This window comes from Calliphora vicina, chromosome 2, assembly GCF_958450345.1.
Source record: "Calliphora vicina chromosome 2, idCalVici1.1, whole genome shotgun sequence".
Taxonomy (NCBI): Eukaryota; Metazoa; Arthropoda; class Insecta; order Diptera; family Calliphoridae; genus Calliphora; species Calliphora vicina.
In genome coordinates, this window is record NC_088781.1 from 135,567,457 (window position 1) to 135,639,545 (window position 72,089).

At 27.0% G+C, this 72,089-nt stretch overlaps 1 protein-coding gene across 1 annotated transcript; it reads left to right on the forward strand.

Annotated features, from left to right (window-relative positions):
* The first annotated feature begins 25,662 nt into the window (after window positions 1–25,662).
* B4 lies at window positions 25,663–56,909 on the forward strand. The gene is made up of 4 exons (XM_065502032.1): window positions 25,663–26,087; window positions 34,429–35,015; window positions 35,082–35,616; window positions 54,310–56,909. The coding sequence occupies exons 1-4, from the start codon at window positions 25,724–25,726 to the stop codon at window positions 56,790–56,792; spliced, it is 3,969 nt and encodes a 1,322-aa protein (XP_065358104.1). The 5' UTR covers window positions 25,663–25,723; the 3' UTR covers window positions 56,793–56,909.
* The last annotated feature ends 15,180 nt before the right edge of the window (window positions 56,910–72,089 follow it).

The window sequence follows — 72,089 nt, forward strand, 5'->3', positions numbered from 1 at the left end:
ATCAAAATATTTTACTTTTATAAAGGGTGTTCCAAAATTCGCTCAAGATTTGAACTTGATGAGATACTATTCTTTAGAAAAGTGTCTTGATGAGACAGTTTCCTTTAGAAAAGTGTCTCGATGAGACAGTTTCCTTTAGAAAGGTGTCTCGATGAGACAGTTTCCTTTAGAAAAGTGTCTCGATGAGACAGTTTTCTTTAGAAAAGTGTGTCTGGAAAAGTGTATTCTATAGAAAAGTGTCTAGTGGAGTTATTATTCTATAGAAAAGTGTCTAGTGGAGACACTATTATATAGAAAAGTGTCTTGGGGAGACACTATTTTATAGAAAAGTGTCTTGTGGAGACACCATTCTATAGAAAAGTGTCTTGTGGAGACACTATTCTATAGAAAAGTGTCTTATGGATACACTATTCTATAGAAAAGTGTCTTATGGAGACACTATTCTATAGAAAAGTGTCTAGTGGAGACACTATTCTATAGAAAAGTGTCTTGTGGAGACACAATTCTATAGAAAACTGTCTCGATGAGACAGTTTTCTTTAGAAAAGTGTCTCTAGAAAAGTGTATTCTATAGAAAAGTGTCTTGGTAACACTATTCTATAGAAAAGTGTCTAGTGGAGACACTATTCTATAGAAAAGTGTCTAGAGGAGACACTATTCTATAGAAAAGTGTCTAGTGGAGACACTATTCTATATAAAGTGTCTAGTGGAGACACTACACTATAGAAAAGTGCCTTGTGGAGAATCTTTTCTATAGAAAAGTGTCTTGTGGAGACACTAGTCTATAGAAAAGTGTCTTGTTAAGATACTATTCTAAAGAAAAGTGTCTTGTGGAGACACTATTCCATAGAAAAGTGTCTTGTGGAGACACTAGTGTCCAGTGGAGAAACTCTATAGAAAAGTGTCATATGTGGATACACTATACTATAGAAAAGTGCCTAATGGAGAAACCTTTCTATAGAAAAGTGTCTTGAGGAGACACTACTCTATAGAAAAGTGTCTTGTGGAGTCACTAGTCTATAGAAAAGTGTCTTGTGGAGACACTAGTCTATAGAAAAGTGTCTTGTGGAGACACTAGTCTATAGAAAAGTGTCTTGTGGAGACACTAGTCTATAGAAAAGTGTCTTGTGGAGACACTAGTCTATAGAAAAGTGTCTTGTGGAGACACTAGTCTATAGTGTCTTGTTAAGATACTATTCTATAGAAAAGTGTCTTGTGGAGACACTATTCTATAGAAAAGTGTCTTGTTAAGATACTAGTCTATAGAAAAGTATCTTATGGAAACACTATTCCATAGAAAAGTGTCTTGAGGAGACACTATTCTATAGAAAAGTGTCTTGAGGAGACACTATTCTATAGAAAAGTGTCTTGAGGAGACACTATTCTATAGAAAAGTGTCTTGTGGAGACACTATTCTATAGAAAAGTGTCTTGTGGAGACACTATTCTATAGAAAAGTGTCTTGTGGAGACACTATTCTATAGAAAAGTGTCTTGTGGAGACACTATTCTATAGAAAAGTGTCTTGTGGAGACACTATTCTATAGAAAAGTGTCTTGTGGAGACACTATTCTATAGAAAAGTGTCTTGTGGAGACACTATTCTATAGAAAAGTGTCTTGTTAAGATACTAGTCTATAGAAAAGTATCTTGTGGAGACACTATTCCATAGAAAAGTGTCTTGTGGAGACACTAGTGTCCAGTGGAGAAACTCTTCTATAGAAAAGTGTCTTGTGGAGACACTATTCTATAGGAAATTGCCTTGTGTAGACACTATTCTATTTATCAAAGCTTTTACCCCATGTAGGGTATTTTACACATTCCACGTTGTATGCATTTACTTAACTCATATTTATTTATTTTGTTTATAAATTAATTTATGCAGTAGCTGCTTAAATATTTGTTTATTTATTTATTGTTTACTCAGAAGAGAGGGAGTAAAAGAGCGACGATGACAACCATCTCTTGCTATAAGTATCAACAAATATTTAACACATTTTTAACATACCAATACCCATCATCATCATCGTCATCATTAAGAGCAGCAACAGCAACATCAGCTTTAGCGAAAAAAGCTGTAGCAACAACAACATTTGTATAAAAACCAGCAACAAGCGTATTATCACTAAAATCGACACACTGTGTGCGTTCGTTGGTTCATTCATACAGTAACGGTCGGTCGGTGAGTGATTCATTGAGAGAAAACCACCAATAAAGATTTCTTTTTTATTAAATTTAAAGTTTTATATTTTTCGTATTTCTCTGTTAGAAACAGTCGATCGGATGAGAAACGTTCATATTCATAAACGTATGTATGATGTGGATTTTGTTTGTATTTCTACGTAACGAAACAAAAAAATTATGCTTGATTTAAGGCCTGTTTCGCCAGACAAAGTTTTGTTGCCGTGTTGACGTTTATTCGCCCGTTCATTCGTAGTATTCAAAGTGCATTTTAAATTAGTTTTAAGCTGATAAACTTGAAAAAAAAAATATATATAAACGTTTGTTTGACTTTTTTATTAGCTTTTTGTGGTTATTCAGCTAAAGGTATTGTCTTGATAATGGTAATATATTGAATTTCATAGTGACGCATTCATAATTTAGATTCTTTTGTGTGTAGCAGACTTACCTAGTGATAGAGAGCAAGAGTTGGGGGGAATTTTGTATTTCGTAGGAATTCTATAAATGCTTTAATTAGTCAGATTGTTAGTGCTAAAAATGTTAATTAAATAATAGGAATTTTAAGTCAATTTTAATCTCAATGAAGGTGATGTTTTAGTAAAGAATGTAGAGGTTTTTTAATTGTAGAATTATTACAAGGTTTGGAGACAAATTTAAAATAATTATGCAATAATGCAAGTAGACTGAGCAGGAGCTAAGTTTTCTGAAACTAAACTGTACAGATTCCAATTGGAAGACTAAAGATCCTAAATATTTATCGAGCCTTGAGTTTTTTTAAGTTCTTTGTTAAGAAATTCCCATCTATTTCCCACAATTTCTTATCCATTGATATAAAAAAATGTCTATATATCATGCCAGACATATGGGAATGTCTGATCTTTTGTATTGTCGCAGAGCTTCGATTTAATTAATTCAACTTGAGCTTAATTCACTAAAATCCTAATTCCGAATTTAAAAAATATTACACATTCATTCCATAAATCCATTCTTAATATCTAATTCCTTAGCTTCATTCAAATGTTTTTATTTAAATTGAATTCATTCATTATTTAATTAATTCACAATGACAAAGTTTTAAAATTTTTGAAAAGGGGGCATGGTATTTGGAGCTTCTGAAGAGTAAATATATGCTTTTTATATGAGTTTTTGATATTGGTGAAAACCTTAGGACTTGAAGATTGATATTCTAGGAAAATTAAATAATTTTATAAATTTTTCGTTCGTCATTTACCTTAAAAACTAAAAAAATTATAATATGGTGATTTTCCATGAAAAACAATATAAAATTTGAATTATTGTAAAATTTTAACTGGTAAAGATATCATAACCAAATTTGGATCCAATATAGATCCAAATGTCCTTAAATCAATGGCATTATCATTTTAGAGATTTTTTGTTAACAAATACCGAAATTCCTAAAATGGGGAAAATGTGTTCCAAAAACCGAGTTTCTTTAGAAAAGTGCCAACTGTGACGTTTTTTACCGTGTGATAGTAAAATAAACTATTTTCGTATTTAAACAACATATAAGGTTATACAAATATGGAGGTTTTTCGAGGATCAGTGCTTTGAGTTTGTAGAATTTTTTATTCAAACCTAATTTTTTTTTTTAAATTGACCAAGTTTGGATAATTCTATGGGGGGCTAGGCCCGTTTAAGTGAGTAAAATTTTACTTCACACGCTTTGGCAATAAGTTCTCTTTCCAGATCATATAAAAATTATATATTGCTCAGAAGAAAAATTTTTTCTACAAAAGAAAAAATGTAGCCACTTTTTTGGGAAAAAACTTAAAAAATACGGTCCTTTCAACATGTTTCAACTTTGAATGTGTATAACTATTTATAGGGGCGAGATAATTGCCAGCAAGTTGTATTTATTTTATTTAGAATTTTGACACCAATATAACGGATTTTTTTTAAAAAAAATTCGACCTCCGTAGACCCGCCATATCTAAAAAATAAACAAAAATCAAGCAAAATAAAAAAAGGCAAATAAATAAACCTAAATATCTCTTGAACAGAAAGGGATAACTTATATATGTCCACATGCTTTTTGTAGATCTTCTCATTAAATTTCAGGTCATTCGGATTATAAATGGATTTTTGGCGATTTTTCAAAAAAAAAAATATGAAAGGTGGCGTGTCATTTTGCTAATTAAACGTAAAGAGCTTTATTTACAACTTTGATATCTTTGGTGATCTCAACTGAAATTTTCCCGAAAACATTTTCGTAGAAAGTGTTGATCCTTAAATGTCCTTTTTGAAAGGACTTTTTTTATTTTCTCGAAAAAAAGGGTCAAATTGATCCCTAAAGAGGGGAGCTAATTTGTTGGACAGTGTAATAAAGAGCTGATTTAGAAGACAGTTTTTGCCTTCTTAATTTTCTTTAATATTTAAATTATTTTACTAAAATCTCTTTGGTGTGCTTTAGACCTGAACAAATTTCCTAGTTTAAAACTTTTGAAATGTACATTACCCCTTCTTAAGCACTCATTTATTTGTCTTTTATTAATACAGCTATTAATATAAAACACACCCTCAACATCTTTCAAATGACCACATATGTTTGCTTGGAGTGTTTTATTTAAAATTAATTTCAATAAATTATTACTAAACACAAACCGCAAATTTAGTTTGGGGGTCTTATAAGTTTAATGTCTGTCCGGCACAAATACAAACTATGGCAAATAACTGAAATGTATAAAAAGAAAATACACAAACTTTTGCAAACTACAATTGCGTAGAGTGCGCGTATCATTCAAAGTCCATCACCAGGAACCTGCCTGCCTGCCTACCTACCTACCGAGCAGACCGCACTTGCAATTTATGCCACATCATCAAATTTCTACCGTAAATGCCACAAAAACCGCAAAATATCATTTGCACGGACACAACATGTTCACAACAACTACTTGCAACACACTACACTCACACATATCCTCCTCATCTACACCAACATTTATTTATGTCTGGAGTATTGTATTGTGTAAAAACTTCAGAAGGACATTTGCTTTTGTGAGTGTGTGAGAGTATGTGTGTAAAAAGGCCATAAAACCAAAGAAAATCCAAATGCCAATAAAGACAAACGTTCCGCAAGAAAACCAAAAAAGTTTCTATATGTTATTAGTGAATATGAGTGGGTTTTTCTAGGAATATGAGTGTGGTTAGCTTTTGTATGAAAGCTGGTAGGCTCAAAGTCATTGCAGTGCCAAAGGGCAGATTAAAAAGTCAGCAAAATATTTCAATGTTATGAATTACTTGGCTATTCCATAGAAAAAATAGCAATAACTTTGGTATGCTATAGAAAAGTAAACAATAAATTTGCTATTCCATGGAAAAGTTATCGATACATTTTTTATATAGAAAACAACAGTTTCTACAGAAAAGATATCGAAAAGTTTGGTTTTAAATGAAAAAGTTATCGATAACTTAACTTTTCTATAGAAAAGTTATCGATAACTTAACTTTTCTATAGAAAAGTTATCGATAACTTAACTTTTCTATAGAAAAGTTATCGATAACTTAACTTTTCTATAGAAAAGTTATCGATAACTTAACTTTTCTATAGAAAAGTTATCGATAACTTAACTTTTCTATAGAAAAGTTATCGATAACTTAACTTTTCTATAGAAAAGTTATCGATAACTTAACTTTTCTATAGAAAAGTTATCGATAACTTAACTTTTCTATAGAAAAGTTATCGATAACTTAACTTTTCTATAGAAAAGTTATCGATAACTTAACTTTTCTATAGAAAAGTTATCGATAACTTTACTTTTCTATAGAAAAGTTATCGATAACTTTACTTTTCCATAGAAAAGTTATCGATAACTTTACTTTTCCATAGAAAAGTTATCGATAACTTTACTTTTCCATAGAAAAGTTATCGATAACTTTACTTTTCTATAGAAAAGTTATCGATAACTTTACTTTTCTATAGAAAAGTTATCGATAACTTTACTTTTCTATAGAAAAGTTATCGATAACTTTACTTTTCTATAGAAAAGTTATCGATAACTTTACTTTTCTATAGAAAAGTTATCGATAACTTTACTTTTCTATAGAAAAGTTATCGATAACTTTACTTTTCTATAGAAAAGTTATCGATAACTTTACTTTTCTATAGAAAAGTTATCGATAACTTTACTTTTCTATAGAAAAGTTATCGATAACTTTACTTTTCTATAGAAAAGTTATCGATAACTTTACTTTTCTATAGAAAAGTTATCGATAATTTTAGTTTTCTTTAGAAAATTTATCGATAAATTTAGTTTTCCTTCAAAAATGTATTGATATCTTAACTTTTCTCAGAAAATGGATCGATATGGTTTACGTGGTAGTTCACTACGTGCGAACAATCAAGTAGAGTCGAAGGGACAAAATGGATCGATAACTTAAATCTTCTTTAGAAATCTGAAGGATAGCTTATCAATAATGTTAATTTTCTGGATTTTGTTATAGTTATTGAAAGTTTAAATGTTTTATTTTTTAGAAATAAAAGTTTTTTATAAAGGAACTGTTTAATTTACCCTCGCTTTAGTAGTTTTGGTGACAAAAGTGGCAGGTGACCACAATAATAATTTAAACATAAATTGCTTGTTGTTGTAGCTACCACTTGAGTTGTTGTTGTTGTTTTTATTGTTGCCATCCAACAATAACCAGAAATTATTATTAAAGATATAAAACTACGCCCATTTTAAGCAAAAAGAAAATTAAAACTTATAATAAAAAGCCAACATAAAATGAAACCTTTTGAAAATTAATGTCTAGAGTTTTGTACGGCACAAATGAAAAGGACATTCATTTTATAAGAAAACCACAAAATTCTACTTAAGAAACAACACTTACTTACTCTATCATTTTCCCTTCCTTCCTGCCTCTTCAAATAAAAAGAGTTAAAAGTATAAAATTTATATACACTTAAAGTTATAAAATAAATAAAAGACAATTATTTAAAATCGCACACTACTACTACTACACTTGTCTATTTAAGCAGCACACAAAAGTATGCAATCATTTTCACACACAAAAAAAAGCAGTTAATACAATGGGAGAGTATAGGAGTCGGAAAGGTAGAGAGAGAGAGACACAGACAGACTGCTTTTATTGTGTATTAACATTAAAAAGGAAATGATTTTAAATTTATTAGTGTATAAAATCAAGCAATGAAAGGAAGAACTTTTATTGGAAGATTTTATTCTTAACAGCAGCATAATAAAAAGTGTATTTATGTGTAAGATATAAAATTAAGGGTTTAAGTACAAAATAAATTGAAAATTTAAAGGAGTTTAAGGCAGTAAACGTGTACAAATTTCAAAATCATAAGGAAATCTAAAGAATTTTAATCAATAGCTTTCAGTTTACATACAGAATTTATGGTTATGTTAAATATTTAATAGATATTTGTATGTGTTTTAGACTTTTTATTTATTTTCTATTATTATTTCTTGTTATTTTCAATATTTGTTTAAAACCCGTTACTAATTAATATTAATCATACGCTCTGCTTATAGTATTTCTAAAAATATATTTGCTTTACTTTATTTTTTTACACACATTTCTAGACTAACGATATTGCAAAGCAATTTCTAGTTTAATATTTGAAGCACGTAATAGACATTAAATAAATGATGAAATAATATTGAATTTGTTAAAATAACAAATGTTAAAGTGATAAAATTTAACTTATCATTAAATTTTTTTTCAATATTTCAACTTTAACTAGAGGTTTTCTAAAGAAAAATAAATGTTATTAAGAATTTAGCTAACACTTAATAAAAACTTAATTGTTAAGCTTAAATTATCATTAATATTTATAAAAAATATGAACACATATTAAAGCTTGCATACCTTTTATTTAAATAACATTTAATTAATATTAATCATACGCCTAGTGTTTTAAAAAAAATCGTAATTGTTTATTTCTGAGATTTTTGTAAATGTTATTCATTTTTTATAAAATTTTTTGCTGTTGTTCATTTATTGACGTAATCATATGAATTTTTGTTTAAATTTCATTTGAGTTATATTATTTTAATTATACACATTGCAGTTGCTAGGTTGGTCATATTGCAATTTTTTATATTCATTTAATTTTTTCATACATACATTTTTTAAAATTATATACTGAGCATTTTTTCTACCCGTATTTTTTTTTATTTTTTGTTGCTGTTGTGTTGGTATACAAATGAAAATGTAGTACTATTGTATGCGCAAAACGTCACGTTTTAATTTATTGATGGTAGATTTTTGCTCTTCCCCGCTTGCTAACGTTCGCCATTCATTGTATGGGACAAGCATACAATTTTTTTTTTGCAGCGTTTTTATTTTAATATTAATCTCTGTTGAAAGTACAGATAAGAGAGGGTACTTTTTTTTGTATTTTGGGGTGAACAAATATGTGCTAGTCAGGGGAAAAAGCAAAACAGACTGTTGTAATTAAGATTAGATTTTGTGTAAGTGGAAATTGTTGACAAAAGTGATATAATTTCAATTAGTTTAATGGGTATGAGGTGCAATATACAGACAATTGCTAAAATATTTATACTCAAACACATATAAAATGGCAAAATGGAATGTATTCAAGTGTTTAAATATTTTTCACAGGTCAACTGATACAAATTTAAACAAACTGATAACAATCCCAATTAAATCCAGCAGACCCTGTAATATGAATAACAAAACAGTTTATTAATATTTATTATTAAATGCTATATTCAATTATTTTAACTTATTTGAAATAAAATCTTTCAAATTATTTATGTTTATAACATATTTCCTAATTTTAACTCTTTTCTCTATACCCGTCGTATGATTAATATTAATTAGTATTTATTTAATAAAATCCTCAATATTTCCATTGCTACTCAATCAATTTCACTGCAACTAAAAGCAAATAATAGACTACATTACAAATTTTAATTAATTAATAAATACTTATGGAATTCTTGTAACAAAGTCCATTTATTTCCTGTTCGAAAATATAATTTTACAAATATAAACACAAATACTTTGTATTGATTTTGTTTTCTTTCTATTATTTTGTAGTAAAAGCTCTTTACCTTTATGTAATTTGTCATTGATTACATTTTATATTTGCTATTTACATTAAACATTGTCAATTTGATTCATTAGGAAATACATATTTATGTATTAGAAATGTTATTGTTGTTTACTTGTATTTACAATATAATAAATATTTATTGAAAAATAATTATCAAGTCTAATGACACTAGAAATGTAACAAAATGTTTGTGAAAACCTTATACAAGACGATTTGTATACAAATTAATATAAATTGTTAAAGCAGCAGGGATATAATGAACATTTATTGAATAAATAAATAAATGGTCAATTTTTTTAAGTAAAATTAAAACTTTACAATATTAAGTTTTAAATTAAGATTATCGATAACTCTTTTATAGAAAACAAACTTTATAGACAATTTCTATTTCTATTCTATATTTCTAGAGAAAAACCAAAGATAGCACTACTTTTCCCCAAGAAAACAAAAATTATCGATAACTTTTCGACAGAAAACAAAAGTTATCGATAACTTTACTACAGAAAACTAAAGTTACTGATATTTTTCTAGAGAAAACAAGAGCTAACCATAGAAAAGTAAAGTTATCGATAACTTTTCTATAGAAAAGTAAAGTTATCGATAACTTTTCTATAGAAAAGTAAAGTTATCGATAACTTTTCTATAGAAAAGTAAAGTTACCGATAACTTTTCTATAGAAAAGTAAAGTTATCGATAACTTTTCTATAGAAAAGTAAAGTTATCGATAACTTTTCTATAGAAAAGTAAAGTTATCGATAACTTTTCTATAGAAAAGTAAAGTTATCGATAACTTTTCTATAGAAAAGTAAAGTTACCGATAACTTTTCTATAGAAAAGTAAAGTTATCGATAACTTTTCTATAGAAAAGTAAAGTTATCGATAACTTTTCTATAGAAAAGTAAAGTTATCGATAACTTTTCTATAGAAAAGTAAAGTTATCGATAACTTTTCTATAGAAAAGTAAAGTTATCGATAACTTTTCTATAGAAAAGTAAAGTTATCGATAACTTTTCTATAGAAAAGTAAAGTTATCGATAACTTTTCTATAGAAAAGTAAAGTTATCGATAACTTTTCTATAGAAAAGTAAAGTTATCGATAACTTTTCTATAGAAAAGTAAAGTTATCGATAACTTTTCTATAGAAAAGTAAAGTTATCGATAACTTTTCTATAGAAAAGTAAAGTTATCGATAACTTTTCTATAGAAAAGTAAAGTTATCGATAACTTTTCTATAGAAAAGTAAAGTTATCGATAACTTTTCTATAGAAAAGTAAAGTTATCGATAACTTTTCTATAGAAAAGTAAAGTTATCGATAACTTTTCTATAGAAAAGTAAAGTTATCGATAACTTTTCTATAGAAAAGTAAAGTTATCGATAACTTTTCTATAGAAAAGTAAAGTTATCGATAACTTTTCTATAGAAAAGTAAAGTTATCGATAACTTCCCTATAGAAAAGTAAAGTTATCGATAACTTCCCTATAGAAAAGTAAAGTTATCGATAACTTCCCTATAGAAAAGTAAAGTTATCGATAACTTCACTATAGAATAGAAAAGTTATATATAACTTTTTGAATAGAAAAGTCATCCCTTTGAAAAGCATTCATATCTACAATGTAATTTTCATTGAAGTGTTAAATGTCACTCACTTTTAAACCGTTGTTTAAAAATTTCCTTTAATAAAATAAAAAATAGATCTAGCCATTATTCAAAAAAAACACAAATTGTTTATAGATTTATTATTTAAAGAAAATTTTCTTTAGATTTGCAAAAAAAAATAAATAAAAAAGAAAATCTTGTGGTAAATTCACAAAACTGTCATTATCTAAAGCCACACGCAGGCAGACAGACAGACAAAGACTGACTCTATACGCTCGTCAAGCCTTCATCATCAGCAATGCACTTGATTTGTACAATACCACAACTGAAGCGTCGTTTATCATTAAAATGTTTTGTATTTATGTATATAAAGCTTTGGTTTTTGTTTGCTTTTTTCCTACAATCTTTTCAAGATTTATATTGTTCAAATATATCACGATTTTATGTGGTCTGTCAATAAAATTAAACACCAACAGCAGATATTTAAAAGATTCAAACAAAAAAAAAATTCAATACAATAAACGTAATAACAACATCTTTTTATGTTTATTGGTGGTGAGTCATTTAAAACAAAATATAAAATATTTTGTATTTAAACAAAAGCAACCGAAAATATAATAAAATAAGTACAAACAACTGATTCATGTATTGTCACTTATGATAATTATAATTATTATTAAATATTAATATATAAATAAACAACTAATAGAGCTATATTCGGGTGAGCCGAATCTTATATACCCTTTACCAAAATATACTTTAGGATAAATATTGAAAATATTGTTTGGGTTAAAAAATATTTTTCTCGATTTTCACCCATTGTGGGTCCGAATTATCATGGCATTATATACATCGTTGGAAAGGCCTTTGAAATATCTATCATTTGATATCCATATTGTCTATATTAATGACGTAGAAATCCAAATAGAGATAAACAATAGGTAAATCGAGGTAGTCGAGGTGTTTTGCTTATATCTCAGCTGTTTGTGGGCCGATTTTCTAGATTTTAAATGGCAACTGAACTGGGTCTATAGCGGATATATTGATGTATGAATCATGTATGTAAGTTATTTGGATGCTATTAAATTATGATTTCAACATACAAATGGAGAGACGGACATGGCTATATCGACTCAAATAGAAAATGTAGAAACTACAAACGGAATGACAATCTTATATATGAGAAGGGTATAAAAATATTCTCCAAATTTTTACAAATATTGTAAATCAAATTATTTTTATTTTGTATTTATAGTCGAGCAAACAATTCCAATTCAAAATCAAGTTAATAGTCAGTCAAATGGTGTTAAAAACACACCTCGCTTCTTATTACTTGCCAACAAAAACAAAAAAAAACAGCAACAACAACAATATGAGCAAATAAAAATTACACCTAAAAAAAAAATTAAGATTATATTGAAAAAAAAAACCAAAAACACACACAGCAATTGCTGACAAAAAAAAGAGCTAAATGTATAAAAATACAATACAAAAAATTGAATTTCATATATAGTATTGTATTTATACTCATATAGAAGCGAATAAATACAAAAGAACGATATGATCTAAATGACCTTCAATGATAAATTTCTTTAGATACTTACTCGTACAAATACAAAAAGGTTGGGTTTAAGAATACAAATGAGCAACTAAATACACCAGAAGAGAGAGGGTGTTACACCAATAAAGTGTAAATTTTTGAAATTATAGAAAAATTTTGCATTTTTTTGGGAGGTACTTGGGGCTTTAAAATGTAGGTACGGTGCAGAGACAATGGTACTTTCTTGATACTATTTTATATTTAAAGGTACCAGTGTATTTTGACTTATTCCAAAAGACTCCGAATGATTTAGCAAATGATATAAGCATGTCCGTTCATGTCTTGTGTTTCTTCGTTTGCTCTTAATTTCGCTATTTTAAAAGAAAAGGAGTCATGGAAACCTAATACTCAAAGCAGCTGAACAATTTCCATGCAAAATTTGTTCTTTATAGAAAAATAGCTAAGAGAATTTTAATTTTTTTTAGGTAAACAAAATTAAATTTTTTTTCCAGTTGTTTTTTTATTTTTTTGGAAAAAATTTTTTTTCGATTGTTATTTTAAATTTTACATTTTTTTTTTTTAAATTTTAAAATTTGTTTTTTTAAATTTTTTTTTTGTGAAAAAAAATTTCTGGTTAAAAATTTTTTTTCCGAATTTGACCCATTGTAGGTCCAACTTACTATGGTCTTATATACGTCGTAGCAAATGTCTTTGAAATATCTATCATTAGATATCCATATTGTCTATATTAATGTCTTAGTAATCCAGATATAGGTCAAAAATATGTCAAAAATCGAGGTTGTCTTGGTTTTTTCCTCATATCTCAGCCATTTGTGGACAGATTTTGCTGATTTTAAATAGCAAAATTCTCGAAAGCATGTCTGACAGAATTATTGAAGAAAATTGATTTCAACTGACAGACAGACAGATAGACAGACGGACATGGCTTAATCGACTCCGCTATCTATAAGGATCCAGAATATATATACTTTATAGGGTCGGAAATGAAAAATGTAGAAATTACAAACGGAATGACAAACTTATATATACCCTTCTCACGAAGGTGAAGGGTATAAAAATGTAGTAAGTTAATGTCTGACAGAATTCTTATTGTCAGAGTTATATTGTGGAATTTTATGAGGATAATTTTTGTAGAAGATCTCAATCCTCTAGGTTATCTCTTTATAGGTAAATTGTACCCCTTTTTCGAGAAAATCAAAAAAAATCCTTTCAAAAACGACATTTAAGGATTAAAAAATAACTATTGGGGTCATTAAATATTGTAAATAAAGCTCTTTACACTTAATTAACAAAATAAAAAAAAAAATAATAAGTTTATTCTACAACAATGATGGCCTTTCAGAATTATAGGGTTGCTATTCTGTTCCAAAAATGCTGTTGAACAGAGAAATTAGACACTGATGAGATAAATTACACATTTATCAGCTATAACCTTTTCCCAACTTTCTGCCAGCATATGGATTCTGAGCCAAAAGAATTGCCCATCTTTAGAGGCCTAGAACGAATCAAGACAATTTCGGCTACTCAGTTTTGAAATGAAGCGTATCTCAGAGAGCGGAGCCGGAACCGGTAAAAATCGCATGGGTCCATTGATTGTTTCCTTTATGTTACCTGAAAAAGAGAAAATAAAGGAGAGAATTGAAAGAGAAGTAAAAAAAGAGGGAAATCCTCGATGAGCCAAAAGAATTGACCATCTTTAGAGTTCTTGAATGAATCACAACAAATAGTAGTCGGACTGGGGAAGGTTAAGTTAGGTTCATAGGTAGCCGTCCGTCTTGTAAAAATCACATGGGTCCATTGATTGTTTCCTTTGCGTTACCTGAAAAAGAGAAAATAAAGGAGAGAATAGAAAGATAAGTAAAACAAAGAGGGAAACCTATAAGTAAAGAGAGAATAGAGTTACACGGGATAGTTTTGGCTTTGGTGTCGATTCGGCATTCACATAAGATCTCTTGCGCTTCGTGTTATCGTAACGGATCCGGTATCGTAAATGATTCGGTGAAAAAAATTATTTGCTTTTATAACGTTCAAACTGCAAAGTCTTTCAGCTTCAATTCGTATGGTACCCTATTTCCCGGCTTTTGGAAGAATCCTTCTGCTTGCAAACATTTTTAAATTGTTGCTTGAGTAGCTCCAAATGGGTTTTCAAGTTCTTGTTGGGTTTGACAACCATCTTCATGGAGTAATGCTTCCAATTCTTGGTCTTCAAACTTTTTGTAAAGAAAAAAATTCAAAAATTCCGGGTAAAACTCGGAAATTCTTTTTTGAATCCAGTCAACTGTAATAAAAAAGCTCCAAAAAGTATGCAGCACAAATTTAGATATTTTATTTGCAAATAAATAAGAACAGGCTGGTGTGCGTGGGTTGGAGAAACTTGAAGAACGAATATTAGTAAATGCTACCGGGCGATCAACTAGTTTTTAAATATTAATAACCAAGAAACGCCATAGTTGTTAAATTTGATCAACTTTTGTGCCCACTTTGCTTAAACATGTCCTGTCTGCTTCTAATATGTAAAACCCTTAAAACCTTTTCTCAAGATCGCGTTAATATTTCAGAGGTTTTATTATAAAGAGTATTATTATTTACTTTACAGGGTTACAGAAATCATGTATTTTCGAAAGATTCCAGAAGCTTCCAAAACAATTCGAGTCTAAAAAGAACCTCTTATGAATCTTAAATGAATTATTGTTCATATATTGCTTTCCAGAACTTTCAAAACTAACTTCTCTTGCTGAAACACCCTTTTTACGGCATTACATTACACATTTAAGGAAAAACCTACCTCCACACACATAAATACATAAAAATATCTATACGATTACGGGGTAAATATAGAAATATGACAATAGGTAGTCGTATGTAGTATGTACTCGTAATACTTACTTACCAATGTGTATTATGGTAGATATTTTATAATGATTAAATAAATTGAATTTATTTATTTAAAAACCGTTAACAGCGTACGTTTTTTTTTATATTGGCTTAAAAACTATTTACCCATTGAAGTATACGAGTATGATAATAAATAAATAAACACACACAAAAAGTGTAAATAATGAATGAGTATTTTACATACTTTGGTACAAGTTCAGATAGATAGTGTAAGAATGTTCTGATGTGAGGTGTTTCGAATTGAACAAAAAATGTGATATGGGATTTTGAACCGATATACTGCTCGAAAATTTGATTTCTCAAGGGTAATGGTTTAAGGCTTTTAATTTTCTTAATAAAAATTAAATTTTAACTGTTAAATTATTCCTAAATTTTTATATAATTTTAAGGAAATATAAAAAATTTCCTAAAATAAATGGGAAATTTTAAAAATAAATTTAAATGACAAAATAAAAAATTTCCCAAAAAGGAAATATTTTTCAAAATTAATCAATGAATAAATCATTTATTCCAAATAATAACTGACCCTATTAATACATTTTCAATTTAATTTGTCCACAATATCAAACATTTTCCAAAAAGAATATTTTTTTTCAAAATGGGGTAGTTTTAAAAATGGATCAATGAATGAATAAGTGATTCCAAATATTAAATGATCCAATATGTCCATTTCAAATATAATTTTGAATTAATAAAAACTTTGTTAAATATGTAAATTTTTAAAAATGAAGTTCTCTTTGATTTTTCATTAACATTTCTTAAGGAATATTTTTCAAAATTTAAAATTTCCCAAAAAGTTTCAGTTTTCATAATGTTATAATTTTTGAATTTTTTGTTTAAATCAAACACAAGTTTTTAAAATAAAGATTTTTTAGAGAAATTGGGAAAAAATTAAATTTTTTAAAAATTTGCCCACAATATGAAAAATTTCCCAAAAAGGGAATTTTTAAAAAAATATGGCATTTAAGTAATAATGATTCAAAATACCTATTTGTATTTCAAATAATAATTCCTCTTATTTATGAATATAAAATTTTTTTTTAATATTAATAAATTTTGAAACGATTTCCGATAAAATGAAATATTTTCAAAAAAATAATGATTCAAAATACGTAAATTTTGTATTTGAAATAATAACTCCCCTTATTTATGAATCTTCCAAATTCGATTTTTAATTCAATTTCGACAAAATGAAAAATTTCCCAAAAAGGGAAATTTTTAATAAATGAAAAACCTTTCAAAATTGTTCTAAAATGTCTTCAATAACATTCAAAATAAATTAAAATTTGTATTTGTACAATGTTTGACCTTAATTATCCATTGCTTTTGTAATTTTGTGTCAAAATTGAGAATTTCCCAAAAAGAGAATTTTTCTAAAATGGAATAATTTTCAAAATTTTTGGTAAAATTCTACATTAATACTTAACAATTACCATTTTTTGAAAATGAAGAAATTTTAATCTAAGTATGAACATTTTATATTTCAAATAAGTTTCAATAAATATTTTTAAAGAGGTAAATTTTTAAAAATGTCCACATATTTTCCAAAATGATGTAAACAATGTTATTATTTTGGGTTTCGAAATTAATTTCTAAGCATACACACATACATATATATTTGCAGTAAAAGATTGTTTTGGTAAATATTTTCTGATTTTTAAAGAATGTATTGAAGATTTTTCCAAACAGTTTTATGTTGTTCGAGATTTTTCTTAAGATAAACATGCTCAAGAAATGAAATTTCCCTAAAAAGGGAAATTTTTCAAAATGAGGTAATTTTAAAATTTTCTTCACAATGAAGTAAAAACTTAAAACTGCTGTTATTTTGGGTTTCGAAATTAATTTCTACACAGTAAAGTGTGTTTTGGTAAACAATTTCTGATTTTTAAAAAATGTCTTGAAAAGTTTTTCAAACATTTTTAGGTTTTTCGAGAATTTTCTTAAAATAAATATTTTCAAGTAATAACATTTTATATTTATTCTTTTAAACATAAATTTTTACTATATTTTCCGCAAAAATAATAAAATTTCCCTAAAAAGGGAAATTTTTCAAAATGAGGTAATTTTTATATTTTCTTCAGAAAGAACTATAAAAACTTAAAGCTATTAACATTTGCAGTTATCCAAATTAATTTGTAAGCCCAGATTTTCAATAAAATTTTGTTTTTTTTTTTTAAATTTCAGATTTTTTCCCTAAAAGGGAAATTTTTTCAAAGTTGGGGAATTTAAAAATTGTCTCCAGAATGAAGTAAAATAACTTAAAACTGTAAACTTTTGATGCTCGAAATATATTTGTAAGCCCAGATTTTCAGTAAAGTTTGTTATTGTAAATAATTTCTTATTTTTAACGAAAGTCTTGAAGAATTGTTTCAAAAATGTGTAGGTTTTTCGAGGATTTTCTTAAGAAAAATATGCTCAAGCAATGACATTTTATATTTATTCTTTAAAACACAAATTTTTACTATATTTCCCGAAATAATAAAAAATTTCCCTAAAAAGGGAAATTTTTCTAAATGAGGTAATTTTAACATTTTCTCCAGAATAAAGTATGAAAACTTAAAATTATTAACATTTTGAGTTATTAAAATTAATTTATGAGCCCTTTTAGAATTTTTCCCTAAAAGGAAATTTTTTTAAAATTTCACCAGAATGAATCAAAATTGCTTAAAACTTAACTTTTTGTGCGGGAAATATATTAGTAAGCCCAGATTTTCAGTAAAGCAGTGTTATTGTAAATAATTTCTGATTTTAAACGAATGTTTTGAAGAATTTTTTAAAAAATGTGTAGGTTGTTCAAGCAATGACATTTTATATTTATTCTTTAAAACACAAATTTTTACTATATTTCCCGAAAAAATAAAAAATTTCCCTAAAAAGGGAAATTTACCAAAATGAGGTAATTTTAACATTTTCTCCAAAATAAAGTATAAAAACTTAAAATTATTAACATTTTGAGTTATTTAAATTAATTTCCCATACCAGATTTTAAATAAAAAATTGTTTTTAACAATTTTTCCGATTTTTTCCCTAAAAGGGAAATTTTTCGAAATTGGGTAATTTGAAAATTTTCTCCAGAATGAAGTAAAATTACTTAAAACTGTTAAGTTTGGATGCTTGAAATATATTAGTAAACCCAGACTTGCAGCAAAATATTAATTTAGTAAATAATTTCTTATTTTTTATGAATGTCTTAAAAGTTCATCTAAAAGGTTCAGATTATTCGAGGCTATTTTTGAGATAAATATGTTTGAAACAACGAAATATGTTATTTATTGTTTAAACCCTAAATTTTTACTACATATCCGGCAAAAATAAAAAATTTCCCTAAAAAGGGAAATTTTTCAAAATCGGGTAATTTAAAAATTTTCTCCATAATGAAGTATAAAAACTTAAAACTATTAACATTTTGGGGTTAAAAATATATTTTTATGATTTGAGATAAATATGTTTGAAATTGTTTAAACCATAAATTTTTACTACATATCCGGCAAAAATAAAAAATTGCTCTAAAAAGGTAAATTTTTCAAAATTGGGTAATTTTAAAATTTTCTCCAGAATGAAGTATAAAAACTTAAAACTATTAACATTTTGGGGTTAAACATTAATGTTTATGATCATATTTTCTGTAACTATTGTTTTTGCTAATACATATTTTTATTTGATAAAGAATGTCTTGAACGTTTTTCTTAAAATTCCCAGGTTATTCGGGGATATTTTTAAAGCAAACATGACAAAGCATGAAATTTCATGATTATTTTTAAAAAAAAGTATATTTGTTTACAAGTTTTGAAAGTTTTTCCTATTTAGAAAAATATATTTAAGCAATGAAATTTTATGTTTCTTTCTTAAACCCTAAATAATTATTAGATTTCCTGCAAAAATAAAAAATTTCCCTAATAAGGGAAATTTTTCAAATTGAGGTAATTATGAAATTTTCCCCAGAATGAAGTATAAAAACTTAAAACTATTATTATTTTGGGGTTCGCAATAACTCTTAAGAACAGATAGACCCCTTTCACACTAGGCAATTTAGTTGCGCAAGTCTCTTGTGTTTGTAGATGCCAAAGGTAATGTCGTGTTATGGAGAAGAAAATTTTGCATGCTGTTTTGTTGTTGGTTTTTGTATTTTTTTTTTTAATTTTATGAATGTTTACAATTTTTTCCTAAAATTTCCACCATAGAAAAATTTATTTAAGCAATGAAATTTTATGTTTTAAATTTTTATTAAATTTCCTGTAAAAATAAAAAATTTCCCTAAAAAGGGAAATTTTTCAAAATGGGGTAATTTTTATATTTTCTGCAAAATATAATAAAAAACTTAAATATATTAAAATTTTTAGGTTCAAAACTCAGTTCTAAGCCCAGATTTTCAATAAAAGTTTGTTTTTGTAAGTAAATTTATAATTTTTATTGAAGGTCTTGAAAGTATTTCTTAAATTTTCTAGGTTATTCTATGATCTTTTGGAGATAAAAATGTTTAAGCAATGAAATTTGAGTTTTATTTTTATAAACCAAAATTTTTTATTAAAATTCCTTTAAAAATAAAAAATTTCCCAAAAAAGGGAAATTTTTCAAAATGAGGTAATTTTAGAATTTTCTCCAAAATATTAATAAAATGCCTAAATCTATTAAGATTTTGAGATTAAAAATTAATTTCTATCCCCAGATTTTAAATTTTTTCTAAATTATTTCTGATTTCTATGTTTGAATGAATGTATGCTTAACTTATAGAAACTTCTTTAAGGTATAGGGTATATTGTGTTTAAACTTCTAATATGTACAACATGTAGTATGTAGTAGTTGTAAATTTGTTGCTTATTTTATATGTTTAAATGTTTGATGTGATTCATGGGGCTTGTTGTCAACTCCACAAAACTCGTACTAACAGTAAACACAGTAACTTCTGTACAGACTTTTGTAACAACCCTCCCTCGATAGACACACAACAAGACCCAACAACATATACTATACACACCAACACTGAAAACATGAATTTACCCAAAAAAAAAAAAAAAATAATAAAAAAATTATATATCTAAATGGAAAAACCAACAAAACTAAAACTCAACAACTTTACAAAAGCTTGATGATTATGATTATCGCACTATTGCCAACTATAAATACAGACAGACGAACGCCTGGACAGACAGACAAATGTGTGGACAAACGTAACGAGCTTGCTAGTAAAGCAGGGAGGGAGGACTGGAAGGCAGCAAGCAAGCCAACCAACCAACCAGCCAAACAAGCAAAGCTAGTGAATAAGCGTAGAGTCAAAACAGTCAGTTAGACTGACTGACTGAATGTCAAGACAGTCAAAAACATACACATTTATTACACCAACCACCACCATACCAGCTGAACTAAAAACTACTAAATGACGACTAGTCTGACAAGCAAAAGCAGTGAACCTTAACAAAACCATCATCTATCTCTGAAATACACATAAACCCATAAACAAACATACTTGTACAACTAACTATACTTTTAAACTACCCCCCCCCTACCCTTTCACCCCACCATTCAACCAGCCAGCCAGCCAGCCAAACATGTTAACTCAACTCTGCTTTTGCTCCTCCATCTAATATTGTTTAATTCACATGGCTTTACGCGAGCAAAAATAACACACACTCAAAAATTTTGTATATTAAATACAAACATAGATACATAGATACATGCATTCATACCTACATAGATACACTTATTATACTCTCATACATTATGAAACCAGAGAGCTTGTTTGGTGAGTTGGGTGGGTGGTTGGTTCGTTTGTTCGTTCGTTGGACGGTGGTGGTGGCGGTAGTTAGGTGGGTAACATACAAAAGTGCGGCAGGTCAATAACGTTTGTTAATATTTGTTGCTATCTTTAGATACCGAGTAAAGTATTAAACAAAAAGTATGATGTGTTAAAGAATGCCAGATTGTGGAACTAAAAGAAATTCCTAAGTTGGGGACGTTAAATAGCCAAAATGTAATAAGGGAAATTTTAGAAAATGTGATAAAAATAGCAAAGAAATGTTTTAAAAATTATTCCAGCTATGTAAATAAAATTTTTAATAAATTTTTATATAAAATTGAAAATTTCCCAAAAAGGGAAATTTTTTTAAAATTGGGTAATTTTCAAAAATTTTTGCAAAATTAAGAAATAAGCCTTAAACTAAATAAAAATTTATATTTAAAGTTAACTCTCACCCAAATTATCCAATAAAAACTGTATTTTCAATATAGATAATAAAAAAATTCTGAGGAAGGGAAATTTTCAGAAAATTTTTAAACAAATTAAAATAAAAATTTTAACAAAATTTATAATTTCCCAAAAGGGAAGTTTTCAAAATTGTGTAATTTTCAAATTTTTTGTCAAAATTAAGAAATAAGCCTTAAACTGAATAAAAATTTACATCTAATGTTAAAATTCTCTACCAAATTATCCAGTAAATCTGCATTTTCAATATAATAAAAACAAGTAAGGGAGCTATATTCGGCTGTGCCGAATCTTATATACCCTTCACCAAATTATACTTTAAAATACATTTTTTTAAATATTTTTAGGTAAACAAATTTTTTTTTAAATTGTTTTTCAATTTTTTTTTTTAATTGTTTTTTAATTTTTTTTCCAAATTTTTTTAAACAATTTTTTTTAATTTTTTTTTTTTGGAAAAAAATGTATGACAAACAAAATTTTTTGAATAAAAAAAAATTCGGGTTAAAAAATATTTTTTCCGATTTTGACCCATTGTAGGTCCAACTTACTATAGCCTTATCTACATCGTTGCAATGGATTTTGAAATATCTATCATTAGATATCCATATTGTCTATATTAATGACTTAGTAATCCAGATATAGATCAAAAATAGGTCAAAAATCGAGGTTGTCCCGCTTTTTTGCTCATATCTCTGTTATTTATGGACCGATTTTAAATAGCAAACTTCTCGAAAGCATGTCTGACAGAATTATTGAAGATTTGGATCTCGAAGATATCTGGGGTCTTCAGAAAATTGATTTCAACACACAGACGGACGGACAGACAGACAGACGGACATGGCTTAATCGATAAGGATCCAGAATATATATACTTTATAGGGTCGGAAATGAAAAATGTTGAAATTACAAACGGAATGACAAACTTATATGTATGTACCCTTCTCACGAAGGTGAAGGAAATAAAAATTCTGAGGAAGAAAAATTTCAGAAATGAGTTGTAATATAGTAAATTTTTCAACAAATTCAACTAAAAAAAATTAAAGAAAATTTTTTTTCAAAAAATTTTAAATTTCCCAACAAGGGAAATTTTTTCAAAATTGTGGAATTTTCAAAATGTTTTTAGAAATTAAGCAATAAGTCTTAAAATTAATAAAACTTTGCATTTAAAGTTAATACTCACCTAAATTATCCAGTAAAATCTGCATTTGCAATGAAATAAAAATAATTCTCAGGAAGGGACTTTTTTAGAAATTAGGTATAATACAATAAATTTTTAAACAAATTCAAGTAAAATAATTAAAATAAAAAATTTTTACAAAAAATTTATAATTTCCCAAAAAGGGATTTTTTTTTAAATTGGGTAATTTTCAAATTTTTTTGGAAAATTAAGAAATAAGTTGTAAAATTATTTAAATTTAGCATTTGAAGTTGATTAACCATTTTTTTTAATTTAATAAAAACATTTCTAAACAAGGAAATTATCCAATTAATTTTTAAATTTAACTAAATTTCAAAAAAAATTAATACATTTCTCTACATCAACACATTTACATTAAAATAATAAAGTAAAAATTTTCACAAATTCTATACAAAATTTATAATTTCACAAAAAGGGTATTTTATTTTTTTAAAAAAATGGGTAATTTTCAAAATGTCTTGAAAAATTAACAAATAAGTGCTAGAATTACACAGTGCAACACGAAAAAAAATAACCATATACGGACACCACTACGTGATAAAAGACCAATAAGAAAGACCCGTATATCCCAGTTTTGACCAAAGTCTCCCAGTTTTGAAAAAAGTGCATTTTTTATGGGCCCCCAAAGATTTGGGGCCTCTGTGTAATTTTTGCAAAAAAATTATCATTTTCTCTGGCTCATATCTTGCAAACAGTGGCCTGCTCACCTTATAAGGCCAATAACGAATCAAGCCAATTTCGGATTCTCTGTTCCAAAGTGAAGCGTATCCCAGAGAGAACGTTCAGCATCGATCGAAACAAATAATAGTCGGACTGGGCTCGGTCTGGACTATAAAGCGTTTGAGACAAAACTTCCCAACCACTTCTAAATACTCTTTAACAGGTATTAAAACATGTGACCGAGCGGTTTCATGATGGAATATTTCGGTTTTCGACTTTCGGCCAGTACTCTCTTCAAACAAACATGCATTCTGGACGTCCAATTTTGGGACACTTTTTCTAGTATTGCTGGCGAATAACACGAACACGAACAATGACGAATAACACGAACAATGTTGGCCACCCCGCAGGCGTCAATTGTTGCTGGTTTATCAGCATAAACCATTGACTTCATGTAGCCCCTTAGGAAATAATCGAGAGGTGAAAAAAATCGCACGACTTTGGAGATCCATTGATAGTTCCATTTCTCTAAATCAAGTTATCGCATAATTTTGATTTCAATAAACTTGTTTGGCAAGTAGCAGCATTCTGTTGAAACTACAGCTCACACGAATCAATGGCATCCATATTTTCAAACAAAAAATCATTGATCATGGTGCGGTAATGATCTCTATTGACCGTAACGCTAGATCAGGCTTGATTTTTGAATAAATAAGGTGCGATGATGCCACCAGCACCCAACGGTGCATTTTTCTGTATGTAATGAGGTCTGTAGGGTCTATTGTGGATTGGTTTCATTTCATATGCGGCAATTTTGTTTATTTACAAACCCGCTAAGCCAAAGATTAGCCTTATCTCTGAACATAATTATGCAATAAAACAGCCAACTACAAGTTAATAGAATCGATGACAAATAATTTTTAAGAATTTGGTAGCGTTGTTCTAGCATCAATCTATTCATGATGATTAGTTAGAGTATTTTGAACATAAATGTCCAAAAATGAGCGCAGTATGGCAGTTTAACCCATTCGTAAGGTCCATCGAGCTTAAAAATCCCTTAATAATATTTTTTTTTTATTTTTAACAAATTTCCTTACAAAACTCATAATTTCCCAAAAAGGGAAATTTTTCAAAATAGGTAATTTTAAATATTTTAGATAAAATGCAGAAATATATCCAAAAATTAATATAATTTTACAATTCTGACCCTTTTGTATTATATATATTAAATTTCCTGCAAAATTTAAAAAGGGAAATTTTTAAAATATCCAAAAATTAATTAAATTTTACAATTCTGACCCTTTTGAATCATATATATTAAATTTCCTGCAAATTTAAAAAATTTCCCAAAAAGGGGAAATTTTCAAAATTTGGGGTAATTTAAAAAATTTTCTTCAAAATGAAATAAAAAACTTAAAACTATTACAATTTTGAACTGTGAAATAAATTTCTAACCTCAGATTTTTAGTAAAATTTAGTTTTTATATAGAAAGAGGTAGAAAAACCTAAAATTACCCAAAAAAAATTAAATTGACCCCTTCTACTGGCAACTCTTTAAACAAAATGTACATATTTTTAAGCACTTACACATACAATATTCCTATTTACTCTTTAATATTCCACAGAAACACACAACAACAAAAAAACTACTAAACTTTTCTTTACTTTGTTTATTTATTTTTAGCTCTCAAAAACGTGCTTATTTCCTCTCTCTCTATCTCGCACAGCTGAGTGTGGTGGAGCTCTCTCATAAAGGAAACAAACAAAAATAGAGATTCCACATACGCTCTCTATACACCACACAGTATAAACAACTGTTGGCAAAAGTTAATAGAGCTGTACAAGCGAAGTAAACCTGAAATTCAACTCATTACAGTTTAAGAAACGCGCGCGTTCTTTACACAACGACGTTGTAGTTCCGTCATTTTTTTATACATAAAAAAAAATAACGAAAAATACATGAAAAAAAGAAAAGAAATAAAAATACACACAAAAAATTTAAAACAACTGGAAATAAAATATATAAAAAAAAATAATTTTTGAGTAGAGGAAAAAAAAATCATAAAAAATTACGCAAATGTTGTTAAAACGAAAAGGCAATTTTTTCAACAAATGTAAAAATATTATACAAAAGCAGAAAATTACTACTTCTACTAAATTAACTAAGCTTTACTTAAACTCACATACAAGTTGTACGAGTATAATATAGAAGAAAAAAAAAGGAAATTAATGGCAAATAATTTTTGTTTTTTATATTTAATTAATAAAATAAAACTGTGATCTCATTAAAGGAAAAAAGAATATTAAAAATAAATTAAAGAAAATTAAGAAAAAAAATATAAGAAATAATAAGAATTTTTTGGAAAATAAATTATGACGGATTCTTTTAAACTGGCTGAAATGCAACGCACAAATATTGAATTTGAACGTCAACGTCATTTGGCAAATTGGTTAATCAAAAGTAGTCCTCATATGGCAACGCCACCAACACCAGCAACAACACAACATCAGCAGCAACAGCAACATCATCAAGCCTCCAACTCTACTAGTTGTAACAACACAGCGACAACAACAGCTTTATCTACTGCTGCAGCAGCACAAATAACGCCAGCTACGTTGGCAGCAAACTCCAACAATACAACATCAGCAGCAGCAACAAATCCATCATCATCATCATCACAACTACCAACATCATTATCATCATCCAATAATGGAGCAACATTAACTACAAATAGTGGTGAGTTTTTCTAGTTGTCTACTTCCAAGTTCTCTGCTTAACTGAGAGAGACACACACAGAGAGCGAGAGTGTGTGTTCAAAAGAGCAGCCATATTTGCAAAATAACGGTTACTAAGAGCTTTAAGAGCGCAGGAAATTAAAAACCCCTGTAGAAATTGTTTGCAAATAAAATTTCATCATTAAGTGTAATTTGTGCGTGTTAAAGGTAGCTCTGGCTGATGAAATTTAGCAGCATATTTATTAAGTGCATTAAAATAGAAATTATTTGAGTAAGTTTCTTTTTTGTTGTTATGTTGTTGTTTGATTTGAAGTAGAAGTTAATAAAGCCCTTAAAAGTTGTGTAGAAGTTCCACCCCTAAAACAAAATTTTTGTAAAATCACTGCCCACCCTTAAATGCAAAAAAAATCACAAAAAATATCATAAACTGAAATAAAATAAAAGTGCTTCAATCAACGTGTAACAACTGCAGGCGTTAGCAACAGTCTTTGAAATATTTTTAAAAAAAAAATAACTCAAATCTAATGAAATGAAAGCTAAGTGATGAATGTTTAGAAATACAAAAAATATTTGAAATATAAACGTGAAGAAATTCAGCTAAACCAAAAGCCCAAGAAAAATTTATGAAAATTTAAATCATATTTGAATGTGATAAGTTTAATAGATATTCTAAACTCAAATTAACAAGTACGTGAAGTGATAATAGAAAAAAATTTTATCATAAAATAAATCTAACAAAAATAATTGATAAATATTTAAAAAAAAAAAATCATAATTATTTGTTTCCTAATTATGCAGCAAAGATGTTTAATGATAATATTCAATTCTTGAACAATATTTTAAATTAAATTATTCAACAGATAATCAAAGATGTACGTGTATTTTCATAATTTGTGGAAATAATTTGAAAATTTTGAGGCTTCAAAAAAGTCTTGTGTGAAATTCTGGTTTTGAAAACTACACTGTGCAACAAAGTAAAAAAAAAATATTATTTTTTTAATTTTGAAATTGTGTGACTTCAAAAAAGTCTTGTGTTAAATATTGGTATTCAAATTACACTGTGCTACAAAAACAAAATATTTGCCAAGTGAATTAGTGAAGGTGCAATTTTATATTATGAAAATAACCCCAAAATTTACAGTTCCAAACAACAAAAAAATAAAATTTTTAAGGAGTTTTGTGTTAATTGATTAAAATGGATTTTTTTTTAATTTTTCACTTTTGCTGCCAATTAAGTTCATAATTTTATTAGAAATTATCACTATTTTACTAAAAATTCTAAAGACTGTATTAATTCCAAATAAAATAAGCTACCATTCTCTGAAATCCATAGTAAATTAACAAAGTTGTGAACATTTTTCTAAGTGACAAAAAAAATTTCATTCATTCAAAATTTTTTTAATTTTTCTGCCATTTAAGTTCATAATTTTTCTTAAAATTATTAATATTTTATGACAAATTCTAAAAGCTATATTTATTGGGAACAAAATCAGTTATCATTCAATTAAATCGATAGTAAAATGCGAAAGTTGTGAAATTAAGTAGGGAAATTGACACAAAGTTGTTTGTCACTTCACGCATTTGAAGGCAGTCATTTGTTAATCGATTTTAAATTTTTAAATAGTTATTAGACTTAAATCCATAGAGCTTTAAGATATATTAAAGAATGTATCAGATATCTTGATTAATATATGTTTAATTTTAAATGAAATAAACAAATTTTATCATACAATTTTTTTAATTTTTGCTGCCAATTAATTTCATAATTATGTTCGAAATGACCACTATTTGAATACAAATTCTAAAATCTGTATTTATTCTAATTAAAAGCAGGTATTACTTAGGTAAATAGGCTGAAAAATGGTAATGTTAAGGTTTTCCCCTGATTTGGGAAATCCAAAACATGTTTTTTTGTAACTGGTCTCATTTAACTCATCTTAATGCAGTAATTTCTTAATCGATTTCAAATTTTGGAAAAAATTATTAACAGAAAATCCATGGAGCTTTAAAATAATGCAAAATTCTTAAAGCAGTTTTTATTGTTTATAGTTTCTTTTTAACAAGAAACCATAAATTACAAATTTATTTTTTTTTTTTAAATTTTTGTTTCGAAAGATTGAAGAAATAGCTATCTAAACTATGTGGGACACATTTAACAATCACTTATATGTAAAAATAATCCATCGATTTCTATGGACGATATCCCATTTTTTTCCTATCGCATGTGGCTTTGCAATAATGCAATAAATCTGAATAATTTCTGCCGTTTTCGATTTTTCATGATTTAAAACAAAAAAATTTGCCATTTTCACGTAAAAAATATCTTTTTTGCTTCAATTTGTAATTATAACTCCGAAATTACTGAGCCGATTGAAACGCAATATATATGTGAAAATTTGTACATAGCATGAGGAAAATGTGTTTAAAATTCCATCATTCAAAAGCTGAACATTAACTACTCAATTGTATGTATATCAAACAAAAAACAAAAATTTTGTGAATATGATCAAATTCACTTAATTGTGAATAAATTCGAAAAGAATCCATCGATTTTTACGATCGATATTTCATTTCGTTCCTATTACATGTGGCTTTGCGAAAATACAAAAAATCTGAAGAATGTCTTCCGTTTTCTATTTACATGATTTTTTTAAAACAAAAAAAAATTGCTATTTTCACGTAAAACATATATTTTTTGCTTTAATTTGTTATTATAACTCCGTAACTACTGAGCCGATTGAAACGCAATATATATGTTAAAATTTGTAAATAGCATGGGAAAATAGTTCAAAATTAAATCGATCGAAATATGAACATTAACAACTCAATTTTATGTATATCAAACAAAAAACAAAAATTTTGTGAATATGAGCGATTTCACTTAATTGTGAATAAATTCGTAAAGAATAAATCAATTTCTATGGCTGATATTTCAATTTATTGCCATTATATGTGGCTTTAGGATAAAGTAATAAAACTGAACAATTTCTGCCGTTTTCGATTTTTCATGAATTTTTTAAAACAAAAAAATTTGCTATTTTGACGTAAAAAATAAATTGTTTGCTCTAATTTGTTATTATAACTCCGAAACTACTGAGCCGATTGAAACCCAATATATATGTGAAAATTTGTACATAGCATGGGAAAAATTAATTCAAAATTAAATCTATCGAAAGATGAACATTAACAACTCAAATTTATGTATATCAAACAAAAAACAAAAATTTTGTGAAAATAAGCTAATTCACTTAATTGTAAATAAATTCGAAAAGAATCAATCGATTTTTATGGTTGATATTTCAATTTATTGCTATTATATGTGGCTTTGCGATAAAGTAATAAATCTGAACAATTTCTGCCGTTTTAGATTTTTCATGATTTTTTTAAAACAAAACAAATTGCTATTTTCACATAAAAAATATATTTTTTGCTTTAATTTGTTGTTATAACTCCGAAACTACTGAACCGATTGAAACGCAATATATACGTGAAAATTTGTACTTAGCATGGGGAAAATGTGTTCAAAATTCAGTCATTCAAAAGATGAATATTAACAACTTAATTTTATTTATATCAAACAAAAAACAAAAATTTGTGAAAATGAGCGAATTCACTTAATTGTGAATAAATTCGTAAAGAATAAATCGATTTTTAAGGTCGATATTTCAATTTATTGCTATTATGTGTGGCTTTAGGATAAAGTAATAAAACTGAACAATTTCTGCCGTTTTCGATTTTTCATGAATTTTTTAAAACAAAAAATTTTGCTATTTTCACATAAAAAATATTTTTTTTGCTTCAATTTGTTATTATAACTCCGAAACTAGTGAGCCTATTGAAACGCAATATTTATGTGAAAATTTGTACATAGAATGGGGAAAATGTTTTCAAAATTAAATCTATCGAAGGATGAACATTAACAACTCAATTTTATGTATATCAAACAAAAAACTAAAATTTTGTGTATATGAGCGATTTCACTTAATTGTGAATAAATTCGAAAAGAATCAATCGATTTTTATATCGAAACCTCATTTTGTACCTATTACATGTGACTGCGATAAAATAATAAATCTGAACAATTTCTGCCGTTTTCGATTTTTCATGATTTTTTTAAAACAAAAAAATTTGCCATTTTCACATAAAAAATATGTTTTTTGCTTCAATTTGTTATTATAACTCCGAAACTACTGAGCCGATTGAAAGGCAATATATATGTGAAAATTTGTACACAGCATGGGGAAAAAGTGTTAAAAATTCAATCATTCAAAAGAACAACATTACTACTCAATTGTATGTATATCAAACAATAAACAAAAATTTTTTGAAAATAAGCGAATTCACTTAATTGTGAATAAATTCGTAAAGAATAAATCGATTTTTATGGTTGATATTTCAATTTAATGCTATTATATGTGGCTTTTCGATAATGCAAAAAATCTGAACAATTTCTGCCGTTTTCGATTTTTCATGAATTTTTTAAAACAAAAAAAATTGTTATTTTCACGTAAAAAATATATTTTTTGCTTTAATTTGTTATTATAACTCCGAAACTACTAAGGCGATTGAAACGCAATATATATGTGAAAACTTTTACAAAGCATGGGGAAAATGTCTTCAAAATTAAATCTATCGAAAGAAGAACATTAACAACTCAATTTTATGTATATCAAACAAAAAAACTAAAATTTTGTGAAAATGAGCGAATTCACTTATTTCTGAATAAATTCGAAAAGAATACATCTATTTTTATGATCGATATTTCATTTTGTTCCTATTACATGTGGCTTTCCGATAAAGTAATAAACCTAAACAATTTCTGCCTTTTTCAGCAGTTTTCGATTTTTCATGAATTTTTTAAAACAAAAAATTTTGCTATTTTCACATAAAAAATATTTTTTTTGCTTCAATTTGTTATTATAACTCCGAAACTACTGAGCCGATTAAAACGCAATATATATGTGAAAATTTGTACATAGCATGGGAAAATGTGTTCAAAATTCAATCATTCAAAAGAAGAACACTAAGTACTTTATTTTATGAATATCAAACGAAAAAACTAATTTTTTGTGATTATAAGCAAATTCACTTAATTGTGAATAAATTCGAAAATAATACATCGATTTTTATGATCGATAATTCATTTCGTTCCTATTACATGTTACTTTCCGATAATGCAATAAATCTAAACAATTTCTGCTGTTTTCGATTTTTCATGATTTTTTTAAAACAAAAAAAATTTGCTATTTTCACGTAAAAAATATATTTTTTGCTTTAATTTCTTATTATAACTCAGAAACTACTGAGCCGATTAAAACGCAATATATAAACAAATTAAAGCTTATGTAAATCTCATCTTTTCTAAGTTTACTTTAATAATATCGGACTAACCGTTTTGGAGTTATAATTAATTATGTGGAGAAAGGTCTATCATAATTTATAACTTAAAAATAAGAAAATGTTTAAAAAAAATCTATCCATAGAATTGAAAAATTTTTCCATTTTTGTACCCATGATGCATGAAATCTAGTCTAGTGGTTAGGCCTTTTTTACTTTTGACCTGTGTAATAATACACATATGTTTTTTTTTTGAATTTTGTAGCACATTGTATTTAGTTACAGAGATAAAAGATAACTTTAAAATGTACGTGTATTTTCAAAAATTATTGAAATCATTTGAAATGTGTGTTGCTTCTTGAGAGATTATCTTGTTGATAAAAAAATTTTAAAAAAATAATAAAAGCAATTTTGGAAAAATTAATATACGTGAACAAATTCAAATAAAAAAAAATGTGCAAAAAATATACAAAAGATTTTAATTTAAGATTTTTTTAAAGATTTTAAGATAATAATCTCGAATTAAATTTCTAAATAATATGATATTTATTATAAACGTAATCTGCTGATGAAAAAATAATTTAAGTTTGTTAGTATTTTGAAATTATCTAATCAAAGTGTTCTTTAAAAAAGTGCGAAAGAAATTTAAATTTTTTTTTTAAATTCTTTTGCAAAATAACACCGCCCGACAAATAGAGAAAAAATTCGTTAGACACAAACCGGATGATATACGTCTGAAACTATAAATTTAATGGAGAAAAACTGTGTTTTCAGTTTTTCATTTCGTGATCCTGTGTCCTTTTTTAAGGACTTCAAAGTTTCAAAGAAGTATATTTTTCAAAAAATATTTAAAAATACTCCTGCTATTCCAACAATGACAAATTGTATGTCAAATGAACAAGAAGAGTTGTAAAATATTTTGTATTATCTTTATTTTATCCTGTAAGGATCAGCGATGTCAAAAATGTCCTTTAAAATGTTTATCCTTTAATATCCTTTAAGATTGTCAATAAATTCCTTTTAAAAAAATAGTGCGTTAAAGACCCATATATTCTATACTAAATGTCAAAATTTCATCCTTTATATATATAAAGGTCAAATTAAAATATAAAAAAAAAATTTATTAGTATACAAAAAAGTTTTATTAAAAAAAGTGCATGTTTACAAATACCACCATAGTGGGGGAGGTATAATGGCTTAGGGCTGTTGTTTGCAACATACAAAAATATTATCCCAACACCCACCTTAAAGTATACCAATCTGCTCAGGATCACTTTCTGAGTCGACTAAGCGATGTCCGTCCGTCTGTCAGTCCATCCATGTAAACCTTGTAATCAAACTACAGGTCGCAGGTTTAAAGATAATTCGAAAAAATTTGGCACAAACATTTTTATTGCCCCAGGGACAAATGCTATTGAATTTGATTAGAATCAGCCCATTATTTATCTTAGCACCCATACAATTGGCCTATTTGAAAATAGTTAAGCTCTCATAAATATCTTATGTCAGTATCCAAACAAAATTCAACACAAATATGTTTCATATATTCGCAATTCATCCCACCAAATTTTGTGACAATTGGTCCATAATTAGTCATAGCTCCCATATAAGGCCAACTACCGAAAATGTGTGTATTCAAAAAAAAAAACTATTTATAATCATATACCAGGTGTAGGGTATCATAAGGTCGGGCTTGCCTGACTATATCATTTTACTTGTTTATTAAAAAGTCTTCTTCGTTGCTTTTCACAACGGATTTTGTTATATTTTTTTCAAATGAAATATTAAAATAAAAAATCAAATAATTCAAATTTAAAATATTTTTTAACACCTAAGTAGTTAAGATAGAAGGATGAAATTTTGGCATGTGGTATTAAATATTTGGATCTTTAACTCACTATTTTTTCAAGGATAAAAATTTGAAAGAACATTTTTGGCATCTTTTGATCCTTACAGGATAAAATAAAAATAATAAAAAAAAATATTTTACAACTCTTCTTGATCATTTGACACTAAATTTGACATAGTAGGATGATCAGAAGTATTTTAAAACATTTTTTTAAAAATGTACTCCTCTGAAAATTTGAAGTCCTTTTAAAAGGAAACAGGATCTCGAAAAAAAACTGAAAACGCGGTTTTTCTCCATTTAATTTATTGTTTCAGACGTATATCATCCGGTTCGTGGCGTTGAGCTATTTCTGTATAGTACGAGAATTAGCTCTTTTAAACACGGTTTATGTTTCTAATAACTTATATGTCATTTTGAAGGGTACATATCTGTCATTTATACTCACGTAGTTATTGAACATTTGAGTGTAACAACAAAGATTTGTTTCCTTCGAAAATTGTCGAATTTTGTGCCGACAAAATTAGTCTGAAGACTAAGAATTTGAGGCACTACTCCATTAAGATTGTCTTAAACCTCAACAAGAGCTTGAGAAATCAATGAGACCTATTCAAGCAGCAATTTGAAAACGTTTACAAGCAACAGGATTTATTCAAAAGCTGGGAAATACCCTTCACCAAATTATATTTCAAAATAAAACGGAATGACAAACTTATATATACCCTTCTCACGAAGGTGAAGTGCATAAAAATAACTGCAAATAGAAATTCTAAAAACTAAAATATGCTAGATGATTTTTTTGTTGCTAAATTAGTTTAAAAAGTGCTATATCTAGCACTAAAAATGCTACAGTACAGGTAGACTGCTGATCAAGTTTGTAGCGTATCAGAAAATGCATTTGATTCTGCTAGTGTATTTAATTATAAGTTCAGTGATCTTTAAAATAAAATTTGCAATAAATGAACCAAAATCTAAACAAAATAATTTTATAAACAAATAGCTGGCATCAAAATTTGTATTTGAATTGCGAATAATAATATTGTTTTATGACTAATTGACTTTACTATTTAAACAAATCAAATATGTAATTTAAACAAATTACAAAATTTGTTTAAACCATTATTCTAATATTTCCCCTTTTATTCTCTTACCCTTGCAGCTATTTCACCCAATAATATAAATGGTTCTGCCGCCGGTCACACTCCAGCGAATGGCTCGAATCATAACACACAACAACAACATCATCACTACAATGCCAAACAACATGGCAGCTCTGGTTGTGTAAGTGCTACTAACAATACCTCAAATACAAATCCTGTTTTCTATTTAATGGCTAGTAATGGTAACACTGGTGCTGTAGGCGGTAGTGCCAATGCCATAAGTTCATCGAACGTCACCGCGACCAGTAAACACAACGGACCCTTTCTAGGGCCCCACGCCCACCATCCACACTCTCAACGCGGGCTACATCATTTGGCCGAGGGCCGCAAGGCGAAATTAAGAAGATTTAATTCGCACGATACAAGTTCGAATATGTTTTCGGTGGCTGATTTTGAGAATGCCCGTTTGGCGCGGCGCAATGAAATCGAATTGAAACAGAGACTGCAACGGCGTATGCGTCATGGTTATAGTGGTGGCAGTGGTAGTGGTCTGTTAACAGGGGGACCCTGTGGCCAGGGTTTGCTGACAGGGGGTATGGGTGATTATTCAACGGGTGATAGTAAAACTTCGAAAAATAGTAATGAGGTGAGTTTTATATTGAATATCTTCTAAGGAAAGATGGATAATTAATAATTTATTTTATATTTTCAGTCTCAAAATGAACCGTTGCAGGTGGAAGAATTCCTGGAACGTTATTCCCTGCCCCGTGTGGTGCGCATTTCCTATAAAACTCTCTTCTCCAATGAAACTTTGCAATCTTCATCATCCAACAATTCATCCACCGCTACCTCTAACTCTTCAACGAGTGCTAAAAATGCGGCCGCGCCTGCTGCTGCTACCTCCTCCTCCGATGCAAATATGTTGAGTTCAAATTCGAATAGCAATACGGGTACATCATCCTCTAGCACTTCTTCAGGTTTGGGTGGCGTGGGTGTTAGTGCTAATCCCACTTCCCAGACTTTGGGCAGTAATAGCAGCAATAATAGTGGCGGCAAGTCGCTGGCGAATGAGGGCAATCAAACGGTTAATGATAACGCCAATCACAATGGCCAACACGACGAGGAACAGGGTGAACTGTTTTTACTGTATCGATTGGTGCGTCAACGCCATATTTATCATGGCCATAATGCCAAGACAACAGCGGCTAATAGGAAGAAGGGTGTTATGATACCACAGGAATTTCCAGGTGAGTTTGAATTAAAATTTTCAAATTCCCGAAATAGTTTTAAAGACCCGATTAAAAAACAAATCTTAAACCGCGATTTTTTTCAAATATCAAAAGTTTTGGAAATTTATGGGGATTTTATTGTAATTCCCAATAAATATTTCGAAAATTCCAAAATTTCATAAAAAAAAAAATATTTTTTTATGTAAACACGAGTAAGATCTGTTTTTTTATATTCCTGTGAACTGTTCAAAACTTTTATTCTGGAATTCCCAAACATTTTCCAAAAATTCCTCGCATTTATAAACTGGGGACATGATGAGTTTCATTAAAAATGTTTTAAACTTCTGCCAAATCGATGTTGGTATTTGATTTTATTAATTTCTTTCTAAATTATAGCAATTTCTTGAATTCCCAAACATGTTTTTAAAAATTCCCAAAATTCCCAATTTTGATTTTTTACTGAAATAATCAAAAATAAACTTTGAAAAAATATTGTAATTATGTAAATATCAACAAAATAAAACTTTTTTTGAATTCCCAAAAACTTTGATAAAAATTTCCAAAATTTCCTAACAGTTTTTCTGCCGGAGAGAAGAAAATTTCTTACAAAAAGTTTTTTATATTCCCATGAACTGTTCTAAACTTCTGATTTTAAATTTCAAACATTTCACTAAAATTCCCAAAAAGAGGAAAAACATTTAAAAACTGGGAAAATGATAAATTTAATTAAAAATGTTTTAAACTTCTTCCCAATTGATGTGGGTATTTGTTTTTAATAATTTCTTTCTAAAATATTGCAATTTCCTGAATTCCCAAAAATATTTTTAAAATATACAAAATTCCCAATTTAGTTTTTTTGCTGGAAATGATAAAAAAAAACTTGCAAGAAATATTGTAATTATGTATGTAAATATCAGCAAAACAAAACTTTTTTTGGAATTCCCAAAAACTTTGTTAAAAATTTCCAAAATTTCCTTACAGTTTCAGTGACGGAAAGAAGAAAATTTCCTACAAATTTTTTTTATATATTCCTATGAACTTTTCAAAACTTTTTTTTAAATTCCCAAAATTTGTTTCAAAATTCCCAAAAGGGGAAACACATTTAAAAACTGGGGAAGTGATGTATTTCATTAAAAAAATTTTAAAACTTTCTCCAAATTGTTGTGGGTAATTGTTTTAATTAATTTATTTTTAAATTATTGCAATTTCTTGAATTCCCAAAAATATTTTTAAAAATTCCCAAAATTCCCAATTTAGATTTTTTGCTGCAATGAACAAAAACAAACTTGGAAGAAATATTGTAATTATGTATGTAAATATCAGCAATATAAAACTTTTTGGGAATTCCCAAAAATATTGTTAACAATTTCCAAAATGTCCCACTAGATTTTCTGCCTGAAAATAATGGGAAATATGAATTTACTTTTGAAGTTACAATATCATTGAAGTTAGAAACTAAAACTCTTAATTTTGATAACGATTTTATATAATTCAATTAGTTAAGCATTTAAATTATGTTTTCTTGAATTCCCAAAATTAGGTCCAAAAAGTACCAAATTCCCAATTTCAATTTTTTTCTGCAATAATCTAAAATTGTGAGGAAATATTATAAATTTGTTTATATTAAATATATAACAGCGACTTACTTTTTTAGAATTCCCAAAAACTTTTTCCGAAATTTCCAAAATTTCCCCACATTTTGTTATTGATCCTAATTTTGATTTTTTGCAAAAATAAATAAAAAATAGGAAGGAAATAATGTGATTTTGTAATATTAACAGCAAAATATCTTTTTTTTATAAATTCCCAAAATTTTTTGAAAAATATCCAAAATTTCCCCTAAGTTTTTTTCATATTTAAAAAATCGTTTACTGTTATTTTATACTGCAATATACAGACTACTGTACAACAAATTGAATCCTTTAAAATTGCAGCTTGTTAAAATATATCTTTGATATTTCAATTAACTTTTACACAGCAGGACAAACTGCATACTGCCATATTTTACTCTTACTAACAAATGTCCTTTGGCATTTACTTTATGCATATAGTGACATATGAAATACGGGTTTCTCATTTCCATAAAACAAATGACAATGTCTTCAACTTTAAATGCTAGTAAAAATCCATGAAATATTATACTTTTATTATTATTATGGAAATATTTTATTCCATTATGACTTTAAAACACACAACTCTAAATATATTTACTGGCAATTGTATGAAATTTGCAAAATAAAAAAAAAGGATTTTCTAACTAATCTTTGTGCATGCGAGTAGAGTAAATGCTGACATTTGTTTTATCCTTTTAAGTCATAATTTGAGCAATAACAGAAAAACCCAGTTTATATGTATATTTTTTTTTAATATTTATATGCCACAAAAGAAAAAAGAAACTACAACTTGGCACTTATCAAACTCATAGATTTTCTACACTTTCAGCAAGTATATTCTTACTTTTTTGTCCAATCTAAACTAAACTAATCCTGGCTAAACAACTCTTCTAAAACAAAAATAGTCATTTTACACATATGACTACAACTATTATTACTGGCTATAAAGTAATAGATTTGTTCCTTTATTTTTGGCAAAAAAACACTCAACAACTCAGCACTTTGTGCTGAGAATTGCATGTCCTTCATAATTTAGCCAGGGAAAAAAAACAAAAAGGATCATTATAGCAAACAGCAGCAGCATTAATACGAGCAGTACAAATTGTTTATATTATGAGTTCACAGTTTAAGAGGAAGGCAGTCTGGCAGATCCTGGGTTCTAAAGAATATTTACTGTGAACAAAGTATTTTTAAACTCTTACTGTGTTTTGGCAGGATGGCCAAAATAGAAGAAAAAAATTATAATAATAATAAAAAGAAGCTTATAACATTAATGACAGGCCAATAAATGCTAATGACATTAAGTTGTATATAAATTATTTAACACAAAATAAAAATGCATAAAATGGAAAAAAAAGTATAAAAATCTCTTCAATAGTAAAAGTAGTGAACAAATTTAAGAAATAAATTAAACATATTTTTAACTAATAAAATTTTTTATACAATCTTTGTTTCATAAAGCTAAATTTGGGAATTCAAAAAAAACTTTTTTAATATGTCCCATTTATTAAACATTAAATTTAAAATCTTATTTAAAAATTCCTTATCAACATTAAATTGTTTCTATTTTATTTTTGATTTGTAGCTTTAAGATTTTCTTGGATTTTGGAAGTTTTAAAAAATGTTTGGGAATTATAAAAAAAATGTTAAAACTTCCAAAATCCCTGAAAATCTTAAAGCTCCAAATCAGAAATAAAATAGAAACAATTTAATGTTGATAAGGAATTTTTAAATAAGATTTTTTTTTTTAATTATTGTTATTTTTTTTAACATAGATTTACCAAAACTATTTTTTTTTTCAAATTCCCAAAATTATTTTAGAAAAAATTTCCAAAATGCATTTAGGGCCATTATAACAACTTGCCGTTATAGTAAAGGTAACTTTAACTATAACGGCAAGTTGTAATAATGGCCCTTAAACATCAAAAATCAATATTTAATGATTTCGTTAATAAATTTTATATGGATTAGTTACGTGAGCCAAGATAGCGTCGATTTTGGGTATTAATGGGTATTTTGTTCCAAAAACTCTCTAGTTTCAAAATATATATATATGGCTTGCATGAGGAACCCATCACGATTGTCTCATTTTGTTCCTAAATCTGTTTACTTTCTACGGCTTGTACCGAGCCATTACCCATGTAAGAAATTTGAAAATTTCCAAAATCTCCAAAAACTTAATTTATTTAACCAGGAACATTTTCTGTTGTTTTAATAAGTTATTTAATTTCAACAAAAATTTTGAAAAATATTTTTAATATTCCAAAATTTCATCATTACTAAAAGTTAAAAAAATAGTTTAAAATCTGAAACTTTCCAAAAACAAAAACTTAATTTATTTAACCAGGAACATTTTCTGTTGTTTTAATAATTTATTAATTTTCAACAAAAATTTGGAAAATTCTCAAAAATATTTTCAAAATTCCAAAATTTCATCATTCCTAAAAGTTAATCAAAAATTTACCAAAAATAATGGTTTTCTTAAATTCCTAAATAAAATTTGAAAATTTCCAAAATCCCCAAAAACTTAATTTATTTAACCAGAACAATTTTCTGTTGGTTTTATTATTAATTGGTAATAAATTATTTAAATTCCATACATTTTTTAAAAATTTCCAAATATATTTCGGAAAATTCCCAAAAAATATTTTGAAAAATTCGCAAAAATGTTTTCATAAACCCTTAAATCCAAATTGAAATTCCTTATTATATTTCAATAAATTATTTGAAAGTAATAACATTTTTTTCTAAATTCTCAAACATATTTTAAAAATTCCAAAATCTGGATAAAAATCAAAAATTTCGATACAAATGATAATTTAAAACAAAATTTACCAAAAATAATGAAAATTTCCAAAATCCCAAAAAACATAATTTATTTAACCAGAACAATTTTCTGTTTGGTTTTATTATTAACTCGTATGAGTTATTTAAATTCCATAAACAAATTTAAAAATTTCCAAAAATATTTTGAAAAATTCCCAAAAAATAAATATTTTGAAAATCCCAAAAAAATACAAAATTTACAAAATCCCAAAATAAACTTAATTTATTTAACCAGAACAATTCTATGTTGGTTTTATTATTAACTGGTATTGAATTATTTAAATTCCTTAAAATGTTTTATAAATTTCCAAATTTTGAAAAATGTCAAAAAAATGTTTGGAAAAGTTCCCAAAAATATTTTTCAAAAACCCCAAAAAAACCAATTGAAATTCCTTATTAAATTTCAATAAATAATTTGAAAGTAATAACATTTTTTTAAATTCCCAAAAATATTTTAAAAAAATTCCAAAATCCCATCATTCTTCAAAGTTAAAAAAAAAACATTTTAAAATCTTAATTTTTCACTAATTCTGGTAATATAAATTTCAATAAATTATTTGAAAGTAATAACATTTTTTTAAATTCCCAAAAATATTTAAAAAAAAATCCAAAATCCCATCATTTTTCAAAGTTAAAAAAAATATTTTAAAATCTTAATTTTTCACTAATTCTGGTAATATAAATTTCTATAAATTATTTGAAAGTAATAATATTTTTTTAAATTCCCAAAAATATTTAAAAAAAATTCCAAAATCCCATCATTCTCAAAAGTTAAAATATTTTAAAATCTTAATTTTTCACTAATTGTGGTAATATAAACAAAAATTTACCAAAATAAGGGTTTTTGTAAATTCCCAAATAAAATTTTAAAATTTCCAAAATCCCCAAAAACTTGATTTATTTTATCAGAATGATTTTCTGTTGATTTTATTATTAATTGGTAATAAGTTATTTAAATTCCATAAAATTTTCAAATACATATATATTGAAAAATTCGAAAAAAATATTTGAAAAATACCAAAAATATTTTCAAAAACATTTTTAAGTTTAATAATAATTCATAATAATTTGAAAGTTATATTTTTTTTTAAATTCCCAAAAATATTTAAAAAATTCCAAAATCCCACATTTTAAAAATTTTTTAAAATCTTAAATTGTCACCAATTGGGTCAATTAAAACAAAAATTCACCAAAAATAATAGTTTTTTTAAATTCCCAAAATAAATTTGAAAATATCCAAAATCACCAAAATCTTAAATTATTCAACTAAAACAATTTTCTGTTGATTTTCTTATTAGTTTTTAATAAGTTATTTAAATTCCAAAAATATTTTAAAAAATTCCAAAATCCCAAATTGAAATTCCCAATTTTTTTAATTATCATTGATAATTTATATATAATTTTTCCTTTCAGTGTAAAATTTCATTATTATTTTTTTTTTTGTTAATTTTCTTCTAAGCTGTTTGTCATTAAAAACGAGCAAATTGCATTTTTAACGATATGACGAAATGTTAACGTTTAATGTGCAACAAAATCGGCAAAAAAAATAAAAATAAGAAAACATTGAAAAAAAAAATTTGCCATAAAAAAAATTCTCATATGAGTTTATGTTATGTTGGCAAACAACAAAAATCATAACAACAAATCTGTATGTTTTGCCATACTTGAGTGAGTGTATAGTGGAAAATGTTGCTGTTGATTTTTTATTTCGTTGCTTATGTTGTTCATACCATAAGCGCACTTCCGTTTCCGTTTCTTTTACATTTTTATTTTTTTCACATTTCTCTAGTAGTCCTTTTCTCTTTTATAAGCATAAAGCTGTGTGCATTTATAGCAAATGTTTTACCAAACACTAGTACATTTACTAGGAGCACACAATTTCATACATTTATGGGATTACTTTTAGCATTCATTAGATTGTTTTGTAAAACAACATGGCCAGTTTTTGAGAGTTTGTGTTTGTATGGACGAATATAAGTAGCAAAGTAATTGTATTGTTATTGTTTATACAGATTTATGTATGATTTTTGCCAAATTGTTTGGAGTATTCATGGGAGAATTTAGTTTTTATTCTGGTGTTATTAATATTAACAAGATTTTGTAAAAAATCTATTTGCTTTTCTTGGCCACAGTTGCGAGCAACAGAGTTTGGATTGAAGTTGTATTGTTTTGGAAAAAGAGCTAGGTCAAGCTAGAGATCGCTACAGTCGATCGCTAGTCTCAAAATAGAGATTTGTTTGAAATAAATTGCTAAATTTAAATACCACTTTAACCTTTTTTCATGCAAAATAAACAAATTTTGCTCTTTTTCATTTGGTTTTATTACAAATGATAAAAAACTAAAATAAAAAAAAAATATTTTTTTTTCTCCTTTTTGTAACTTTTAATTTTAACTACCAACTATTAAATAGTGACGTAAAATGGTTTAAAGATATAACAAGCCAAACACTATCACACACAGATAAAAGTCCTCACACACACATGCACTCTCCAAAGAGTGAGTGTGTGTGAAAATTTAAGTACTAAATGATGGTTGGTTTGCATTAAAAGCCATTCTTTTAATGACATGCCATCAACAAAGCAAAAACAGCATTAAATGCGAGCAAAACAAAAAAAGAATTACTCTTCAAAAGATTTCACTTAAAAACATCAGGTACAAATTATGAAGACCGGCAGGGAACACAAAGCTGAAGTAAGCAAAAAAAAAAGAAAAAAAAAGGATAAAAATACAAGTGCGTGCATTTAAGTCATTAAATTAAGAAAACAGCAACAACGACAGCAGCAATAAATGCAAACAGCAAATGTAAGTCTGTAAGAAAAAAGTAAAAAACAAAAATTAAAAAAGGGACTTTAAAATGAGTTGAAAGCCAGCAAATAAAAGACCAAATGAGTAAAAACCATATAAGAGGATTTGCTATAACTAAAGGATAAAAAAAGGATAATGCCAAAAGCTAAAAGAAAAGCTTGAAACCGAAAAAAAAAATATATAAAATAAACTTAACTTAACATGAAATGGAAATTGTTTTTGAAATGGCGGACATAATTTTATGGCATACTTAAAGTTTAATTATAAATTAATTTTAATTTGAAAATAATTAAATGCAGTCCAAAAAACACTTAAATAGTTTTAACAAGCTTGGGGAATTCATTAAGCAATTCAGAATGTAAGTATTTTGCTAGCGAACGCGACATTTGTAAGCCTTTGAAGTGAAAAAATATTAAGAAATTTTGCAAATTTTATTTTTATACCCTACACCACCATAGTGGGGAGGGTATTATGCGTTTGTGCAGATGTTTGTAACGCCCAAAAATATTAGTCTAACACCCACCTTAAAGTATACCGTTCGACTTAGAATCACTTTCTGAGACGATTAAACGATGTCCGTCCGTCCGTCCGTCTGGTTGGCTGGCTGGCCATGTAAACCTTGGGTCGCAATTTCGAAGATATTTCTATCAAATTTGGTACATATTATTTTATAGGCCCAAGGAGCAAGCCTATTGAAACTGGCTGAAATCGGTTCATTATTTCACCTAGCCCCCATACAAATGCCCTTCAGAAATTGAACTTTCTCGGTCGTAAATGTTTAATTTATAAATGTATCTCCACAAATTGCGCTCCAAATAAGTTTTATATATACAAAATTCATGTCACAAAATTTTTTTACGATCGGTCCATAATTAGTCATAGCTCCCATATAGACCCGCTTCCGAAAATCACTTTAACGTGCATAAATCGCTTAAAAATGTTGGTAAACACACAAAATTCAACATAGTTAACTTTAATATAGACATAAATCACACGACCTAATTTCATGGTGATCGGTCCATAATTGGTCATAGCCCCCATATAAGGCCCACTTCCGAAAATCACTCAAAAATATAAATTATTGAAATTTTAAAAGAAAAATTTTGTTTGCTCTTTTACTTAGTGTAGGGTATTATATGGTCGGGCTTGACCGACCATACTTTCTTACTTGTTTTTTCATATTTTTATTCCCTGAAATTCTGATTTTTTAACAATTTTAAAGTGGAGATTCGAAACGGCCGTTAAAAAAAATATTTTTTTTTTGGCCATACCTGCGAATAAGTTAACGGTATCCTACGAAGACAAAAACTCATACACAAGTAAATACGAATATATTTTAAATAAAAATTAGCTTTTATTTTAATTTTTCCCGAAATATGTTAATTTTTTTTCCTAAATTTCTTGTTCAAAGTTTCTTTCTTTGTAATAACTTTAACAGTTAATAGAACAATCGCGGAGTAGTGATAGCAAACGATTAATTAGGTACAGGAACGCGACATTGGAACATGAAGAAAATGAAATGACAAGCATACTGTTAATCGAGCTTTGTTCGGTCTATTTTATTTTTTTTACAGGTTAATTTTTTGAAATTATTCGTTCGCTAAATGTTTTTCTCAGTAAATTTAATGTTCGCGAGCTGCACAGTGGTTTTAGACCTTTTGTTTTTGGAAACAATTCTGTATCTCGGTAACTATTGAAGATATTGTTACGAAATTTCACATAGTTAAGGTTGAGTTAAGTCTCACATTTTTAAAAAAAAAAATCTCCCAAAAACCATTTATGATCCGAATGAGCAGAAATTTAAGATATAAAATTAATTAAATCGGTTCATAACTAGCTGAGATATAAGCAAAAAAAAAAACGCGACTACCTCGATTTTTCACCTATTTTTGTCTATCAACATTTTTGCACAAAAACTTATTTTTTTACGCTCCTGTAAAACACACTTAGGCCCTTTTTGTCGACAAGACGACGACCATATCCTTAAAATTTAAATAGTTTTTTTATTGTGTTGCAATTTCATTTTATCACCACTAATACCACTGCAATCACATACACACATCTGAAAATAATTTTAATTAATTTAATATTTTATGTTCCAACTGACATTTTGACATTTGTCACCAAGTACATACAGAAATACTACATACATATTTACATATGTGTATGCATACAAGTAAATGTGGTAGTAAAATTTTAAAACTGAATATATGCCTTTACAAATACATACAAACAACAAAATGAAATATTTCCTAACTACCCAGCAGTTCTAGAACTAGTGACTTTACCTATCCACTAGTTACAGGATCAGCTTTGTGACTAAATATTTTCAAAAGTGCGTATCATAGAGGATGTCATTTGATCCTGCAATAGATTATTTCTGGTGTCTAAAATAGCTACTTTCTAACAATATAAAAGTCTAAAGTGACTACCACCTCGATTACTTAGAGATAGTAAAGTGGCAATTGACTTCATGCTGCATTACCTGTGATGTATAAAGTAACCAATTGCATCGCTTTGTATTACAGAGAGCCCACACATGTCTAATAAGCCCAAAATATAAAATTAGACATTAGTGAAAATTACTGTCTTAAAGAGAATACATTGACTTCTTTAGAAGTCATTGCAAAACTGCTGGGTAGTCATACATTTAAATAAACACATACAATTGCACTTTCATTCACACGTATTTACAAAGTAATAAATTTATGCATTTACTAAATCTGACACAATAAAAAAAACAGAAGACAAGTTAAATTAAAACAAAAATATATTAAAAAATAAAACAAATAAATACTTATTGTTATGATTTATGATGAAATGTAAAAAAAATATTTTAAACTGGAAAATTGTTGGTAAAAAACAAAAGAAATGATTAAAATTAAAATTTAAAAAACCATACAGCTATTAAATTTATGAAAACTTTAGGGCTTATGTATTAACATCAGTGGTCGGCATAAAGACAATATGGATAATCCAATACAATTTTTGCTCTGTTGTAATCAGCCAGCTACTGTTTATGATTTTTATTTATTTTTTGATAATTTGTATTAATTTGTCAAAAATAAGCAAAGCAAAACTTCCACATTTTCGAAGCAAAAAAAACTTTGTTGCTTACAGTATAATGTTCAATAACTAAGTGGCCCGGCAGCCTTATGAAGCATCATTGAAACATCATTGACACGGCTCTGGAATCATTTCTCTAATCAGTGTTATTAATCAACTTATAATAAAAGAATTACACCCACGGGACTAGAAATGTTGATTCTTCCACTATCATTTTATAATTTCAAAACTTATCGATAACTTTACTTTTCTATAGAAAAGTTATCGATAACTTTACTTTTCTATAGAAAAGTTATCGATAACTTTACTTTTCTATAGAAAAGTTATCGATAACTTTACTTTTCTATAGAAAAGTTATCGATAACTTTACTTTTCTATAGAAAAGTTATCGATAACTTTACTTTTCTATAGAAAAGTTATCGATAACTTTACTTTTCTATAGAAAAGTTATCGATAACTTTACTTTTCTATAGAAAAGTTATCGATAACTTTACTTTTCTATAGAAAAGTTATCGATAACTTTACTTTTCTATAGAAAAGTTATCGATAACTTTACTTTTCTATAGAAAAGTTATCGATAACTTTACTTTTCTATAGAAAAGTTTACTTTTTAGCTAAAAAAGTTGTCGATAATTTTACTTTTAGCTAAAAAAGTATTGTCGATTCTTAGATTCATTTAGCGTTTGTTACAATAGTCTTTAAACATTTCTATTACAAAATACGGAAATACCAACAAACAAAATAGTATTGTATTACCTTAAGCAACAAAACTTTCATTAAATAATATACATACGTATATATAACATTTGTGCTAAAGTTCACAATAATTTCGAAGACGATAAATGACCAATACAATTCCCATACATTTTGATTCTGCCACACTGTGCACCCTGCTGCCCTCTCAAATAATTCTTTTAATTCCCCAGTATAATATTTTTTCCATCTTTTATTTATTTATTTATGTTCCCTGTCTCTAAAACAAATTTTTATTTGTTTTACGATTTCAATTAGAGTTTATTAAAATGTCGCTGTTATTTATTTAAATTTTTTTTGGTACGTTTTTTTTATACTTTTTGCTCCTTTCCTGGAATTTTTGTTTTGTACACAAATTTTATTTATTTAGTTGTGTGTTTTTTCTTTGTTATTTTGTGCCATGTTTTACATTCTACATTATTATTTGTTTATTGTTTGTAAAATGCTCGTATTTTACAATATATTTAATGCATATTTGTTTTAGTAAAAATCTCTCTCTAATAAAAATATAGTTGGGCAAGAAAAAGTGCACCAAAGCTATAAAAAAAAACTGAATCAAAAAGTTGGTAAATAAATATTAAAAAATATTTATATTTCTGCATACCTACATATTTTAAATAGATGACCAAAAAAGTTATTAAAAAAAATAGGAAACGCGATAAAGCGAAACATTTTTTTGGGAAAAAATAAAAATATTGTTTTGGGAAATTAATAAAACAACAATTTTTTTGTAGGTAAATATTTGTTTATTACAAGTTATGATTAAAATTCTGTGAAATGTATAAAAAACCATAAATTCTTAAATTTTATTTAAATAAAATAAACATAAATTTATTACTCAAATTTACTTTAAGTGAATTTCAACTGTAATTGGTGTTAAAAAAAGACAATTTAATTCAAAGATTTAAAAAAAGTTTCAAGTGTTTTAATCTCTGGTTTTTAATACTTTACTTTATTTGCTTACAACTTTAAGTTTTTAATATTTTAAATTGTAGATTTATAACAATCATTAGTATTCTACTTAAAAGTTAATTTTGATATGTTTAAGCTTTAATCCTTGTAACACACAAACATCAGACAGATAAACACACAGACAGACAGACAGACATACACTTCAACTCCAGCAGTCTTGATTTTAGTTTAAATTCTTCTATTCTTTTTTTTCATATGAATTTTGTATATTTTATTTATACATCTTGCTTAAAATAATATTTCCGTTTGCTTTCGTTACCTCCACCCCCTAAAAGTATGCAATCATGTATGCTACGCATTGTGAAGTAAAAACTGTTGTGTAAATGTGAGTGCATTTTTACATCCGCACACTCATGCTTTCTCAGCCATCCATCAGTTGGTTTTGTGTATGTGTGTATTTACATACACACATGTGTATTTATATAAAACCAGCAACAACAACAACAACAACTTATATATATTAAAAAAATAAATAAATGCACACAAAAAAGGAGAGATAAAATTAAATACAAGGATTAAGATAAAAAAGGAACAACACTAGGAAGGGATTACATTAAAAATATTGTCATCTTATGATGATGAGGATGACACAACTGGAGCGTTAAAGTTTTTTTTTTACTAAAAAGAACTAAAACAGAAATTTTTATTAAAAAAAGGTCTTAAAGTTTTTAATTTAAAACAGAAAAACACAAAAAAAAACTCTTCTATTCTGTAGAAATGTTAGAGATAGTTTTGATATTCTATAAAAAATATAGCTATCCATAACTTAATTTTCTCTAGAAAAGTTATCGATATCTTTACTTTTCTCTAGAAAAGTTATCGATAACTTTACTTTTCTATAGAAAAGTTAGCGATACGTTTGATATTCCGTGGGAAAGTGATCGATAACTTTACTTTTCTATAGAAAAGTTATCGATAACTTTACTTTTCCATAGAAAAGTTATCGATAACTTTAGTTTTCCATAGAAAAGTTATCGATAACTTTAGTTTTCCATAGAAAAGTTATCGATAACTTTAGTTTTCCATAGAAAAGTTATCGATAACTTTAGTTTTCCATAGAAAAGTTATCGATAACTTTAGTTTTCCATAGAAAAGTTATCGATAGCTTTAGTTTTCCATAGAAAAGTTATCGATAACTTTAGTTTTCCATAGAAAAGTTATCGATAACTTTGCTTTTCTATAGAAAAGTTATCGATAACTTTATCGATAACTTTGCTTTTCTATAGAAAAGTTATCGATAACATTACTTTTCTATAAAAAAGTTAGCGATGACTTTGCTTTTCTATAGAAAAGTTATCGATAACATTGCTTTTCTATAGAAAAGTTATCGATAACTTTGCTTTTCTATAGAAAAGTTATCGATAACTTTGCTTTTCTATTGAAAAGTTTTCGATAACTTTGCTTTTCTATAGAAAAGTTATCGATAACTTTGCTTTTCTATAGAAAAGTTATCGATAACTTTGCTTTTATATAGAAAAGTTATCGATAACTTTGCTTTTCTATAGAAAAGTTATCGATAACTTTGCTTTTCTATAGAAAAGTTATCGATAACTTTGCTTTTCTATAGAAAAGTTATCGATAACTTTGCTTTTCTATAGAAAAGTTATCGATAACTTTGCTTTTCTATAGAAAAGTTATCGATAACTTTACATTTCCAAAGAAAAGGTTGTATTTTCTCTAAAATAAATTTTAAATGGCAGCAAGTAGTTATTACTAGATTTTATTTATATTTTTTGTATAATAGTTTCCTTTTAAAGTATTTTTACATTTGAATTCTTATTTTGAGTTTTTTTGCTTTGCAACCTCTTTTTATTTGTAAATGATTTGTAATTATCCTTAAATAATACTAATGAATTGCTTTTAGTCTTTGCTAGTCAGTAGAACATTTCACTAACTAATGCGCCAGCACATAGACAGTGACAGAAGGACTAACTAAGACACACTCACATACAAACATTCGTATGTATATAGATATAAATGTGTGTGGGTGTATGATAACCAAGTAAGGACAATATAAAAGATTGCATTACTGTAGAGTCATTTGAGCAGAAGTTGTATGTATGAGTGTGTATGGATGTGAATGTGAACTGGTGTTAGTGGTAGTAAATAGTAGTTGAATGTGTAATAGTAGTAGTTTATCAATAATCCTATTTTATACTAAAAGCTTCATTTTAATTTCGTTTGACACTTTTAAGCTTTTGCTTGAAGCAAAGAAATTAATGTTAAATGAATGGTAATGTCACTCTGCTACATGTCCATAATCACAAGAGCAAGGGAGTGGAAAACTACTAGGAGAAAGAGGGAGCAACAATAAAAAATAAATAAAAAGATTCTAAAGAATTATCTGGGAAAACTCAAACCAAGGGGAAGATTGCGAAGGGATGATAGGTACAGTAAATAAAAGTGAATCAATTAAATCCATATATAGAACATCACAACAAAACCATCCAACCAACCAAACAGCTATCGGAGGTTGCAACAAATTTTCATCGTCGTCGACATATTAAGCATCAAAATGCCAGGACGATAAAAAATGAAGTATTTTTGTTGCTGTTAAAAAAAAGGATTATTTTGTTAAAGGCAGGTGTCTCTCTGGAAAAATGTAAAGAAAAGAAACAACCGGTGATGATGAGGTAGAGTGTTAAAAGGATGTAGAATGTCTACTGGCCTGTTGTAAACTGTTGAGAGCAGCCGAGTGAATGGGGGTGGAGGTGGTGTTACTTTTGTTTAAAATTAAAATGACCACGCTTGTTAGACGAAAACATTTAATGAATGAGTGAATGACAAAGTAGTGTATGTCGTAATGCAGCCAGTCGAGTGCAAATAAATTGTGCAGATATTTAAAAAGTATAAAAAAAGAGACAAGCTAAAATTAATTTGAGAAATACACTACATAAATAAATACTGCACTATTAAAAAATCAACGTTATATCTAGGAATAGATTTTTATTAAAGTAATCACACCTTTTTAGAATTAATCTTTTTTAAGCAATACTTTTTAAAATAGTATTTCTTTTAATAATTCATCTGATAAATTTGTTAATAAGAATTAGTTTTATAGCGTGTCTTTGGTCTGTTATAGACCACTCCTAATTAATATTAAATCTGCTTTATTTTCATTTTCCAATTATTTCTGTTTTTCTTTTTATTTTCTTAAATATTTCATGATAAAGATTTGAAAAAAAACAACATTTCCCTGTAGACAAAATTCACAATGAAAAGTAGTTAAAAATAGCAGCAGAACTTTTAAAACAAGGATTTATGCTTAACTTGGGATTCAATGACAAGAAAAATCATAATTTGTTCATTAAAATTTAAGAAGAAATTAAGAAATTCTAAAAAAATAATTTATAACTTTTCTAGAGAAAAGTAAAGTTATTGATAACTTTTCTAGAGAAAAGTAAAGTTATTGATAACTTTTCTAGAGAAATGTAAAGTTATTGATAACTTTTCTATAGAAAAGTAAAGTTATCGATAACTTTTCTATAGAAAAGTAAAGTTATCGATAACTTTTCTATAGAAAAGTAAAGTTATCGATAACTTTTCTATAGAAAAGTAAAGTTATCGATAACTTTTCTATAGAAAAGTAAAGTTATCGATAACTTTTCTATAGAAAAGTAAAGTTATCGATAACTTTTCTATAGAAAAGTAAAGTTATCGATAACTTTTCTATAGAAAAGTAAAGTTATTGATAACTTTTCTAGAGAAAAGTAAAGTTATTGATAACTTTTCTAGAGAAATGTAAAGTTATTGATAACTTTTCTAGAGAAATGTAAAGTTATTGATAACTTTTCTATAGAAAAGTAAAGTTATCGATAACTTTTCTATAGAAAAGTAAAGTTATCGATAACTTTTCTATAGAAAAGTAAAGTTATCGATAACTTTTCTATAGAAAAGTAAAGTTATCGATAACTTTTCTATAGAAAAGTAAAGTTATCGATAACTTTTCTATAGAAAAGTAAAGTTATCGATAACTTTTCTATAGAAAAGTAAAGTTATCGATAACTTTTCTATAGAAAAGTAAAGTTATCGATAACTTTTCTATAGAAAAGTAAAGTTATCGATAACTTTTCTATAGAAAAGTAAAGTTATCGATAACTTTTCTATAGAAAAGTAAAGTTATCGATAACTTTTCTATAGAAAAGTAAAGTTATCGATAACTTTTCTATAGAAAAGTAAAGTTATCGATAACTTTTCTATAGAAAAGTAAAGTTATCGATAACTTTTCTATAGAAAAGTAAAGTTATCGATAACTTTTCTATAGAAAAGTAAAGTTATCGATAACTTTTCTATAGAAAAGTAAAGTTATCGATAACTTTTCTATAGAAAAGTAAAGTTATCGATAACTTTTCTATAGAAAAGTAAAGTTATCGATAACTTTTCTATAGAAAAGTAAAGTTATCGATAACTTTTCTATAGAAAAGTAAAGTTATCGATAACTTTTCTATAGAAAAGTAAAGTTATCGATAACTTTTCTATAGAAAAGTAAAGTTATCGATAACTTTTCTATAGAAAAGTAAAGTTATCGATAACTTTTCTATAGAAAAGTAAAGTTATCGATAACTTTTCTATAGAAAAGTAAAGTTATCGATAACTTTTCTATAGAAAAGTAAAGTTATCGATAACTTTTCTATAGAAAAGTAAAGTTATCGATAACTTTTCTATAGAAAAGTAAAGTTATCGATAACTTTTCTATAGAAAAGTAAAGTTATCGATAACTTTTCTATAGAAAAGTAAAGTTATCGATAACTTTTCTATAGAAAAGTAAAGTTATCGATAACTTTTCTATAGAAAAGTAAAGTTATCGATAACTTTTCTATAGAAAAGTAAAGTTATCGATAACTTTTCTATAGAAAAGTAAAGTTATCGATAACTTTTCTATAGAAAAGTAAAGTTATCGATAACTTTTCTATAGAAAAGTAAAGTTATCGATAACTTTTCTATAGAAAAGTAAAGTTATCGATAACTTTTCTATAGAAAAGTAAAGTTATCGATAACTTTTCTATAGAAAAGTAAAGTTATCGATAACTTTTCTATAGAAAAGTAAAGTTATCGATAACTTTTCTATAGAAAAGTAAAGTTATCGATAACTTTTCTATAGAAAAGTAAAGTTATCGATAACTTTTCTATAGAAAAGTAAAGTTATCGATAACTTTTCTATAGAAAAGTAAAGTTATCGATAACTTTTCTATAGAAAAGTAAAGTTATCGATAACTTTTCTATAGAAAAGTAAAGTTATCGATAACTTTTCTATAGAAAAGTAAAGTTATCGATAACTTTTCTATAGAAAAGTAAAGTTATCGATAACTTTTCTATAGAAAAGTAAAGTTATCGATAACTTTTCTATAGAAAAGTAAAGTTATCGATAACTTTTCTATAGAAAAGTAAAGTTATCGATAACTTTTCTATAGAAAAGTAAAGTTATCGATAACTTTTCTATAGAAAAGTAAAGTTATCGATAACTTTTCTATAGAAAAGTAAAGTTATCGATAACTTTTCTATAGAAAAGTAAAGTTATCGATAACTTTTCTATAGAAAAGTAAAGTTATCGATAACTTTTCTATAGAAAAGTAAAGTTATCGATAACTTTTCTATAGAAAAGTAAAGTTATCGATAACTTTTCTATAGAAAAGTAAAGTTATCGATAACTTTTCTATAGAAAAGTAAAGTTATCGATAACTTTTCTATAGAAAAGTAAAGTTATCGAAAACTTTTCTTTAAAATAGCAAAGGTATCGGTAACTTTTCTATAGAATATCAGAGTTATTCTATAAAATAGCAAAGTTATCGCTAACTTTTCTATCGAATAGCTAAATTATCGCTAACTTTTCTATAGAATAGTAAATTTCTCGATTCCTTTGACAAAAAAAAAAAAAACTCCATTTGGAGAATTTTTGTATGAAACTTTATATTACTAATCACAAATTTCTTTACTATGCTTCACGTACCTTTAAGTCCTTTTGACATTTGTCTCTTTCGTATGTATATTTGCAATTATTTGCTGCGGAACTTAATTTTTGTTAATTGTATTTGAAGCTTCACTGATTTCTCAGCCAGTATGAAGTCTATACGTCTGGCTGGTTTGAAAATATCTGTAGTGAAATTCTGGTCATAATAATGAAACACATGATGATTATGTTTTCGAGTACAAGTAATTTCCAGATGTTAATATGTACTTATTTATGTAGATTTATATTTGTGTCTCATTAAGCATTTACATTTTACGTGCTAATTGCAAATTACTTAATGTTGTTCAGCGTTGGTTAAAAACAATTGTTGCTGTCTATTATTACCCCCAAAAAAAATAATGGCATAGAAACAAATTTATATGAAAGAAAAAAAAAACAATGACTGTAATATTTTAAGCCAGTTAAATGCAAAATTTTCAAATTGTCATTAATTTTGCCAGAAATTTACATAGTGGAGATAATCTGTAAAAATTTCTACAAAAACATAATAGATTTTTATGGTTGAAAGCGGTTTTTTAAATGCCAGTGTTATGGAAGGTTAAATAAGTTAAAAACTAAAAAAAAGCTTAATTAAAAGCTTTAAGCAATGTTTGGTTTAAAAACAGCAGTATAGATAAAATTCAAGCTTTAAATAATTTTTGTTTAACATAATAATCAAGTTCAAAAGCTTTTTAACTAATGATTCTCCTCTCTTTTCCTTCTTTTAGGCTATTTCTCTTTACTGAACGACAAGGGTATGCCCACAGCCACTCTATACACTTCGCTCGTTCAGCTGGTACGAGAACGAGTTTGCAAATTTGTGTCAGTGGAAAATATGCCAGCTTTTATGGAATCTCAAGCGAATGGCAGCACTGCCAATTCCCCAACAGAAGGATGTCTAAATATCTACTCCTCCAACTCGAATAATGCCAACAGCAGACCTCAGTATGTAAAGACCACAGCCAGGGGTGGCCAAGTATTCAAATTGTTGGCCGTTTATGAAGATGGCAAACAGGAGCACACGGCCATAGGCTCAACTATGAGCTGTGGTGGTCTGGGTAACTCAAAACCCAATTCAAGTCATGGCCGGGAAAAGGAAAGAAGTCGTTATGCCCAGTTGTTAAATGAACAAAGACAAACATTGTATGTTTCCTTGGCTACCAAAGGTAAATTCTATGAAATTGAACCGGGTATACCCCAGATTTTGCAAAAACGTCTGGATATGTCTAGTGAGGCGGGCCAGAAGAAAATCAATCCCGATTGTGTGCACAGAATAACGGCTTTGATTACGCCTGTCAAGGAATTGCCCATGACCTTGAAGTATATCTCGGGACCCACGGGCTGTGCCAATGCAATACCCGAGAATATTTGCATCACCAGAATTACCACGGAAAATGTGATTATAGCTTGTCCCATAGAAGATGTCGATATGCAAAGTCCCTTGCACTTGCGAAAATTACATCTAACCAAAGAAATGCAATTGGTCAAGAATACTTTAGGCTTTGAGAACGAACAGCGCATGCTGGCCAATCCCAATGTACAGAACATTTTGAAATTTTGTCAATTCAACTGTGATCAGTTTTTAAAAATGGTAGAAGTAGAAATTTTACAAAGATCCGAAAGATCCATATCCAAGTCAAGGGTGGAGGGCCTAAAAATACTCAAACCTTTGCATTTGCCCAAATTGTTGAGGCGTGAGAAGACCACCATTTCAGCTAGTGAAAAGGAAGACTCTATTATATTTCTGAGTAAATCAGATTTGCAAAATCTGGAGAACAAGGAGCAGGCCTTTGATCAGCAGGCCAATCGGATATCGGAAAAAATGAAAGTGTTTCAGTCGACCAAAAAGAAATGGTTCAAGAAGCAGGATAAGAATTCGGTGAAATCGCTGACCTCTTTGGATTTAGATGTGCAGGCCAAGAAAATGAGCATGGAAAGATACTCGGACATGTCGAAATTGCTGCAGGAAAGATTTGGTGATAAAACTCATCCTCAGAACGAGCTGCACTCTGAATGTGCTTCGGAGCTAAGTGGCGGTAATTCGGATATTGGCTGTTCCGATACAGAGACCACCACTTTGGCCACCATTAATGAAAAGTTCAACAAGTTTTCGGCCAATAAAATCATGGCCACTGAACCCAATATTTTGCAGAAATCCATGTCTTTGCAGGATATAGATGTTATAGGCCGCCGGCTGCGTAAGCCAGATCTATTGGCTTCGCATCACACCACAGATACCATTTCAGAGGCTGGCACCGATATAGAGGACATGGAGAATCGTGAACCCTTGCAAACCTCCTTCATAACCGAGAAACTGTACAATGAGTTTCATGTGAAAACCAAGCAATATAGTAAATCCTCTTCGAGTTTGCATCAACTGCTCAACTTTTCTTTGCCACAAAAAATGCAAATAGGAGAAAATAAAAGATCTCTGGCCCAGCTGAAGAATCAATCTAATCACAATAACAACAATAGATCTTTTGACAAACGGCTAGAGTTCAATATAGGAGAACCGGTTACGGGAAGGAGAGCTGCCGGAGGTCTGTCTCTTTTGGGCCATCACTCACAATCGCAAAATACTTCTTTGATGTCGCCCCTAACACCCTCCAGTTTTATAGAAGATGATTTACCCTACTCCAGTGTACGCGACTCTTTGATACTATCCAGTGATGAGGGCAGTCCCCCGGATGTGCCCACGGGCAATATACGACAAGCTTTACATTTGCTAGACTATACTAAGGAGAATATTTATGCGGAAATATGTCATGAAGCTAGTGCCATGGGTGGTATACCTTCTTCTCAAACACGTGATACATTTTCGGCAGCTACACATTCCACACAGATCTCAGATGATTACGGGGACTATGCCTCACTCACCTATCCCCCACAGCCGTTGCCGATGGCATCAGCGTCCGCCCACAATCTGGGCAGTGCTATAAGTCGTGTGCAAATTAACTGCTCGGCCAGTCCAGTGTCCTATCACACTGTGTATCTGGGCGAGGAACCTTTAGGAGAAATTTATGCTGCCGACAAGGCCAACAACAGCAAACATAATGCAAACAACAGCAAGCAGCGTCATGCTCGCAACGATCGTTCGCATGTGACCACAGTGGATGTGGGTGCGAATGGTGGCACTGTAGGTGCCCGGGCCTTAACCGGTAGCCAGTCTGATTCAGGTGGTCTTGACAATATTTATAATACGCTCAAATGATGACTAATGTGATTTAGTTGGAAATTGGGGGCATCGGTTTTAAGTGTTATTAGTGGTAAATTATTTTGAATGGAAGGTATGTAGTGGCAGAGTTATTGATATGAGTTTTATGGTTTTTTGTTTGAGTTGGGTTTAGTAGGAAGGAGGTTTTTATCGAATACAAAATGGTTCATGGGAACAGTAAATTTTTGCATAAGAAGAAAATTAAATTTATTTAACATGTCTCAATTAATTGAAACATAAAAGCTTTTCAGATTAAATCTTTTTATTTAACATTTGATTGGTTAAAGTTCTGTTCATACACTTCAAGTTTACTTTAGCAAGTCTTGAGTTTATAGAAGAGAGAGGAGATGAGATTCTCTTTTTCTTCCTCTCCCTTCTATAAACTCAAGACTTGCTCAAAAAAAACTTGAAGTGAGTGTTAACCAGCACTAAGTCTCTGGCTTAAAATTAGTCTAAAATCTTTACTTATTTTCTATTATTTATCACAAAAGCTTATAATTTATGATCTCTAGCGAATATTTTAATAAAAAAATATTCAACTTTCGCTTAATTCCAAAAACTTAACCTAAAACTTAATAAGGTCTCGAATAATCTTATATAAATTATTATTTCTACAAAGTTAACAAAATTGTAGAAGCTTTAAAGCTTAACTTGTTGATTACAATGATTAAACTTTCGTTTAATTAAATGTAAAGCCTTTTTTACATGACATATTTCAAAATATCGAATATAAAACTGTAAATTTGTAAAATTATAATTATTTCTTTAAACTTTTCCTAAATATTTATGACAATATTCATAAGTAGTCTTTAAATTTCACAAAATTTCCAAAAGAAAATTAAAAACAAATCCTTAAATATTGAAAAAAATATTTCTTATTAAAAGCTTTTTTCTTAATTTAAGTTTTTTGTCAGTTTATTAAAATGTGTAATAAATAGGAAGAATGTCAGTGGCTCTAGAAACATTTTAAGTTTTAAAATATTAAGATTTGCCATAAAGCTTTTTTGTTTAGTTTTCATATTTTAAACTCGTTTAAGCTTACAGCTTTCTTATGTATATTAGAACTTCTAATATAGATAAGATTTTGTTTTGATTTTATTAATTCATAAAGCCTAATAGCTTTATTTTATTGCTATAAATTTTCAAAATTTTGTTCAAATTTTGTCTTAATCATTTTTAATTTTTTTCCATATTTCTTACTCTTTTAAGCTTAAAGCTTTAGCAATATTTGCTCATATTATTTAAAGCTTTCTAATTCGATTCAATTAAATTTGTATGAAATTTTAATTTTCTTCGATTTTTACAGTCAAATTTCCTTTGAGCTTAAGAGCTGGAATTTAAGCTTTCTAAGCTTTTTACTTTTATGAAACATTTAAAGATTTTTAATGATATTTAGCCGTAAATCCTGATTTGTTTAAACATTTTTGAATGAAATTTTTTGTTGTTTCTTTTAAGTATTTCACAAAACTCTTTTTATTAAACAGCTTTTCAACTAAATAAAAAATAGTTATAGCTTTTAGGGTATTTTTTTCGATTACTGTTAATTTTTCTTAATTTTAAATAACTTTTTAACTTTAAAGCTTTCTAAGCATTTTTATGAAAACCTAATCATATTTAAGCTTTAAAGCTTTCAAGGTTATTTTTGACTATTAACCATTAAAAGCTATTTTGATAAATTTTTAACAGTAAATCATGAATTAAAAAAATTTAATTAATTTTTCTAATTACGTTTATGTTTTCTTAGATCTTTCTAAGCTTTTACATATGTAAAATCTAAAGCTCTCGCTATTTTTGATATCAAACATTTAAAGGTTAACAATTTTTTAATGAAATTTTTTGTTGTCCTAAAAAAACTATTCAAATTTCTTTTATGTATTTCACAAAACACTTTTTTCAAAAAAGCTTTTAACCAAATAACAAATATTTATAGCTTTTAGAATATTTCTTCGATTTCTGTTAATTTTTCTTAATTTTAAACAAATTTTTAATTTAAAAGCTGGAATTTAAGCTTTCTAGGCTTATTGATGAAAACTTAATTATATTTAAGCTTTCAAGCAATTCAAGCTTTCAGTGTTAATTTTTAATATAAAAAATGAAAAGCTTTTTTAATGATTTGTATCAGTAAATCAAGTATTTAAAAAAAATGTTTGAAAACTATTTTTTGTTGTTCTTAAAAAGCTTTTCAAATGAAATTTATATATTTTACAAAACTCTTTTTATTAAATTGATTTTAAATTTTCTTTGTTTTTTTAAATAAATAACAACTATTTATAGCTTTGAGAGGATTTTTAGCTTATAGTAAACTTTAATAAAAACAATGATTTTAATAGAGCTTTCAAGCTTTCGGGATTTATATTGTTATTCAAGTTTAAACATTAACTAAACGAATGAAAAAAGCTTTCGACATGATATAAAAAGCTTTTCAAAATCTTTTGAGTTTAATCGGTACACTTTTTATTATAAAACTTTCAAGCTTTTTAATATTTCGTTAACTAAATGTTAAATAATTAAAGCTAATCGGGCTAAAAACGAATTAAAGTTAAAGAAAATCACAATTTGCTTTAAAGCTTTTTCAATTCATGTTCAATTTCTAAACAAAAATTACATATTTTGCATTAAATGTTAAAAATCAAAATATTTGAATGCCTTTCACTTTGAACTTTTCAGCTTTCTTGATTTTTTTGTCTTTAATCTTAAATATTTTAAGCATTGGTGTAATCTTAAACCTACTAAGCTTAGTGAAAACTCTAATTTAAATCTAAGCTTTTAAGCTTTATTGATGTATTTGTTATTTTAAATTAGAAATTTTCTTTTCTAATATAAACACAATTTTTTGAGGCTCTTAAAGCTTGTAAAAATCTTTTGAGTCTATTCTGATAATTTTTAATTTCTAAGCTTTTTTCTTTTTTTATTTCAAACTCTTTGAACAGTAGAGCTTTTAAGCTTTTTTATTGATATTCCTTAAATGTTAAATATTTAAGGCTTTTGGAGAACTTTTATTCTAAAAAACGAAAAGTAAACTAAAATTTATATTTGAGCTTCAAAGCTTTTTAAAATTATTTTCAATTTCTATGTAAAAATTACATATTTTTTTAATAATTTCAGCTTTATAACTTTAAAATCAGATTGTTTTCGTATTTTTATTCTTATAAACATATAGGAAACCAAAAATTTTATTTGAGCTTTTTAAATTTGTTTTCAATATATATGTAAAACTTATATATTTTTTGATTAATTTTTGTTTTATAAGTTTAAAATAGGAGTTTTTGAAAGTCTTAAGTTTAAATGAAAGCTTTATTGAATTCTGAGCTTAAAAGCATTCTTGATTTATTTGTTATTTATAATTAAAAATTAAAACTTTCAAATGATAATTTGAAATTTGTATCAGCCCAATCATGACTATAAAACCAGCAGGAGTTTTTCCTTTTCCCATTTTTTTCAATGTTAAAAATGGGAATACGAAAAATGGTAAAGGAGAAAAAAAACTCCCGCTGATTTTCTATTCATAATTGGGCTGTATATGTTTATGAAACATTTGAGTGCATTGCAACTCGGTTTTCAAAGTAGAGCCTTTATGAATGATAAATATTTTAAGTTTTTGTTACATTTGTTTGTTTTAAGCTTAAATGAAATTGAATTTTACGCTTTCTCTTTAAAGCTTTTGAGTTTTGTGTAGAAGTTTAGAATTTTTAATATAAAAAAGCTTTAATTTCTTAAATTTGTTTATTAAAAAGAAAAGATTTCCCTTTTGAGGAGTTTAAGAATACTAACTAAGCTTTAAAGCTTTTAAAAATCTCAAGCTTATTATTAAATAAAAACAAAATTTACAATTTTTAAATTTTTTATTCATCGCTTTAACTAAATATGATTAAAATAAAATGGATTTCTGGGAAGAGCTTTAAAGCATTTTAAATTACTAAATTGTAAAAACTGGATTTTTTTAAGATATTCGAATTTTTAAATCTTTTTCAATAAAGGGCGCTTAAAACAGGTTCATTAAAAGCTTTTGCCCAAGAATTTAAATAAACTTTAAAGTTTTTTGTAAGAAGAGCTTTAAAGCATTTTAAATTTCTTAATTATAAGAACTGATTCAGACAGAGTTTTTTTAAGATATTCGAATTTTGTAAGCTTTTTCTATTAAAGTTTTGTTTTTCTTAAATTTTTTGGTTATTTCAGATATTCTTCTTTAATTTGTGGGTGTTACAAAACGTTTTCCTTTACATAGGTTTCTATTCAAAGACTATCGTTAAACTATTTACACACTTACTAAACAAATGCCACCAATTTCGTAACTCTTTTTTTTTATATACATGTATTTATATGAAAAACTAAAACAATATGAATTCAAATTTTTTTTATTATTATAGAAATTAAACAATTTTAGATATAAATGTATTAAACAACAAACAATAAAATATAAATATTATTATAAAAAAAAGACAAAATTTAATTATTAAAATATGATAAAAATAAAAAATAAAAATACAACAAAATACTGTGAAAACATACAAAATATTTTTATATTTTATACTTAAACAAAAAACAAACAAACACAACAAAATAAAATGAATTTAAACAAAAATTTCAAATGTAAATAATTATAAATTTAGTTTAAAATTTAGTTACAAAAACAAAACCTGCTAAAAATATAACTCACACACACAAGTTTTTTTGTAAAATAAATTTTGAAAAAATTTAAAACAACAATTTTCCATATTTTTGTAAAAAACCTAATACTATAAGTAATTTCCTTAACAAAGTTTTTTATTATAAGATTTTCTTTTTTTTTTATTTTGAAAACAAAATTGAAAAAATATATTTTTTTTTTTGATAAGAAAAACTTATGATTTTGTAAATTATATCGTTTGTCAAGTCAGACGAATACAAAAGTAGAAATGACAACTCAACAAATTGTAAAAAATTTAATTAACAAACAAAATTAAGTTTTGTGACAAGAAAAAACAAAAACAAAATTTGAAAATTTTCAAAACAAATAATGACAATGTTCTTAAACTTAAAATACCAAACAATAAACTCTAAATGATTAAAATTGTTTATCAATTGTAATGTAAAATACTGTAAATTTATTTTGTTTCTTAAACTAAAAATTAAATTAAACAAACCTAAACAAGTTAACACTGCTAAGCAAAAAAGAAAATCTTTTGAAAAAAAGTCATGTAAATTTGAAATAAAAATTTATTAATTATATAAAACAAAATCTAAGGTATTATTAGCTTTTAGTTGTAAAAACAAAATTTTCAAATAAAATAGTTGAACAAAATCTTCATGTACATTTTAAGAATTTGTAAAATATTTAACAAAAAATCATCATTTTGGAAATGTATTTATATAAAAAAAAACAAAACAAGTATTGAAATGACCTCTAATTTTAAAACATTACAAATCAACATTTAAATATTTTCTGTGTATATACATTATGGTATTATTTTTTTTATTTTTCTCTTTATATATCTATTTAGAAACAAATACTTTTTTAGTTTTTATTTTAATCTTTTATTAATTTACTTAAGAAATCTACCCTTACAATGTATACCTTTTTTTTAGCTTGTTAGAATTCTCATTTAGTTTGTATAAATATGACAAAAAATAAAATACAAAATTATTATTACATTTAATATCATTATTATTACAACAACAATATAATTTAAACAATTTTCTTTTATTTGATTTTATTTTATTTTCAATATAAAGAAAGTTTTGTTTATTTAAACAAAAAAAAAATCTCAAAAAAAAATTGGCAGTTTTATTTTAATTTTAAAGAAATTTTAAGAAAAAAGTTTTCAGTTTTATAATTTTCGGCGCTATATTCAACTAAAAACAAATAATCTTCTCAAGCAACAATATTGAAACATATTTTTATTGAAAAACTTTCTTAAAGCTTTTAGCTTAAAAACTTTATTAAGGAGTTTGAAGTAAAAGCTGTAATAAAGCTTTTTATTTGAAAGACTTATAAATAAGTCTTTGGTTTAAAAGCTTTAGTCAAGCTTTTTGTTTGTTCAAATGCTTTTTGTAAGGGTTTTGTTTTAAGACTTTTTGTTTAGAAGTTTTGGAAAAGAAATTTATTAAAAGATTTTTGTTTCAAAGCTCTGTAAATGCTCTGTAAGCTATTTATATGAAATACTTATAAGTAAGCCTTTGGTTTAAAAGCTTTAGTCAAACTTTTTGTTTGTTCAAACGCTTTTTGTAAGGATTTTGTTTTAAAGCTCTGTAAGAGCTGTAATAAAGCTTTTTATTTGAAAGATTTTTTGTAAACTTTAGTTTAAGACTTTTTGTTTAGAAGTTTTGGAAAAAAAATTTTCCTTCAAATGTTTTATGAAATAGTTTTCTTTCGAAGCTCTAATAAAGCTTTAAGTTTACAAGCTTTAATAAAGCTTAAAGTGAGTTTTAAACCAAAAGTTTATTAGTTTGTTTAAAAGCTTTAATGAAGTATCTTGTTTAAGAGCTTTGCTGATTTTCTTTTCTTTAAAAGCTCTAATAAAGCTTTTAGTTTAGAAGTTTTAATAAAGCTTTTAGTTTAGAAGTTTTAATAAAGCTTAAAGTGATTTTAAAACCAAAAATGTATCAGTTTGTTTAAAAGCTTTAATGAAGTCATTTTGTTTCAAAGTTTCTTTACAGCATTTTGTTTAATAGCTTAAATTATTTTTTTTACTTGATCTATAGTACTTCGTTCGAAAGATTTAGAAAATCTTTTTGAAATCCCATTTTAATAATGTTTATTTTTAAGCATAAGCTAAATCTTGTGCAAAAGTTTAAAATGAGGTCATAAAAATTAGATTCTTTCACAAGATCTGCAAGATCCAACATTATGGTATTAAATTACTGGAAACGGACTGTCTTATAATAGAAACTTTCACAACTACAGAAAAAGAGTGGTCTTAAAACGCATTAATTAAAAAACTTTGTAAACAAAATTTATGGAGGAGAACCTAAGATTTCAGAAATTGAAAATTCTAACCACTTAGTTGAACACTACTGGTCCTTCGAGGTCATAATAAGCTAACGCATATTTAATCTGATCGTAGGAAATCGTGAATCAATAATTCACATGAAATATGTTAAATTTTTCGTTCATCAAATTTGTTCACCTGAAAAAATTCCCCATGTTGTGTAATTTTTAGAAGGACTTTTGTAAACAATAAACAGCTGTTATGATCAAAATTAACTATTGTGAATGAAAAGTTCATGGGAATATCACGATAGCAACTTTCGAACAGAAATATTTTCTACAACTTTAGAATAAGAAGTTAGAGTTAAAGAATAAGTTCACTTTTTCAATTTAAAAAAAAACGTATTTTTTAAGATAGTTTTTTTATTGGATTGTAAAGAAGACATGTTCGGATGAAGTAGGGAATAAAATACCAGTCGAATTTTCCATGAATTTTTCACAAAGATGTGGCTGTGTCTCACCGATGACGCATTGGCTCTCGGAGCTCTATAATTACTTCTAATTTATGCAAATAAAGCCGAGATTTCACAAAACCCCAAAGAAAAAAATCGCACGGCTTTAAATTGCATGACATCAGAATTTCTTAAGATAATTTGTTGTGGAAATCGTTGTTGCAATAAGTCGATTGTTGCATGCGCAGTTTGGCAGGTGGCGCTGTCTTGTTGAAACCATATGTCGTCCAGATCTCTGTTATAATGTTCCTGTAACGAATTCCATTTACAGCCACGGCAATATCGGCCTCATCTTCAAAAAGGTAAGACGCAATCATGACGCTCGACCAAAATCCCCACCAGACCGTTGCTCGCTGTGAGAGCATTTGCTGCTCATGGATTACAATTTCTGATCCCCAAATTCAACAATTTTGTTTATTCACGAGGCCATTCAGATGCAAATGCACTTCTTCGGAGAAGATGGCCTTTTTCGAAAAATTGGCATTGACTTCACTTAGCTCCATTATCCAATGAACGAATTGCCGGCGCTTTCCATGGTCTAACTGGTTTGATCTCATGAATAAGCTGAAATTTATACGCATAAATGCGGAGGTCTTTGGTCAAAATTCTCTGCGTAGTGCTTCATGAAGTTTGAATTTCAACTATGCCGAATTTATGTTTTCGGCGTCACTCTCGTTTACAGCAGCAATGTTTTCAAGAGACCGACCAGGAGTCCATAACCGACCCAATTTTCTTTAAATTTTTTGATCACTCCTCGAAGATTGAGACATTAGGTGGAATTTCTCGACTGAAAATTCTTCGAAGTTTGCGAGCGGTCTCAGCATTACAATCCAATTGTTATACCCTTCACATTCGTTAGAAGGATATACACATATAAGTTTGTCATTCCGTTTGTAATCTCCACAATACAATTTTCCGACCCTATCAAGTATATATATTCTGGATCCTTATAGATAGCGGATTAAGCCATATCCGTCTGTCTGTTGAAATTAACTTTCCGAAGCCCACAAATAACTTACATACACGATTAATACAATATCTCCGGAATTCTTCCGGCTCGAGAAAATCGGTCAACAAATGGCTGAGATATGAGGAAAAAACCAGGACAACCTCGATTTTTTACCTATTTTTGACCTATATCTGGTTTACTAAGTCATTAATACAGACAATATGGATATCTAATGATAGATATTTCAAATACCTTTGCAACAACGTATATAAGACCATACTAAGTTGGACCTACAATGGGTCAAAATCGGATAAAATTAATTAAAAAAAAAGTTTTTTTAAATTGAAAAAAAGAAATTTAAATAACAATTCAAAAAAAATTTTTTTTTAAAAAATTGAAAAAAGAAATTTGGAAAAAAAAATAAATTTTGTTTACATAAAAATATTTAAAATTTTTATTTTGAAGTATAATTTGGTGAAGGGTCTATAAGATTCGACACAACCGAAAAAGTGCACTCTTACTGAGACACCCTTGATAAAAAAAACTTTGAAACAAAATAAAGCTTTCTAACAAACAAATTTTTAAAGGCTTTAAACTTAAAGTTTTAACATAGCTATTAAACAGTAACCTTAAGTAAAGCTTATAGATAAAAAGCTTTATTACGGTATTTACACAAAAAGCTTTAATGAAACTTTTAAACAACATGTCTTATCTATTGCAAAAAATAAAATAACAAAATTTCTTTAAAGAAAAAGCTTTAATGAAGCTTTTAAACAACATGTCTTATCTATTGTAAAAATAACAAAAATTCTTTAAAGAAAAAGCTTTAATGAAGCTTTTAAACAAAAAGTCTTACTTTAAGCTTCTCTTAAACTTTTAAACTTGCGTTTCTGTAGCTTTTAATTACTAAGACTCTTCAAAGTTCTAAAACAAAATTTAAACACATTTTTCAAGTTTCAAAAGAAGCTCGATTTTTTTCAAACTGTGTAAGAAATATGTTCTTCATTCCATCTGATCGTCTTACTATTTGCATCATCTATATACTACACAGAGAAAACAGATTCGTAATATCAACCGAATTTGTTGCCAATCGAATGATTGTGTGGTTGCACACATACAATTTTTCCGTTCTAGCAACAAAAAATCAGTGGCTAAAGAAGATTTTCGATTGAAGCAACCAAATTTCTCTTGGCACTATTAAAATTTTGTAGCCAAAACTGTAAAATTCGGTCATTAAATGCTGTTGAATATAGTGTAAAACCCCATTATTTTGGATCTGGGTTTTTAATTTTTATTATTATTTCAATTTTATTTTAATTTATTTAAAATTTTTCTTTTTAAACTCTACTTTTTAACCAAAAAAAAAAGTTCCTTAGCTAAACACAATCGAATCGGTAGAAAAATAAATTATTAAAAAATATATAATTTATTTATTAAGAAAAAAACAATAAAATTTGAAGGTTAAAAAAACTCAAGTCAATGTATATTTAGATAAAGGTTTCCACACAATACAAAAAGGCAGAAAGAAGGAATGATGAATAGATGATAAACCAAAAAACCAATTAAAACCAAGGACTACATAATCTCTGGCAGTTAAAATGGGAGCATGAAAGTAATATACAAAACTTAAAAAAAACTGGTCAAAAAAGCACAAATTTTTTCAAAATAAAACCAACAAATTTAACAAAGGGAGTGGATTGAAACAAAAAACTCCCAGGAAGAAAAGAAGGAAGATTTTTTTTAGCAACCTTAAGCAGGAAAATGTTTAATATAAAGGTAAGAAATCCATATTTATAATATAAAGAAAATTTATTATAATTTATTTTTCTTTTTACTATTTCAGCTTTTTTCATTTAATTGTTGCGGACTACACTTCACCCCAATTTAAAAAAAAAAACTCACACAAAATAAACGAAAACTGAATTTAATTATATAGATTTAATATAAAACTAAATAAAATATAAAAAATTAACTTTAATTTATTAATAATAAAAAAAAAACAAAAATCCCACACCTCATATCATTATGATTATAATTACAAACTAAATAAAACAGGATTTAAAAAATAAAAAACAAAACAAAATATTTGAATTATAAGTAAACAAATAAAAGTAGATATTTCTAAAACAAAAAACTACAATATAAACAAATATTTAATTAAATAACAATAAACAAAAAAATAGTATAAATTACTACAAAAATAACAAAATATTAAGGCAGCTATTTTCCACACAAAATATAATTATAATTTCTTTTTTTTATCATATAAATTCTAACAAATATATTAATACAAATAAAATATGAATATAAAAATATTTAAAAAACAAAACTTCAGTAAAAATAAACCAATAATCCCTGAAAAAAAAAATATTAAACAATTAAAACAATTTAGTAATCACACACAAAAATAAAACAATTAATAGTAATTTAATATTTGTATTTAATATTGTAAAATAATTCCTGTGAAAATTGTTGTATAATCTTTGAAAAGATGTAAAATATTATTAATTCAGTTTAACAAAATATATATTATTAATTGTAAATATCTGTAGTATTAAGAATTTTTGTTTCTATTTAACTTTTATGGAAATTTAATTTATTATTTGAAATTTTCTATTATATTTTTTAAATATTATTAAGGCTGTTCATGAAAGCTGCTAAATTTAGATCCGACAATACGATATAAACGGAATGAGGGCATTTCACAAACAACTTCCTTGATAGAAAATGTAAATGAAAGAGCACTAATATGTTAACATTAATGATTCCTTTCCAGTGGTCCACACAAACAAAATATTTTACTCGTACATTAGTAAAATGTAATGTTGCATTAAATTTATGAATAATACTGATTTTGTTTTTGATGTACAATCTAAAATTTTCCAGCACATAGCGGGGCAGAATCAAAATTTGTTGGAAATAAATCTGCCATTTCTAAACAAGACTCCGAATTTAAGTTATAAAAATGGGCTCTATAAATTCTCCAGGGGCGGCGCTATGCACTATATGAAAAATAGATATATTTTTGAAGGACTGAGTTTTAAAGTGGTATATTTTTTAATCTAATCTAAGACCAAAAATTAAAAATTAACTAAACAAAAGAAATTAATTCGGAATAAATGTGTATCAAATTGATCCTAATATTTGCAATCCTATTAAAAATTTTGTTTAAGAAACTCTATAAATATGTAATATGCAATAAAATCTTTATTTATTTTCGAAACTCAATGAAATTTTCAACGGTTTTTAAATTTTTCATTTTACCATAATAAAGTGTAAAAAAACTAGTCTGAAACTAAATTTTTAAAAAGCTCTGTATTTACTATATTTCAAGTTACAGTAGGAAATAGAGATATAAAAAACAATAATAATAAAAAAAATATTTCTAAAAATTTCACTCCGTAAAAATGAGAAAAAAAAGTATTTCGGCGGGTGCTGGCGGCTACAATTTTTTTACAAAGACATTCCCCAGAAGTTTCTTTAAATGATGTATATAGTCATTGGACGTTTTGGCAAGCTATATAAATTCTTAGAAAAAAAATATCAGTATATTTGAGACCAAACTTTAAAGGACTATAACAGGAATTTCTATATGGTAAATCAATTGAGATATATCTAATTTAGTAAAGCAGTAAAATATAAAAAAAAATTAACGTAAATATGATTCAAAATTGTTTGAACTTCTGGCGCTTCTGTAGAGAAAACGAAATGTCCAATTGATAAACCCATTTGTATTGGAGGAGAGCAGATTGTCAGCTTCCGAAAAAGCTTAGATTTTCCTAATTCTGAAGATACCGATTTTCATAATTTTGTCCACCTAGATTTTGATTTGGATCCACAGTGCATAGGGTTCACAGTTCTTTCTGGGCTGCGAAAATACTTTGGGGATAAATAGGGAACACATCAAGGTTTCCAAAGCAGCTTTCCGTTTTTTTTTATACCAGCTTATATTATTTAAAAATTTATTATTTCTTTTAATTTTTTGGAAAAAAAATGTTTCGAATTGTTTTTAATTTTTTTTTAAAATTTAAAATTTAAATTTTTTTTAATATTTAGCAAAAAAAAAAATTTTGGTGAAAAAAAAAATCGGTTTAAAAAATATTTTTTCCGATATTGACCCATTGTAGGTCCAACTTACTATGGTCTTATATACAGTAGCCCAAGAAAATCTACATACAGGAAAAATTATTATGTTACTTTAATTTAAAGCAGTTTTTTTTTTAGTTTTTTTATGAGATATATAATAATACATGTCGATTTTAGCAAAAAAAAAAATTGAAATAATGCCCAAAAGTTCACCGTTATTAGAGTTATTGATTCTGAGTAAAATAACGAAAAATTTGTTCTCGGTCACACCTACTTTTGGGTGGGCGGGGCATTAAGTTTCATAATATTTTGAACATAAAAGCCCAAAAAACCCCAAAAAAAAATCGTATTTGACTCAGAATCAAAAATTCTAATAACTGTGAAATTTTGGACGTGATAGGAAATATTACTAAACCCGACTTAAGTGATGTTGTTTTAATTTTTATACCCTGCACCACCATAGTGGAGAGGGTATTATGCGTTTGTGCAGATGTTTGTAACGACCAAAAATATTAGTCTAACACACACCTTAAAGTATACTGATCGACTTAGAATCACTTTCTGAGTCGATTAAACGATGTCCGTCCGTCCGTCCGTCCGTCTGGTCGGCTGGCTGACTGGCTGTCCATGTAAACCTTGTGCGCAGAGTACAGGTCGCAATTTTGAAGATATTTCGATCAAATTTGGTACATATTATTTTTTCGGCCCAAGGACCAAACCTATTGAAACTGGCTGAAATGGGTCCATTATTTCACCTAGCCCCCATGCAAGTGTCCTTCCGAAATTGGACTTTATCGGTCATAAATGTTTAATCTATAAATGTATCTCCACAAATTGCGCTCCAAATAAGTTTTATATATACAAAATTCATGCCACCAAATTTTGTTACGATCAGTCCATAATTAGTCATAGCTCCCATATAAGGCCAACTTCCGAAAATCACTTTAACGTGCATAAATCGCTTAAAAATGTTGGTATACTCACAAAAGTCAACATAGTAAACTTTCATATAGACACAAATCACACGACCTAATCGGTCCATAATTGGTCATAGCCCCCATATAAGGCCCACTTCCGAAAATCACTCAAAAATACAAATTATTGAAATTTTAAAAGAAAAATGTTTTTACTCTTTTACTTAGTGTAGGGTATTATATGGTCGGGCTTGACCGACCATACTTTCTTACTTGTTTTTTATACACGTTTATAAATTGGCAGAAATACAGACACACTTTGTAATGTACCCGAATTCACTTGAAAAATACGGCACTCAAGTGATTTTTATTCGAAAAGCGTCTCTGATCATGACTAACGACTGCAACCTTTGCCACTATTTATAACACTGCCATCTGCACTCTAGATTGTTCTTTAACTATCAAAGCTCTTTAACTGTCAAAGCTAGCAAACATTCAGCATTGCCATACTTACGATCAATGATCAACTCAAAGCTTTTGTTTAATGTTAATAATGCCCACAGAAATGTTACAGTGTGAGAGGCACTGCTTTCAAATAGCATTAAGCAACTTAAAATCAGCCGTTTAAATCGTTATATTTGAATTCAAGTACAATTTCGTAAAAATATATAGATATGATTTTTGGTTACTAATTTCTTGTTGCTCAATTCTTTTTTTTTGGCTTTTATGGAAAGCCATTAATTCTTTAAAAAGTTTTATTAGATTTATTTTCAATTTTCCATTTTCATTTCCTATTAGTTTTAAGTAAAAATTACTCTTGAAGAAAAAAAAAAACAAAAAATAAACCAACAAAAAGAAAAACTTGTAAAAATTAAGAAAAATGAAATAAACTCACAAACTAGCTATGATATTAGGTGGTAATACAAAACAAACAAAATATTTAATTAAAAACAATAACAAATTAAATGTAAATAGAAACTACTACTACTACAAAAAAAAGAAAACAAAAAATAATATAATTTCTACAATTATTTAAATTATATAAATAAATTTGAAAAAAAAAAAATTAAAAATAAATTTCAAAATTTTGTTAAACAAAAATATGGGTCAAGTACAATAAGTAATATTTGAGACAAACCAGTAAAACAAAACAAATATAAACTAAAAATCAATCAAGAATTTAGAAGGTATTACCGAGAAACTGGTTTAAAACAATAACAACGTACAGTACAGTTACCCCGCATAAACCTCTTCTAATAATAAATGTGATACAGTAGCAAAAAAAATAAAGTCTAAAATTAAATGAAAAAAAAATAAAAATTATTTGTAAAACATAAATAACTAGAATTATAAAATGTATATAATGAAATGAAAATTTAAACAATGAACTATAATTAATTATTAAAATAAACTCTTAGGGCAGATTTTTTACTTGAAGATTAAATGTAAATTAGTTAATCTAAAGTTAATCCTGTGTGATGTTTATGGGTTGTAGTTTGAACTTGACAATGTCAGAAAATATTACATTTTGTTATCAAAACAAAGAGTAATTTATGAATAAAAAAAATAAATTTGTAGCTTGCTATAAGTATTGAGAAAATAAATTTTAGAAATTCCGAAAAATCAAATTAAAACAAAAAATCTGCCTAAATAATATATTTTCAAGTTTTATAAATCTTTCATAAATGATCAATTTCTTATGATTTCATACATAAATATTTGTTCAACAGCTGTTTGTACTTTCGGAAACATTATAATCCACGACCCAAAAACAACATTCTTAGATTAAACTTAATCTTAATCTTCATGTTAAAAACCAGCCCTTAATTGTCATCAAAACATTTTTGAAAAACATAAGACAAAAAGTGAAAAAGTTGAAATCTATTGATTGTAAATTAAACAATTGAATAAAAACACAATTTTTCT

Excerpts from the sequence above, each read along its gene's own strand:
- B4 (XM_065502032.1), top strand. The coding sequence starts at position 25,724 with ATGACGGATTCTTTTAAACTGGCTGAAATGCAACGCACAAATATTGAA. Across the intron at positions 26,088-34,428 it reads AACATTAACTACAAATAGTG|CTATTTCACCCAATAATATA; the intron begins GTGAGTTTTTCT and ends TTACCCTTGCAG. Across the intron at positions 35,617-54,309 it reads GATACCACAGGAATTTCCAG|GCTATTTCTCTTTACTGAAC; the intron begins GTGAGTTTGAAT and ends TCCTTCTTTTAG.